This window comes from Azolla caroliniana, unplaced genomic scaffold, assembly GCF_043228905.1.
Source record: "Azolla caroliniana isolate FFs.n. ecotype wild unplaced genomic scaffold, voAzoCaro1.0.p SCAF_14, whole genome shotgun sequence".
NCBI classification, from domain to species: domain Eukaryota; kingdom Viridiplantae; phylum Streptophyta; class Polypodiopsida; order Salviniales; family Salviniaceae; genus Azolla; species Azolla caroliniana.
Window position 1 is genome coordinate 18665224 of NW_028230449.1, and position 72089 is coordinate 18737312.

Consider the following 72089-nt stretch of genomic DNA (forward strand, 5'->3'; position numbering starts at 1 on the left):
GAGCATAACATCAAAACAAAAATGGCACTCCACATTTTTCAAACAAATACATTTCCCTTATCATCCAAACTTCTCATACCTCACCTGGATTATAGCCATAAATAATAGTCTAATCGTGAAATTGATATATATATATATATATATGGAAGGGTTTCCGTAATCTCCATCACAAATATTTAAGTTCATGTAACATTCGTCAACATTATTAAGTGTCATGAATTTCTTTTTGAAGTCGCTGCATGCAAATCATTGATCAATTTTGTCAAAAACATAACTTTACAACTGTTAAAACTAGCTTGATGGAATTTTGTTTCAGTTATAACAAACCTAGAATTTAAAACTACGTCAAGAGAATAATGTATATGTTTACTCAACCATCATACCATCTCACCAAAATGGTCCTTCCATTGCAGCATGTTGTAAACTTGTATTCAACTCTATATATGGAAAACCATAAGAGCAAACGTTTATAAAGTTGGATATTTACATATTATACAATATTTTTGCTTGTGCAACTTTGTCATTGAAGTTAGTAAATTAATCCTCTCTTCATGTATGCGAGAGGTCACAACACTGTAGGAGGTGGTGGAGTCCCAGAAGGAAGGCTGCAACAATCAAATTGTTTATGAGAATTTATATATGCCAATTGGAGTTGTTTTTCAAACAAAAACATTATGCAATGCATGTAAACCCCATGACAACATGATCCAGGAACAAAAGAGATGTAACTAGCATAAATAAAGCTAAACACAACTATCATATGTATGCCAGATAACTACAGTCTAAAGTCTAAAACTGAAAAGGTGGGGGGTTTAAGGTTAATGTCTCTATATGGAGGCCAAATCATCTGTTAACATCTCTAGAAAGGCCACAGTAGACTAACCTATGAAACCTAAAACTGAAGAAAGGGGGATGCCGACATCTCTATAGATGCAAAAGTCATCCATTTCTCATTTGAAACCCTAAAATGTACCGCAACTATCTCAACCATACCCAAAAATAAAGCTCATGTACTAATAATGGAAGAGCTAGCCTGGTAAACAGTACGCCAATTTGAAATTTCTTAATTATGGTTTCTGATCCATGATGTGATCAAATGAGAGAGAGTAAAGTAGCTTTACTTCATATAACACGAAATGCTATGCAGCATTATAATTTATAAAGATGCACTAACAAAATGATAATAAATGGAAAATACGAATCATACTTGTGCTCTGCAGGATTTGGTACAGTCTCATAAATAGCATTAGTAACCACATCCCTTTTAATCTGCCAGCAGAAAACTTAATATTAGTTTTTTGCACTGTTACATAAGAAATTTAGTTCATTTAGATAATCCAATAACAGCTTTGATTTTCTTAGAGACAAATCAAAGACAGTTACAGACTACAGATAAATTAGTATTATGTACTAGGTCATCCTAGATTAATATACTAGCCAGGAATTCCTTTACCCAGTCAATGAGAATTTAACGGAAATCTTTAATGTACTACTAATCCCAGACGAATCTACTAGAAAGGATTTAACGCAGTCAATGAGAATTTAACGCAAAGATTTTAGAACGGCCAATAATTTAAGCACAAGAAAATATTTTAACAGTTTACCTTATCCATGTTTAAAATTCATCAGGCTAAAAGCTTAGGACTTTTAACTTCTAAAGCAATCCACTTCTAGAATTAATCAAGATTGGGAGCTATAGACTTAATAAGATTCACAATTCACCTGTGTAGCTTCACCTTGGAAGCCAATGAAAGATATTCTAGTAGAGTCTCCTCCAAAACTCATTGGAAAGTGTAAGGTGATATTTGACACACCTTGGAACTTGGGATACCTGTCATTTTTGCATAAGTTACTGTCGGCTATAGCTAGGTTTTGAACCACATAGTTTTAAAATAAATTGCAAAAATGCTAGAATTTTCAATCATTAAAAGACTAAAACTAACTTGACAAATAATTTTAATTGATGTAATGTTTTACCTTGTCTCATACTCGACATCTCCATTACAATTTTCAACAAGATCCCATTCCTTATTTGCAAAGACAAACCTTGAGTAATCCCAATTTCTTAGAAACAAGGAAATAAACAAAGGTTTAGCATAAAAACAGTATTACCTGGAGAGGAACCATAGCACCAACCAGAGTGAAATCAAGGTCTTCCCTATTAATATAGCTGAATAACAAAAATAACACTTTTCAGCAAAATTTACACAATCCACTAAAAAGTGGAACACTATCAGTACATTTTTTAACACAGGAAAATGACGCATTAGAGCACCAGGCCTTCCTTCACTAAAATTAACGACAAAATTTTCAACTGACCTATTTCTAGGAATAATATTTCAAACACATATTCTAAAATTTCCCTCAACCCATTACGTCATTTTTCGTATTTTTCCACTCAACTCCTAAAGAAGAAAAATCTCCCATACCCAAAACACTCATTTAAGATTTTATGGCATTGGATATATGACGTAATAGACCCAATGGCACCACAATTCATTGTACAGTGAAAAGAGAAGTTTAACTTACTATAACATCAAAACGTATAGACATGTAAATCATGAAAGACTGAAGACAATCATGTAACTTATGAAACAGTAGGTCTGAAGACGTGAGTTTATGCATAGAAACACCAAGCGAAAGTTTAAAAGGAATAGAGCTAGGAACATACGCCCTCATTTTTGATGGACTTCGACCCTCACCACCTCCAATGACCATTATGCTTTTGATTTTCACATCAGTTGTAAAGCTGCAAATTGTATGAAACACATTGTAAAAACAAAACATTGCAGAGCTGCGAGATAATACACATTCAATAAAACAACAAGGGCCAAAAACACTAAAACCCTAACTTTTCAGGATTGCCCAAAGTTTCTCAAAACCAAAACCAGGATATCCATATGTAGTACACAAACTTTGAGCTACATAGTGATAATCTCGTAGTTACCACAGAAAGTCAGGGCATTTTGATGTTTTAAGGTAAAGACAATGCAATAAATGATAAATTTCCATAGGGAAAAGGAAAAGGAAATTATCAGAAATACTGTTTAATATGAGCGTTAGCATAAATATATAATGTTTCATACGGGATATATATGAGAAGTTCTGGATCCCCTTGATTACTCTCCAAGTAGCCCTGTAAAAGGACAGCTATAATGAATCAGCCTGCATGACTAGTGCACGAAATTACATTATTTCATTCATGAAGACAATTATGGAAAAATTGGATAGTTTCATGGAGTAAACTTATGCAAAAGAATGACTATGACCATTCATCTCACATCATCCGTGTATGAACGGGAACACGTTAATGCATACTTAGAATCAATGATACCTACAATTGAATCATCCAAACGAAGATCCCAACTTCTGAGAACCTTCTTTGAGCTCCCTTCCAGAGACTCGTTCAAAGCCCAAACCTGACAAAATGTGGAAAATCTTCTAATATATCTTTACTGTACGGTTATGATAGAATCATACATAAAAATGATTTATCTTTCTTACATTGCAGGGTGAAAATGTACCGGAACATCACATCCTACTATAACTATAGTGTCGTTATGATCAATACACAGTTTAAGCATAAAAACACTAATTTTTCTTCGCTTGCAAACTGTAGTTTCACTATAACTTCATATTCCAGTATAACTATATTGTATCGATGTAATCAAGACATGGTTAAACTTAAAATTTTACAACCTTCTGGTTTTACAAACTGGTACTGCACTGTAACTATACAATATAGGTATACTATAATGTGAACCAAAAGAGAGAGATAGCAATTATAGTTATGCTAAAGGAAGACGCCACCGTGATTCTACATTTCTGCGTTCATAATGCATGGAAAGACTTCTTCCTGTATTCTACATTTCTGAGTTCACAATGAACAACGTAGTTTCACTAAAGAATCCTCTTAATTGGCCTCTTTATGGACGATAAAAATTCTGATTCTAATTAAACATGAACCGACGCAGATCTAGTAACAATTGGAAAAATGAAATAAAACTCCCTAACACATGTAAATACTCTCTCTCTATCTGCATCTGTTTCTATATTCTCTTCCATTGACTGATCATGAAAATACCTTGGAGATGTCGATTTGTTTGAAGAGCGAGCAGGACCTGGCAGAAGAAGAAGGGGAAAGAGAATGGTGATTAATAACATGCGACGAATCCATATCCTAACTAAATAATCAGAACGCAAACCCTAATTATCATCACACTTAGAAAACACATACGTTTATATACATACTTACATACATGAAGCGCCATGGATGCTTCCAAGGTTTTCTGTAGGAACATTCTAGAAGTATATGTATGTATATCGAAAAATAATAGTAAATAAAGATCATATATATACATATATATATATATATATATTCTTACGTCAGCTTTTTTCCACATCAGCGGAACGTGTTTTCCTACGTGGCAAACTAACGGTGAATTCCTGCCACGTCAGCGATTCTGCTGTCCTACGTGTCAAAAATACCCTCGCGTTTTCCACGTCAGCCATATACATATGTATCTAATGCTTGATTGGGAAACTTATCCAAAACACTATGCTCCTAATCCTCAAATACTACAAATATGGCCCCATTATGTTCCCTTTTTAGGATGCCCCAATAAAAAAGGAGGGGACGGAACAATTAACAATCAATCTTTGCTCCTTTTACCAGATTGTTAATCCTTAACCACTTTATATATATAATGGTTTTACTACATGATGATTCTCTTGACATTCTCCATGCCCATATTGTCCACCACAATCAAATAGAGAAAAAATAAGGAAAATTGCTTACAAATATGATAGCCACAGATGCAATCCTTCGCTTTGATGTGCTATATTGATGTTATTAGGAACTTAAATTAATTGCAACAAGGGTAGAGACTCGAGAGACAACATACAACAAAAATAGGGGGCAATGAGTACGTGGACATCATTTGAAGTGCATGCATGTGGCAATCAAGTCTTTACTTCATGACATTCACATTGTTGTATGGGATGACAAATCATGATCATTAATGAATTTGGTCCTTACAGTTTACATTCAATTTTATTGTGTTCCAAAGCACAAACTTTACTCGTTGAAAACATACGATGTAGTGGCGGCATACTAATACAATTGAAAATTGTTTCAGCAAATCGCCCACCTTAGAGCTCATTAATCCAATATGATCCCCTACATGCCTCGACTACCTTGTATGTTTTCAACGAGAAAAGTTTGTGCTTTGCAACACGATGAGATCGAGGATCAAGTGCAAGGATCAAATTCATCAATGATCATGATTTGTCAGCCTAAGTTTGTATAACCATACAACAAAGTGATTGCGTATGTCATCAAGTAGACACTTGTTTGTCTATAACAACTTGTATGTATGCATGCACTTCAAATGATCTCCCGATACTCATTGCCCCCTTTTTTGTTGTATGTTGTCTCTCCACCTTGTCGCAATTAATTAAAGTTCATGATAACATCAAAGTGAAGGATTGCATCAATATCTATAGACTATCATATTTGTACGCAAATTAGTTGAATTTTTCTCTATTTATCTGTGGTGACAATATGGGCACGGAGAATGTGAAGAAAACAATTATGTAGTAAAACTATTATATATCAAGTGGTTAAGGATTAACAAATTGGTAAAAGGAGCACTTATTGCAACATATTCTCCTTGTTACACGTTGTAATGGTTTCGAGACGTCTTTCATGTGTTTTATGTTGAATGTTTAGTTATGAAAAAGAAACTCCGCATGATTATCATATATTTTATGTCAAAATATTAGTTATGGTCAAGAAAATGGACATGACTATCATGTGTTTTATGTTCAAACATTAGTTACAAACAATAATAATAAATGCAATGAGGTTATTAAGAGCTTGAATCTAACATTAACCTGCAACCATCAAATGCACAAGGTTTGTATCGTTATACTTGAACCTTTAACATTATTAACATGACATTCCTATTATATATTACACTTGTATACTAAGATTTATACGAACACATTGTATACAAAATTGTCCCAAAGAAAGCACATTGTATGCAATTGCACATTGTATACAAAATTTTGTCCCAAAGAAAGCACATTGTATGCAATTGTCTTCGTATAGATAGTGTGATATTTTCATAGATTTACTATAAATAGGATTCAAAAGTGGCAATCTATTCTTATTGGTCAAAGATTAATGAAGATCTAGAAATATTCCAATATTTCAAGAACTAAAATCCAACTGACAGATTAATGAAGATTTCACAAATATTCAAGTATTTGAAGAACTAACATCTCAAAAAACAACACATTGCATGGTAACACGTTACACTACGACGGTTCACATGGAGGAGAGTTAGAGATCACTACGTTTGCATACATCATTGAAACTCTTGATATTTAAATCATAAACGAGGGTGTCATGGTAAAGCGCAACAGTCACATTGTCATTATTAAATTGTGACTTTATTAATGTTGCGTACATGATCTAAACTCTTCATAAAAGATTAGTCTTCAACTATATACAATAGTTTTCTTTACAAACATTGATTAATTCATCATCCGCCACACAAAGTTTGTTGAAAACAAACACGAGTGTATTGGAATGTCAACAATTTCTCATTACTTTTTATTTTATGCACTCTTGATATAGAAAGTATTGCTTTACAATATGAGAATCGAGATTGACAATTTGACACATGTATTACCATTTCTTATTTGAAATATATAACTCTCACGTAAACCAATGGGGATGGGGATGTTATTTCATCGAACCCGTATCAACATGACAAACTCACCCCTTTAATATAAACTAAAATATGAACATCATTAACTAATGGGAAGCACCCCCTTAAAGAAAAATGTGAACATCATTCAAATGTAGCTCAAATGTGAACATCATTAACTAATGGGAAGCACCCTTTTAAAAAAACATGTGATCATCATTCAAATATAACTACTTTCTTTATTCATCGAGCTAACTCAAATGTGAACATCATTCAAATATAACTATTTTCTTTATTCATCGAGATAGCTCTCAAACCAATGGGGGATGCTCCAAGGGAACAAATGTGGAGACGCGATCCCTCTTAGTAATGATTATGATAACCCTATAAATCTCTAGCTAGACTTCAAATAGGTGGATAGTAGAAAAAACATTAAAGCAATGAAAATATATACGTATGTATAGCAATATATAGAGAGAGAGATGTGGGATTGATTAATGTAGCAAGCAAAAAGCAAGGAATGTGGATGAAAGGAAAGAGATGAGAGGGATGAAAGGATGAAAATCATGAAGATGCGCTCCTCCTGATTGATCATTGCCGGAGATTGGGTTTGGGTTTGGGGATGGGGATGGTGCTTGGGCCATGATACCATTAATGTTCACCACCACCATCATCATGGACATCATGATCACCACCATGAGAAATTTTGCGCTTGAGGCATTGATTGATCCCATGAGAAAAGCCATAGCTATGTCTTACAGTTGGCCAACTATCGTGAGACAAGGCTCCAAACCAACACACAATGAGTTAGGGTATGATGGTGGTGGGTGAAGATTTAAGAAAAAAGAGGAGTGTGTGAATAGGAGCAGAAGAAGAAGAAGGTTATGTTAGAATGAGAGATTCATTTGTGTGTTTGCTTTAAGTAGGGATCATGGAAAGAAAGGGTCTAGAGAGAGAGAGCGTGTGGATTAGCGCGTGGTTGTGATCTTTTGCTCTCTCTTTCTAGAACGAGACTTTAGTCTTTGACCCCTCTCCCAACGCCATGTTTCTTTTCTTATTGACACTTTCTCTTATTTCTAAGAGAGAAAACCATACCCTCTCTTTTTTATCTCATGAAGGACAAATAACATTAAGATATTTTTCGCTTGCCGTCTATGTGTGACGTGACCATACTATTTTAGAGGGTAATATTCCGTACACTTTGAGTTTTGGTTCTTTCTTTCCCCTCTTCCTTTCCTTTCCTTCTTCAACACTTGGATTAGGACTCCTCGAGTGGATTTGGATGAATGGCATGTATCGTTCACCTTTAAGTGACGAGGTAATATTCATGTTGGTGTACTATGAGTATGAGTATGATTCGATCATCGGTTGCGAGGTGGATATGTCATATTAATATGGAAGCTTGTGAGTGGGAGGGGGTGTTTGTTGCATTGGTTAACTACATTTCTAGATCCCAACACACTTCAAAGGCACGGTTTTGTACCCAACTATCTAGAAAGTGAAGTGGCAAGACTAAAAAACGAACAAGTAGACCTATAAGTTAAGTTATGCACCTAGCAACCAAGAAGCTTATTGAAAGGGATTTATATTCGTGCATTGCTTTGTCTTATTTTGCTCAATGTGAAAGTAATGCCAACAACTAGACATTTGATCATGCTCATTGTTAAAACCTAAACCTTAGGCACTATGTATCAATATTCACATGATCGATTTAAAAACATTGTTCTTATTGAATTGACATTAGCGCCCTATAAATGTGAAAACCATCAACCTTGCCAAACAAATCGTTCGCGTTTGGTAGAGTGAGTTTTGAAACATTATGTGTTGTTCTAGTAAGTTGGATAGAGTTTCCCACTTAACGATGTTAACCATGGGTCCACATTAAGCACCCACCCATTGCAAACATTAGGTTCCCACTCGACATTGTAGTGAGCTTGTTGTTATTTATGAATGACCTCGTAGTTTATTGATTTTGATGCAATGAAGACTTCACCACATAAATTTTGAACTATCATTGATTGCAAAAGCTGCTGTTAACATCAAATTTGCTAGTCTCTTTTGAATAAATGTGTTGCACATCGTATTCTTAGTAGTCTTTTGAATAATGTTAATGTCCTTTACATATTAATCAAGAGTTCATATCTATATATATTTTCTCTGACTTATCATGCACGCAGTAGTTTTCCTCGCACTAGTATGTATGGCAATAACTCAAAGATTGAAGGAGCAAGACATGTCGTTTCATCAAAGATGAACAACACAATGAAAGGACTACAATGTAGCAAAAACAAGGCATTAAATGGCAAAGCATGCATAACGCTTTCAAGTTTGATATGTTTGGCTTAGTGAAATCAATATTGAGAGATTTAAACATGATAGTGTTTTGGTAAATCCTTGTTTTGCAAACTCAGTTGTTGCATCGAGTCTTTAATGATGTTAGGATATTTCTAAAAACTCTTCATAAAAGTTTATCCTAAGGTTATACATGATAGTCGTGGTTGTTCAGATTATATGACTTTACAGTGTTAGAGTCAAGATTAACACATTATTCGTCACAATACATAGAATAAAAAAATTTGCGATACCCCTTTCAAAAGGAATGCAAGATTATGCAACAATATTTCTCTACTTTTTGTTTGGTATTATGGACATCATTCAAAAAACATTGGTTTACATACAAGATTAGTTCATTCTCCTAGATAACAACAAAATGACCACCTGAAAGGCATTCTACTTTTATTTTGTAATCCATATAGTATATACTAAAAAGTCACAAGCGAGGTTAACATACACTTTCCATTCTTCAAATACATTAGAGAGTGGAGAAAATAGGTGATAAAGTATTCCTATATGAGAAGTTTGAGGATGAGGTATGGATTGAAACAATTAGGATTGAGTTATGGACTAAAAGCTGGCTAGAGTGAAGGGGTTTCTAGTAAAATAATGTGTTGGGAAAAACCCTAAAATAATATTGCGTGTTTCTTTTTCCCCCCCAATGCCCATAATTTTTTGTTATTTCCACAAATTGTCATTGGTCAATACATTGATAAAGCATTTAGTTGGTAAAATAAAAGAAACTCAACCAATCCCATATTTCTCTAAGCATACAAACACCTAGAATACATATGCGAAGCATTTAAAAAGTTTTATACCTTCTTTTCCAAAAAAGAATATACTCCATTAGTTAAACAGTCATTTTGTACACAACTTTAGTCCCGTTATCGAGTAGTCATTGCCTAAATTATCCTATCATTCTCAACTACTATATACCCTATGTAGGTTGTATAAAAGCTCGCCACCAGACATTTACATACATATGGGTGACATCACTTATTTATCTTACACTTTCGCATATGTCTCTAGCCAAACTTTCCATACACATCACTAGCATTCCATAGCCCACATGTGTGTTCTTTATGTATCTCATCTCATTCACGCCCCTCTTTCAACTAATGGGGGGGGAGGAGGGGGAACAACATCTGCATACTACGTAATGCCTTCGTATATCCATTCCATTTTTTGCAGCCATCGGTGTAGTACGTCAACGTTTTTTGAAATTCAGCCTCATTAGTTCTAAAGCATCATCTATTCCATCAATCCGCTCATATTGTGCCCTCCATGTAGTTATTAGTGTGTGCCATATTAGCTTAATAGATTCAGTTGGAGGTCGTTTGTTTGCTAAAAATATCCTAATACATCTTATCGTCCATATGCACCATATGATAATGGGTGCAAGCAACATCCATAGATCTCCAATTTTCTACTTCTAAATGTGGATTCCCTTTTATCAATGATCAGTCGAATAGTTCCATTGTCCCTGTTGTACATTGCTTTGCATGTGCTATCATATTTCTCCACATCATCATCAAGATAGTTCCAGCAAGCATGTCCCCATTTGAGGGTAAACGAGCTAGAGGCATGGCATAGCAATTGTAATGCCCTTCCCTAGATAGTTGCTGCCTCACGACATTCCCATAGACAATGGGAAATGCTTTCTAGTTGTCCACATGCACTTCATCTAGGGTCTACATTGGGGTCTTTACCCCACGTCCCTACCAACAAGGCTCTATGCGCAATAAGCCATAATCACATCATTATCTTGCGGACACCACTATCATGCCATATCATTTTCCAGAATTGATCTAATCTCCTTTCACTAATGCCCTCATGTATCAAATATTTAGGTGCTTGCAATATCTTCGTGTTCTTGCTTGAGAATAATTTGCCTGTTGATTTCCGTATTGTATCTAAAAAATGGAACCAACTTGGCACCCTCAGTTCGTCCTTGAGTTCTCTCAAAATACATTGTTGGGTCCCATGATAGCTGATCTGAATGCCCTTCTATCTGGCAACACACTGTCGTCGATATGATCTCCCTGGGCTTGGGGTCAATCATCATATCCTTTCCATTTTTTCCAATCAACCTAATTGTCCTTTTAGTTTGATAAGCTAGTTGCTCACATATTGCCATTCCCTGCTCTATTTTGTAGTAGCATGCCTCATTAGATCCCGTTGTCATTCCCTTGATTACAATTAGATAATTTCCAGCATCAATAAGTCCTGTCCATTCAGTTTCAGAGGTAATTATATCTTTATCTTCCAAGGTTTGCATGTTGCATGGAATGACATCTGTAATTCTCTTGAGCATGCTTTTACTCTTGCTTATCCTCCATATTATAGCCTTTTGAGTGTCCACATCATTAGACATAAATATCTTCCAATCCACTACTGCATTCCATTGGGAATTGATTAAATTGGCCCATTTGAAACCTGCTTTTTGTCCTATCATCAACCCATCCAAATCTCTGATTAGTGGGTTCCACACAATTGGCATGTACATGCGGGCATATGCATCATTTTTCCACCTACAAGTGATTCCCTTTCTCATTCCCTGCCACACCTTCATAATTCCAGCATCACATATACTTTGCATACATCCCTAGTATTTGGGTCGCATTTTTGGCACAAAACCCCCAAAAGGGTTGCTTGACCAGCTTCCACCTTGTCTCGACAATCACATCTTCCATATGCATCTCCAAAGAATTTTCCAAGGTGCCTCAAGTGGTTACAAACTCTTGACCACCAACTTGTCTAACAAGGCCTTAGTTTGCACCACTGGATTTATCAGTCCCACCCCGCCTTCGCTTTTTTCTTTTATAAGTGTGGTTTTGTGTGGACCATGCAACCTTTTTGCATGAGCATGTTTTTCCTCGGTGCCTTTAAAAACCTTTTTATTAATTTCATCGACTTGGGCGCGATTATCCAACATGCAATAGTACGCCATATAGTGGTCATTAGAACTTGATTTGCAATCACAATCTTGCATGCAAAGGATAGTTTTATTGCATTCCACCATATTAGCTTCGCATTTCTTTTGTCCACGAGCAAATTGTAGTGTTCTGATCGATCAATGTCCATACTGATTTTGAAACCCAAGTATCTAGTAGTTTCTCCTCTCCTAAACCATCTGAAATTGGGGTCCGGAGCCCAATTTAACATGTCATGCTTATTACTAATCCAAATGCCCACTAATTTATTCCAATTTATTTTAGCACTCGAGCCCATCCAAAACTCATCAATTTCACTTTGTTGTTTGTCCAAGTTGTTTGCTAATTAACATAAGTCGTTGTATAATCAACATATTCCGTATCAATTAGCATTCCTATATCATCGGGCAGGGGAAGACCTTGTATTTGCCAAGATCTATCAACATTTTGTTAATGCAAATCTTTTGTTGCAACAATGAATAGGTATGATGTCGCGGAAAACCACGGGTACGTGTGGAAACGGGGCAGGACCACCAGGGTCTTAGACCAATGAGCCAGTGAGAAAGAGAGTTTGTCTGAATCCTTTCCAGGCAACTACACCGGATGGTTTTCGAACGCGTTCTCGATCCGGATCGATCCTCGGATTCCGGATGGCGAGCGCATGGGCTTGAGGACGTAAACTATTCTGGAACATTTGTCGAATGACAACGATGAGCTCATGGGCTCACTCACTCGGATACGCAAACTCAATGGGAGAAAGCCAGAGACAAGAACACAAGAAAACGCAAACACAAGGAGAAACTCAATGAACTAATGATTAACAAAGAAACAAGAAAGATTACAACCGGACGTGGCCGGCAAAAGAGCTTCGACCTTGCTACACATACACACACACACACTCACTCACACAGAGAAACTAGTGAGCCTTCGATCGGGAGCACACAAGCTGCCAACGCGAAACGGAGGCCTTGCTGCACGATGACAGGAAACCAGAAAACAGAGAATGGAAGGAAGCTTACAGAGCTCGATACAACAACACCTCGATCTCCAAAATCGTGGATCCCTCTTCCGTCTTTTCTCCCTCCTTTGATAGCTCAAGAAGGGAGAGACCATTACATCAGGCTATTAAGACAACCGCTTTCAATCCCTAATTTTCTCCTCGATTTTCTCACATCATATCTCTCATTCCTCTATAAAGGCTAGTTCGTGTGCATCCGTGCACACCCGTGTTCACGCACATCTCGACCCCTTTTCTCTTAGTAACCGGAATCCCTCTCAACAACGGGGCCAATGGGCATCCTTGGTGTACCGATCGTTACGTCTTAAAGCTCTTCTCCATGCTTCCCGCCATCAAAACCTGTCTAGATGCATCTCTATAAAAGCAAGTCGTTCCAAGGATCCATTGTTGCTCGAAGCCTAGGGCCTCCATCACTACTTCTAGGAATTCCCATGAGATCTTGTCATATTCTTTTTCGAAGTTGAGTAGCATTGCTGCTAGGTCCACTTCTTGCTCCTCCGCCCATGCTGAATATTCCCAAAAAGTAACTATCACCAATGCTCCGGTTTTCCATGAAGCCAGTTTGCAGTGTATGTATAATGTCCCCTAGTATCGTTTTCAATCAACTACTTACAACTTAAGCCATTATCTTATAAGCATTGGCGAGAATCGTCAATGGTCACAAATTATCAAGTATCGTTAGATCTTTTCCATCCTTAGTTATTAAATAAATCTTTCTCCCCCATCTTTTTTTCTAATTTTAGTTGCTTTCTTCCGAAAGAAGCATGACATTCCTCAATTTTCCCACCAACCTATGAGCAGGATCAAGGTACCTCCATTTGACATTATACCATATTCTTCTTATATCATCAATCCATTTATGGTCCATAACCAATTACTTGCTCACCTTCACATTATGTGGCATGCATCAATTGTTTTCTTGTATGTGGAACAAAACTTGTGCATGGTATGAGCACATTGTTCTAAGACAAATAATGCATTTGCCTTTCCTATCGATGAGTTGAGGGTCCAAATACCATTTGTCTAGCCTGGACATCGTCCTCCCATACACGCTTCCTCCTACTCTAGAGTATAGACAAGATTTTTCTTTTTGCATCTAAAAGTTAGGGGCATTCCAACATTCTATCACATTATATGCGAAACAAAACTTATCCCATGCACTAGTGTCATTTGCATTTCCTCTTATATCTTATTGTTGCTCCACCATATTAAAATATCTCCCATGATCCACAACCCTGCATCTAGTTTCTTATCCACTAGTTGCAACCAAAATTCTTTTCTTTCGACAACTGAATTTGGGGCATATATGTTTAGTATGCCCAAATTCCCACATATGTGCTTTATCCTTATATAGACAACACAACCCTCCATTAAACTCCCCTTTCTTGTGCATGGTACATTAAACTTAGCTTTAATTGTTATAAGCATAGAACGTAATAAACGTGTTCATACAAGCATTCAAATGTTTGGCTATAATATATAATGACATATTTTGATTCAATCTCTATAGTTCACACTCATTTTTTTGTAAAGTTCTAAAGTGAGGAGGATAGAGATGTCTTGATTCTTAAGAAGCATCCCAGAGGTATGCATGTTATACAATGCAAATATTGCAACCATACTTATGTTGGTGGTTCACAATCGATTAGAGTCCACTTATTGGCATTGAGAGTGAATCAATATATAATATAGACCATAGTCAATCCAATCCAACTTCCAAATGATTTACCATACACGTTTGATTGAATCATTCTCGAATGCGAATGCAAGTATATTACATATGGTTCATTCTATGGAACTTATAAGTACTCCCCTATGAATATGTCTATCCCCTGTAGCTGCAAACCATGTATTGGTCCAACTCCCAGGGCAAATATTTCCAATTTTGTCGATCTTATTCCCATATAGATGGTGCTTCTGCACCATGATAACATCAAGCACCATTGCCTCAGTGCAGCGTTGAATTTCAACAACCAATACATTCTTCTTCATCTGGAATTGGGTGCCACCAATTCCTTATATATTCCATGTTAGTAAGCTAATATTCATTTCAACATATAGCATGCATCTTTTGTGGCCCACCCAATGCATTTATAGCTTCCACTAGGTTAGCTATGATCCTATATTGGAGATTTTCCTCTTCCAACTATGTCAACATTTCAGGGTGGTATACCATAAACTTCGTGATCATTCTAGGAAGCTTCCTAAATTTCACATTTATGTAGCATATGCCTTCCTCATTTGCCTTGCCCGAACTCCATATCATGACATCTTTCCATTGTCTTTTCATTTTCACATCTATTGCGGTACCATGTAATGAATCTACATGACCACCCATTTGTTGTTCTAGTCATCCCAGTGCTTCTTCTCTACTGCGGGGTTCCTTATTTCCAACAACCAGAATATAGGACAGTCCAATGATTTGGCCTTCGTCATCACAATTACCATAGATATTGACTCTACACATGCCATCCTTCCTCATCTCAATTCCACACATTTCCTTGAACCACTTTTTGCCGGTCAATTTCAATTTGATCTGTTGGATAGTATTTGATAGGGGGGTCGCTTTGTATTGAAGATTCCATTTCACTCTAGGCCATTTACGCATACCTTTATTTTTCTCCATCCCATTATCCTCCTCTTTTTTAGCACGCATGTGCCTTTTGATTTTTCCTATCCCCTTAATATGTTGGGTTTTCACTAGTGACTTAGCTTGCTCTTTCAAGGGGCTTAGGACCTTTCCTATACTTATTTCTCCTACCTCATCCATACTTTCATAATGCATCTAGTTAGTATCATCCATTAACAAACCATCTTCCTGTTGCAATTTCTATGTATCATTAATAGCTTTCACATAGTTGCCCTCCAAATTAGCCTTCATTCTTGCTTCCCTTTCATTAATTGTGTTTTCATTGTCCTCCAAGGTTAAGAGTTCATATTTGTTGCTAAGTGGAAACCATTATTTTTTTGTTTTCCTTTATTGTTGTTATATTTCCGTCCATCTTCATTCATAAGCATTGCATAGTTTATTCTTAGATTGTTTTGTTGCATCAAACTTGTTGTGCTTTTCCATCCTTGCTTCCCGTTTCTACGATGCATGTTCTCCTTACCTCTAGGGAATCTCAAACCATATGCCCCATCTGTCTACATACAAAACATTGCCCTGGGAGTTCGACATATTCCACTGTTTGTACATGGTCGGGCATTTGTTTCCTGCTAAGCAACATCGATTGCAGTAGGGCCTTTACGTTAGAGATAATTAATTTGATCCTCGGTGTTTCACTTATTCTCTCTACTAATGTTTTTTCCAAGCATTTCTCTCCCATACTTTTGCCAATGGCCGGGAGAAAGGACTTCCCATTGCTTAGGTAAACCAGGGAAAAAGGTCATTATCACTACTAGATTGCCTATACAAGCATCTGCTTTACATATGTCGAAGTTTGCACCGTATTTGAATACATAGGCTCTTGCGTTGTGCCATGTTAGCGGGTTGCTCTCGATAATTTTGCGTAAATTCATTTCAAGCATCACCATGACATGGTAAACCCCCCTTCCCATAAATGTGATGTCCTTCATTCTGCCAGGGTCTTCTTGTAGGCAACTCTACAACCAGTCACACACACAACGCTCTATTAGGTTGACTGCCCACCACTTTCAACACAAAGGATTCATGTTTGAGTCGTATTATTTCACTCTCCATGATGCATTCTTCTTCCCGGGAGAGAATAAAGGCTCCCATAGCTTGTATTGAGCTACCACTCCGACTGTCCATCCCATCTATCCCTTGTTATGAATCATCATCATAACAACTACAACTACGTTCATGACATACTTGCATCCCCTTAAAATACATGGAATTTTTGTAATGGTAGTTGTAAAATGTAGACTCCATGTTAAATTCTTTTAGAGTATTCAAATACCTAATCTAAACATAAAATGCACATTTTTTAACAACTATGGAACTTACATGCATATTTTAATAAAATAAGGAACTATAAATAGAAAAGGTTGAGAAAATGTTTCTTCAGGCCATGAAACCCTAACGTGGGCAAACTTACATATGTATGATGGTTTTTCATGTTACGATGGTTGTTTTTTGTTTTTTCAAGGGCGACCTGGGTAATGATAAATAACGGGGCACATTATGGGTTGGCATAATGAGGAAATAGAAAAACTCAACCAACCTTGCATTTATGATAAGAAACCTCACATGCTTATGAAATGTAAACGGTAGGAATCAACAATGGTTTAGTTCGGGCTTAACTAGTTTAGCATTGTCCAAGCCAATTTGGATTAAGCCTTACCTGATTTAGAAGATTTTAAAACCTAATTGAACCAATCCCTAAATTGGTTTTGGGGGGCACGGTTCCCCAAGGTAATACGTATTTTTGTAAATGACTTAATCGGTTTGAGCCGGTTAAGTAGGGCTCAAGTTGAACCAAATTGAGCTCAAACCGGTTCCGAAAACTCAAGCCTAAATCAAGCTGAAATAAGCCGTCCAAACAATTGTTAAACGGCTTGGTTGAGGCTTGAGCCGAACAGTTGCAAAATCCTAGTACCAAACGGTCAGCTGGCTATTATTATCATCACAAACGTAGAGATTAAAAATCTGAATGAATTCTTCTTAGGTTACACAAGTTGTGTGTCTTAGTGTGTGCAGGGGGTCATTTTTATAAATAAAAGGAAATTTGACGGGGGGGTATTTTGAGAAATAAATGAAACTACGCAGGCGTATTTTTCTTTTCTGTGGAAATAAAAAGAAAAAGCGACAGAGCGCCTTCTTCTTATACACCCTCCCCTCAACGTTCTTTCCTCAGAGTTTGTAACTTTTAGGGTTCCCCAGAGAATTAGGGTTTCCGGACAGAGACAGTGTTGACGCGCAGAAACAGAAGCAACAATGTCGCGTGTGTATGTTGGCAGCATGGATCCTCGCACTACAGAGAGAGATCTTGAAGACGAGTTTCGTGTCTTTGGCATTTTGCGCAGGTGCCCACCCCTTCTCGTTGGTTTTATTCTGTTTAATAGTTTATTCTTTATTTTATTCTATTTCCTTCGCAATATGTCTGGGTAACCAAACGAAGGTAGACGCGCGTGATCCAGTTGCTATATTTTTGAGAGCTAGATATCTGTTTTTTCATTTAAAAATGTCTCTTCTACGTAAAAATATCGAGTCATGCAAAAATGGGAATTTGATACAGTCAAATTCTGTTAGTTTTTTTGCTCTTTCTTTTTATAGCATGTTTAATCACGAATTACAAAAGAAAATTTTGCTTAAGGAGCTATAATTTAATCTAGACATCTTCATCTCATCATGTTAATTTTCATCTTGGTTATTATCAAATATTGAAGTATATATGCATATAGTATTTGGCAAGGTTTTATATTTTCTAACATATAATTGATGGTCTATTTCTATGACACCATGGGTTGCTAAGAAGCAGCTTTTCTGTTATAGAATGGGTTCTTAAGCAAGTCTTCTCGGTTTTGGGATGTATAAGCTGAACTCTGTTTTATTCTTCACTAACTGAAATGCGTTAGCAGTTGGTAGCTTTGCCTAAATTTTGATTGATTCTATCTATCAATTCATAAGATTTTTAATTGTTACTGGTCCATTCTTCATATTGGACATTATGACCTGAAGTATTGTTTCAGAATGGAAGCAAGTCTATTTGTAGCAGGTTTTTCCATTCTGAATCCTGCATCCATTCCCTCCTATATTTTTTATTGATGTATGCTAGCAAAAGATAAAAGGAAACTATCAAGAGGAAAAACAGAAACTGTGTAATTTTGAGTTTTCCTAGTCTTACAAGACCGAAAAGAAAAGAAGAATGTTAGTATGATGAGTGTCACTGCAATTCGGTGCTTTGGTGAATGTAATGCACTCTCATTTAAGGCTGAAACAGAAACCTCAAATTGGAAAATATCAAGCAAGAGAAAACGTTGAAAACTTGTTTGTGGGCAAATTTTTGAACATTTTGAAGATGAGAGCTCATTTTTTTGTTATTTACAGTGTGTGGGTTGCTCGGAAACCCCCTGGGTATGCATTTGTGGAATTTGATGACAAAAGAGATGCAGTTGACGCAATCAAAGCATTAGATGGTATACATTATCCTCTTATTTGAATATATTGCTTCTGCTATAGAAAACGATGCCAGGAAGCATTAGGTTTCCATAAACTCTTAATAAAACATGGAAATGTGCTGTCATTTAATATTGAAAATAGTAGTTCCTGGTTTTGAACATGAAAATGTGCCGTCAATTAATATTGAAAATAGTAAGCTATTGGTTTTGAACATGAAAAATGCGCTGTCAGTTAATATTGAAAATAGTAAGCTACTGGTTTTGGCAATTGTAACCTATATCGCAGAAATCGAATGGAATAGGAAATGTTCAAATTTCAAATCCAAAAGTGTGAGTTTAAAATTGATAAAACTAAATGTGTGTGGTGCATTAACATAGAATCTTCTCCACATGGGGCCTTGGCATATGGGGCGTGATTTAATTATGCTGTAGAAAGTAGACTGTAATCTATTGATTTGACTTTTGTATTGAGTAGCAATGCATCCTTTTGTATTCTCAATATTCTTTAGTTATAGAATATGGTGTCTGAATACTTTTTGATAGTTTTTCTAGTTATGCCATCATATCATATATGTATGTAGATTCTAGTTGCGTCAAAGAATAGTTCATTGTCGCTAAATGTTTTCATACCACATTTTCTCATAAGTTTTACATGTGACATGCAATTGATTTGTCAATGATAAAAATGTCAGTACATTCAAATAATCGCATATAAAATTAATAAATCAGTTTACTGGTAAAAAAGGGTTTTAGATGTACTGATATTGTATCTGTATCTACTCTGTAATAACCATCATCTAAACATTCCAGGGAAAAATGGATGGCGTGTGGAAATGTCACGTGCTATTGGTGGTCGTGGCAGGAGTGGTGAAGAAAAGAAGTGCTATGAGTGTAATGAACCTGGACATTTTGCCCGGGAATGTCGTTCTAGGCCATCTGGACATGGTTCTGGAAGGCGTGTTCGAAGTCGCAGTCGTAGCCCCCGATACCGTCATAGCCCTGGTTATCGACGTAGGTAAGTTAATGGTCATCACAAAATGGGTTGTTCTGGTTTCACGGGGCTTGTTATTCCACTATATATATCTGGGCTGGTTATGTGATTTCTACATTGTTTGGGAAGTAATTCCTTCTACATTGAAGGATATGTGAATGGAGTGCATGTTTTATAGAATTTGTTTATTTATTTTAAAAACATTTATAAAACCAGGACAATTTTCTCTCTGATCTTGATTTATAATGATTTCAGTCCTGATTCTTTCTCTTCCAATCTCTATCAATTCAGCACTGTGGATATTGTCTTTCTAATTATTGATTAATACGGAATCTGATCACGTTTATGACCTTTATGTAAAACAAAATCTCATTCTAATAATTGATTCCTGTAGAAGCTTATCTCCACGACCTCCTTGCAGTTTGACTCCTCCACGAAGACCTTCACGAAACCGTAGCCGTTCTTCATCCCCCAAACGTGCACGTGGAGCATCATCACATACATTAAATGGGTATTCAATATATTTTTTTGTTGGAGGTTGTTGGACTATATGAACTGAATGTATAACTGAGATTATGTCGATTTTCATAATAATTTGTTATTAATGCTCAATCTTACCACAGATAGTCACACTAATAATTGTTTTATAATTGTAGGAGCTTATCTCCCCGGCGATCCCGCAATTTGACTCCTCCACGAAGGTCTGCACGCAACCGTAGCCGATCACCATCTCCCAAACGTGAACGTGGAGTACCAGCTCATACCTCAAATGGGTATGCAATATAATGCTTGTCTTTCGTAGAAAATTGTCGGACCATATCAACCAAATATATGATTGAGATTATCTGAATTCATCATAATTATTTATTATTGCTAGATCTTACCACCTTGATGATATGCAGATTGTTATCAAAATATTTTGTTTATTGTTGTAGAAGCTTATCACCTCGACGACCCCGCAATTCGACTTCTCCACGAAGGTCTTCATGGAACCGTAGCCGCACGTCATCTCCCAAACGTGAAAGGGGGGCATCACCACACACATTAAATGGGTATGCAATACTCTATGTGGTTTTGGAGGAGGTTGTCAGAAAATATCAACCTAATGTATTGTGCAAAATATCATCGTAATTATTGGTTAATGACGAACCTTATCATGTTGACAGTATGCAGATTGTAATCCTAATAACTATTTTATTATTGTAGAAGCTTATCACCTCGACGACCTCGCAATTTGACTCCTACACGAAGGCCTTCACGGAATCGTAGCCGCTCGTCATCTCCCAAACGTGAACGTGGAGGATCACCACACACATTAAATGGGTCTGTAATATATTTATTATATGTTTTGTAGGCAGTTGTCAGACTGTATTAGCTGAATATATAATCTGATATCATGAAAATTATCTTCCCACCAACTCATTATTTTATTGCTGTAGAACCTTATCACCTTGTCGACCCCACAATTTGTCTCCTCGGAAGGCAAGGAACCGTAGCTCCTCCCTATCACCCAAACGTGAACATGAAGTGTCACATGGGTATGCTATTAAATATATGTATATCAACATTCTTTTATTAACAGTTTCAAGCAACTGATATCCAGAAACATGGCAGAGCTCCAAAATACGAGAAAAAGAGACCACAGAGCCGTAGCTGCTCACGATCTCCTAAACATGAAGCATCACCGCATACAAATGGGTATATGCAACATAATAAGTATGTCAACATTTGTTTAATAAAGGTTTGAAGTACCTGACATCTAAAAAAATGGCAGAGATACAAAATATGAGAGACAGAGGCCAAAGAGCCAGAGCAGCTCGCCATCTCCTAAGCTTGAACATGAAGTATCACCCCATACATTATATGGGTATGAAATGTATTAATTATAATGAAATATATTAATTATATAAACGTTCTTTTGAAGTATTGAAGTAACTGATATCCATAAATGTGGCAGATCTTCAAAATACGAGAGGCCACGGAGCCATAGCCCCTCGCCATCTCTGAAACATGAACGTGAAGCATCACCACATACATTAGATGGGTATGCAACATAATATCTCTATAAAAGAACACTGAAGATTTCAAGTAACTGATATCTAGGAATATGGTAGGCCTTCAAAATGCGAGAGACAGAGCCCAAGACGCAGCAGAAGTCACAGTAATGATGCAGCTTGAATTCGTTTCATTCATAAATATGGTACGCATGTCTTGGTTCTGATATGAGTACTGTGGATGTTGGGGAAATGAAGATGTTCTCTAGTATCATGCAGAATCATACGCCACTGATGATAATGTTTGAATGGATTTCTATCATATGCGTCCCACAAGTTTAGTCTCTTGGATAAGGATGTGGAAGAACTACTCAACACATAAAGCTAGCTCCTGAGTTATAGGTTTGTTAACAATTCTCGAGATTTTCTGGATGTGCTTGTCGAGTACTACTAATTGCTTTCTTTTGTTTTATTACTTGGATGGAGCAGTAACTGTGTTTAACATTATGTATCATAAAGTGGAGTTTTGATCGTGAGTAATGCAGTATAATTGAATTGCTACTTAGTCTACTTTTCATAATTTGCAATAGGGTAATTTCCTAATTACTCTCTTCTTCATGATTTTGGCATTGTATCAGTGGGGTGCTTCCCATGAGATTTATGCTTCAAAAGGTCATGTATTATGTATTGAAATTAGCACTTACGAGTCAACGCATCTTGTCAGGGCAATTTGTAAATTGGATGAAGGGGGGGATCATAAGATAATGTAGAATGAACTACCAAGGGTCAGCAAAATTCTGAAGACTCTTTGAATTGGGGTTACTATTAATCATACTGATGCTTTCATGATCCTGGAGATTTGACGTGCATGCTAAAAGAGCACAAGCCTAACAATGCGATGGAACAACAGATCTTGTGTTGAATAAATGTGTTTGGTAAGAGATGGCAGTAAAATTAGAAAGTGGTTGAGTCTAATCATGTGTATAAATGAAGTTGTTGGTAACCCTTTTTTGTACTTCAATGACAACGATATTTTAAGATGGTTTATGTTCAACTGACTAATTAACAATACCATTGATGACTTACAAGCATGGTAGATATTGTGCTGCATGTAAAGCTGTCTATATCATAGAGATACAACTTTATGGCATGGAGATGTGCTGTGTTTATGTTTATGACATGGAGATCTTGCATAGAAGTGTTTTATGAAGATTGCAATGAGAATGATGATATGCTAGCTTTGAAATGGTGGCAGTGTAAATATACGATGATGTGTCTGTTTACTATGAATAAAAAATAGACCTTAACTGAGTAATTGATTATTTTCTTTACTTCTCCACAATACCCCTACTGGCTAGTGTTTTGACCTGGGGCATTTTAATGAAATGCTGAAAAGTAAGGAATTCAAGAAAATTTGAGGTGGTTACCTTAATATCATCGAAGGAGAAATAATTTGATGGCAATTTTTTTAATGATGTCATGGTTGAGCATTGGGATTAGATGATGAGATGTTATATATCTGCTTGACAGTGCATTTGCTTGCATCCACTTTAATATAGAGCTTGATGTCCATTAGTAGAAGAATTTCTTGTAATATGCATAAGAGTGCAAACACTTGATGTCCTTTTGCTACTAATCTTCCCAAATCTGTTTGAAAATGTTAAACTTTAGATACAAATACAATTTATACATTCAAAGCTGGTTGTGATTTCAAGGTAAATTTGAACTATTTGTACAAATAACACTGTTGGCAATATATTCATAACAAAAGGTATGACAACTATTGCTCCTTGCATCTGGTGTCTTTTTGTCTTAAATTTTCTTTCTTTATTCTGCCCATAAAATTTAATAATGGGAAGTTTGTGATACTATGGGAAATGATATTTTGCATGTGCATATGTGGGTGTATGCCATTTGTAAAATCCTTTCTCTTTGTGAATTAGTGAATGAACAAGACGCAACTTTTTCATGATTCCATGTATATTCAATTAATTATTTTTTTTCCAAAAAACATGTATATTCAAACTGCTTCTCCATGTTTTACTATTCTAGAAATAAAAGCTCTTGGATCCTCATCAAAACTAAAGTTCATAAAATTAGATGGACGTATTAAATTTTTTTATCCTAGCATATCACTGTTTAACGATTTCTAATTTTGAAACGAAGATAGAAATATAACGATATGAGCATGTAATTGATTCCTTAGGTTTTTCAAAACCATGAAACCAAAAATTTGTTGTAGCCCTAAGAAGTTGTGAGGGACTTGTAACATAGTTTTCATCCAGCGGTCGAGAAATTTGTTACATTAGGATTTTGGTATTCCTCGATAATCTTTTTTATCATTTGTCGTTTGATTTTAGTAAAACTTTGAACCTTTGAAACTAAAACTAATGAAATATGAATACATATAAGTTCTTAACAGTGGGTTTATTGAAAACATATTTCACTACCATAGGCAACCACGTGTCTAGAGTTCAAATAAGATGTTCCTTGTTTTGGCAACATGAACATGAACTTCCCTCAACATAAGAGGTCCGACTTCAAACAGTTTAAATGAGTCACATGGCCTTCACATTGTTGCCAAACCTATGCCTTTTTTCCATCATCGTTCCAAAACCTACACGTTGCCAAGTTAAAAAAGCAATTGGGCCTCATCATCATGTCTAGGTTGTCCAGTGGGTATCCTAATCAAAAGGCATATTAGCCCTAGGGCAATAAGATGGGACGAGGTTTGCCATTAGCCATGCAATCATCACACCATTTACAATATCCCACACTATACTACTCTCTAATTCTCAAGACGTTTTGATACAAACAATTTCAACAACTCGCTTACCAAAAAGAGTTATTTATGGAATTTTCGTTGTTGATCGGACCATTACTCATATCAACGATTGAGTTTTTGGGATAATAACTAACCTGTCTGGCCATGCGCAATCATAAGGATATACAAAAAAAATGGAATGGATTGGAAAATGAGACAAATTTTTTTAGCAATCAATTATGTATAATGAATCTATCTGAATCAATTCATCAAGTACTACCACTACTGCTACTACTACCATACTAGTGCCACTACTACTACTACTCTACTATTACTACTACTACCGCCGCCGCCACCAATATCAATACTAGTAACTACTTCTACTACTAGCACTATTAGCGTTCTCTCTCTCTCTCTCTCTCTCTCTCTCTCTCTCTCTCTCTCTCTCTCTCTCTGTGGTAAAAGCACACAATTATATTAATTGAATGTAAAATCCACTCTACCTATCTTATGCCTATGTAGAGAGAGGGACGTCCTATAATGCCATTAAAAAAACTGAATATGCATTTGAGGAAATGACCCCCCACATGCTCTAACATCCAAAAATTCCACATGAGAATACCTTTCTGCGTCTTTATATAGGCTTTCACCCCATGTCTATTATCAAACATGAAAGCATTACGCATGTTCCAATTGTGTTGTAGACCCCAACAACGTAAAAATAGGAACAATATCTCCATCTCATAATTTGAACCATTTTGAACATATTGAGAAAAAAACCATTGTTGACATCTCAAACAACAACAGGTTTTCTTTTTTTTCTCTTCTTTTTTTTCGTAAATGTATGTTTATATTAAAAGTTAAAACAATCATGACAATACAAAAAACCTTGCTATCAAAACTACGGGTTCATCCAACAATGGTCGTCCTCCCCCTTTATTGAGTCGGTGGATAAGATCGACCTATCGTGTCCCTATAGGGATTTGTATATACTAATCTCATATGTAAAATTTTATAACTAATGGAACGAGTTTTTTTTGGGAAAAAAAAAAACTAGGGGTTCTCTCTTTCTCAGTTCTCTACTAATGTAAGTTTGCTTGGCGAATCAATAGAAATGATCCAACCTCAACCTCGTTTGGTTGCTCCAATCATACGCTGCCACCTGTCGCAACCCTCCCCCATTGTCGGAAAATACCTTCTTCCACCTCAGGAAATGAACTGCTTTCTCTTTTTCCCGCTTCGCCAACGTCTCGGAACAAGAGAGAGAGAGAGAGAGAGAGAGAGAGAGAGAGAGAGAGAGAGAGAGAGAGAGAGAGAGAGAAAGAAAGAAAGAAAGATATATTAACGTCTTCTAAGGCCAAAATTGGCCCATGAGACAAATAGTTTACAACAAAAATGGGATATTTACCCATTCATCGAAGTAAAAATAAAAATAAGATGAAAAATAGAGTTTAAGCTAAATAGTTCTAAAAAATAACAAACATGTTTTATATAGAAACATGTTCTACTACAATGAAAATGGTGTTATACAATTGTTATTTTCATTTCCATCCAAGTCTCTCGAAGAGAGAGAACACGTAATGGCAACGAAGGTCGCCGGCCCTTCTTCTTCTTCGCTCAGATTTGGCCATGGCCGCCCTCAGATTCTTCTTCTGCAGCATTTTGTGACACCATTCCTTCACCATCTCCACCTCCGATCTTCCTCTACTACCTCTTCTTCTTCGGTAGCTGTACACTGGCTCGCCATCTCCACAGGTACCATGAACAATTGCTCCGATCCTCTCTTTTCATCCATTTCATTTGATACCAGGCATCGGAGGCTCTCGCTATCTCTCATTTCTCGCCATATGTATTATTCATAAACAATGGCCAGGTTAACTCTGAATCATTTGCTTTTGCGTTTCCTTGCAGACATCTTAAGTCGTCTCCATGATGATCTTCTGCTTTCCTACTCAGGAGCTCCTGAATATGAACAAACTGAAGAAATGAGAATGGCAGAGCAGCTTCTCCAAGCGGTGAAATAAATGCTTATATACCGCCTTCCATTGAGTTTTAATTTTGATTGTGAATTGTCACTGTTATTTTGATGTCATCATTTCTTCCTTCCTTTGCAATGGTAAATATCTTATTATTCTGTCCTGCTATCTTGTAGTCTCTCACTAATTATTTCTCTTCGTTGTCATCATCAATTATCAAATGATGCATTCCCTTCTTTTGGTATGTTTACTGCCTTATGCGTTTGGCAAACAAGGTGGTGATGGTCAACAACTGTTTATATGTGATTTTAGTTCTCTCCTTTGTCATGCTATTTATTTATTCCCTCCATTGTCATCTCAATCATATCATTATTTATTCCGTCCTTCCTCATGCTAATTTCTCATTGTATATTTAGGCCCGCCTTTTACATGCTAATCATCTCATGATTTCTATCCCTTCCTTTACCATGTTAGCTCATATCGTTGTTAACTAATCTCAGTATCATTTTTATCCCTTCTTGATCATCAGCTCTACAACCATCGCTTTACTCTTTTTAAAACCGAGCCTTGTGCCTCACTATATGTGAGAATCGTGCAGAAGCTATGGGATTTTGAAGACCAAGGCTTTATTTTACGTAGGTAAATGCTTTTCAAAACCTATTAGAAATTCTGATACTAAGGATGCTTTCTAACCATAAACAAAAGACTTTACTCTCTTTTTTCTACAGTTCTCTTATCAATGATCTTGCTTTACGAGCTTTGCTTGAAACACATTGTATCAAATCCTGCCGAGGTCTCATGACCTTAGCACTCCAAAGCATGTTCATTACCTCCTCTCAGGAAAACAAAGCAATATTAGGTAAGAACAAAGTAGTGTTTGGCAAAAGCAAAGCACCTCCACCAAATTAAGAAAGCTAGATCAGGTTATAAGCCGAAGAATATTAGGCTATTATTCAAGAAAACAAACAAATATTTATTCAAGCAAAGATTGGAAAACCAGAACCTTTAGATTCTTGGCCAAATATTTCTTGAGTGGAAAAGAAGGATCTTTTGCATCCTTCAGACTTTGAATATCAAAACACTCCAAGAAAGCAATTAATTATCGGTTAAGAAAAAACTTCCTTCTGTTGTGTAGCCAAAGATTCATTCTTTTAGAATCTTGCGCATCTTTATGAAACAAAGCTTTGATGAACTTGGACAAGAAGAAGAAACTAAGCTTCCATTAAGAAGAAAACTAAATATTAGCCACATAAACCTTCCTTCTTTTTGGATTTTTCATCATCCATGATGAACATCATTTTGGTAGAAGATTTTAACAATAATTGCCTGCAGTGGATGCTGTGCTAGGTGCTGCGTGTGCTGAGAATGAATTTGTGAATTTATGGACCGTCGCCATAGTTGATGGTGTTGGAAAATCTACGTTGCGATTAAATGTGGTTGAACTAGCTCTAATCGACAAGGTTTCCTACTCGAAAATTTTCTTTCCTGAGGACAAATGATGTTTCAGAAATACTGATTCTGGGAATTTCAGTTTTTAACATTAAGCTTGTTGTTTTAAAGCCTTGTGAGGCCTTGTTGTTGTTAAAAATATTGTTGTCAAAGGTGTTGCTTTGGTTGTAAAAAATGTTCTTTTGAAATATTGAAGCTGTTCTATTTGTTCGTATTGTTATCAAAATCAGTGCAAATCAGATGATCTTATTATGAATCAGAAGACTCGGAGATTACTGCTATGCTGCATCAAATCGGCTTCATCTTGCTAGTATATTTGTCACAACATGCCGTTGACAGTGCAATTTCAAGTCTTTGTCTGGTTATTTAGTTTCCAATTGTTGTTGCTTTGACATGTGGAAGCTCTTTCAACTCTGAAAATATGAGACACGCACTCTGTGAGAGAATAAACTATGCAAGCAGTCAGATATCATTATCATATATCAGGCAAGTTCTACAGTATATCAGAATTTGAACATATATGCAAATGAAAATGCATATTGTTTGAAGATTCGTTAGTTAGTGATAGGAACTTTAGCCTTCCTTATACATATATTCTCAGTTATTTATTGAATGGTATACCAACTAGTCTGGTTAGTGTTTGTAAATACTTTCAGAGCTTTTAGTGTTTGTAATTTTTGTTTGGCCATTCTTCAGGTTCCTCCAAGATGTTTCTCAAGTGGATAATGTGGACACCATGGTCTATATAAAACACTGTAACCTCTTTGTCTGAATCATACTTTTTGTTTTTGATAAGAACCAAAAGGTGTTCATGAAAACTGTCCTTCCTGTGTGTTTTTACGAAATAGGGTTTTCCCTTGCAACCATCTACGATTAACGTGCATTCAGCGCTAATATGCAGATGCATTATGAGAATTATGTATATGCATAATAGGCATATTATATGTGTAACTCTATAGACAGAAATACACATATGATACTATATACATGTATGTTGATGAATTGATTGATATATAAATATATATTTATCAATGGATGTGTGGATGAATATGTTACGCTGTATCTGCATTTACCTATATTAAAAGATCAAAATTTGAACCTCCTGAAACTTATAGGGTTTGAGAATCCTAGAAATGTGAATTTGAAATTTGTAGAAGAAAATATCAAAAAGACATTTTGTTCATATTCAAGAAACGTCAGCAAATGTTTGGTCAAAGTACAACCGTTGTAGCCACAGCATGTTTTAGTCCATTTTGGAAATTAGGTAAATTTGTAATTCTACATATAATGCTTTTTAGATGAACCGTTGTTTACATTTATAAAATTACGTGGAGACACCAGAATCTTTGCTAGTTTTTTTTCAGATTTGTCTCTTTTAGTAAAAACAAATTGTAATCCTTCAAATAATGCATTTCAAAAGAAGTGTTGTTTACAGTTATAAAGCTCCTCGGGGAGAGGAAATCCTTTGATGTAGCTGTCCAAACTGCAATTTATAATGCCATCGATCAGTTAAAGCAGAGAAGTGCCGTAAATGTATACAAGGTAGGGATGGGTTATATAACATTATATACTTCAGTTTACCATGTATGTCTAATCAATTTCTTCCCATGCATAGGAGCCCTACCTTGAGATTTTTTCTAAGAAGTGGATTATCTGAGGATTCCCATGGAATGGAAAGTGTAATTATATATAACCTAAATAGAGGTATTCTTTGAAACCGTCTTTCAGAAACATGGGACACCATTATATGATATCATGTGAATGATAACAGCGACAACCAAATTGAATTCTTTGTCTGGACAAGTAAAACTTCTTAAAGCTTCAATGTATATAAGGTCTCGGAAAAAACAGTAAAAAATGGAATATAATTAGTCATGTAGTATCTTAGATATGCTAACATGAAAAGTCCAATCCAAAATTACTTCTATGGATCTTGCCTCTAATGACTGATCTTACATATGTTCTAATGCTGACCTGAATAAAACTACTTAGATGTTCAAATACTGCAATACACATATGAGTCTTAAACTTTTTCTGTTACAGCAAAGCTGTACCTGTGAGTGATAGACCCAGATGTCGAAGTAACAGAAATTGATTTGATACATCTTAGCTCAACTATGATCAATAAACTTCTTTTGTTGACAGATTTATTTATTTGCCTTCTGATGTGTAGGTTGAAATGGACATGATTCTAAAGGATGGGTTGCTATGGCAAAGCACACAATGATGTTAGACAAGGGCCGCCATTGCAAAAACCTAACTGAGTTATTCTATATATAGTAGACATTGTCGGAAATCTAACTGTAGAGTGGTGGTGTGTGCCTATATATTAACAAAACATTCCTCGTCTAACCAGCTCTACTGGCAACGACCCACATCTTCACTGCATTAGTTTTGCATCACACATACATAATCTTAACTGAAACTTCTTGGAATAGCAAAATTACTTTTCTACTTCTTTTATATGGTGCAACGTTGAGAGAGCGTCAATATGTGAAGATCTTATGATAGGTGCACTCGTAAACAAACCACATGCTAAGGTAACCTTTTAGATGAAGTGGGAAAGTCATCTAGGTTGTCATACTTGCTAGAACGTAGCATTTTTGCTCTAATCTTGAGGAAAACCCATGTGAGCTAGTTGTGAAACCCCTATGTGAATTTTAAGTAGAATGTTGACAAACCAACAATGGAAGACACCTTGAAGGAATGCAAGGACAATAGAAGCTACCAAGAAAGTGCTGCTTATTGATTTTAAATGTAGGATTAGATTTGAAAAGAACTAAAGTGGAGAAGAGTTGCTTTATTAAGAGAAAAATTCATGTGCATGTCAAGTGTATATGGCTAAATATTTGAAATTGGGCTCAAAATATGTAGGGGCGCACGTTTTCCATGAAAATCCACAAGAATCTAAGAGATAGAAGATCAGCTTGAAGAAACCAAACACCAAATGTTTACGCTTTTCTCCCACCCAATATTTGTGACACACTGTTTAGTGATTGATTGAGGTATAACAAAGAAATTTTGAGCTAATCTTATAGCATGGACATTAGACAACCATACATGTGTACAAGGGCTTAATGATCCAAGCAATCCCCCATGTGTAACGTCGATGAATAAAGCCATGGCACAAACGGAATGAATTTTCATTGCCTCGTATTTGTGATTTTTTCTACGAATTATGTAGTGATACATTAAACAATGAATTGAAAGGATAAAAAACATGTTAATGATGGGCTTCATAAATGACACATTGGGGGGTCTCAACTTTGCATTTGAAAGCCTATTGGAGATGGATTTGGTCATTCAAGGGGCCAACTAAATTTATTCTTGTCAGATGGCTATTAGTGCATATGACCTTACCAGTTGGTCACTCATTGAATGGGAATGTAACACCCAATCTTCGACAATGTGACTTTTTCCATGAAGCGTAGGAGACTGTCCAAGCATGCCCTTTGGTCATGTTCCTTGGCTCAACAAGTATGGAATAAAGTTCTTTCATTATTTTTAACAATCAATGTCGGTTGCCTATTTTCATGGGGATCAGCAATGTGGGGAGTGTTACATTCTAGTTTGATGTTGTATGAGGCAAACAATGTTCAAGAGGCAATGATGGTACATAATAGAAGATTGATATTGGTCAACCCCTTTCAACAACCTCAAAAGCAGGTGCGATCTGTCCAGATATGGAAATGTCGATGCAATCGACGTTATGATGCAACATATCAGTGTCTCTCAGATGTCTTGTGTGAGATATGGGAGAACTTGGTGGCAGTAGTCCGCGGCCAATATGACAACATGCATGGTTCACCAAAGACTTTGAATAAGAGAAAGAAGAAGCTCCTTCACTATAGAAAAAGTTACCCCTATTTTCCGAGTCAACTCAAGGGCCTCAATGGAACTATCAACTTCCTTGGACCGTTTCTTGAATATTAGTGAAGCACGGCAAAGTGCAACAATAAATTTGTATACCTTTTACAAAGTTCTAGCTTTGTTCTTAGGAATATCATATATCATTGTACATGAAAATTGTAAGCTTTTGGGCACATAAGCTTGAGTTGTAGCATTCACATGTTTTTCTTAATACTAATGAGGAAAATCTTTGAAGAAAAAAAAAACATGTTAATGATGGATTTTTATGTGGCTATGATTAACTACATATCACATTTGAAGGGAATGATGTCTGAGATCTTATGGGAGGAAAGGCCTCAAAATAAAGGAAAGTGCACGTGCCCACCTACCATTCTAAGGCAAAATTGATGCGTATTTGGCACCATCGATATGAATGGAAGTGACACAACTATTGTGCCCATATAAAACCACAAAGAGGATCGTAACATAGAAGTGGGGAACTAGCAATAAATAGAGCAAAGAGAAGTAAATGAGCGAATGAGATTTTTGGTTTGGTGTAGATACTCCAAGAATAGTTAATATAGATAATAGAACCAAAAAAAATCTTCAAGTGCGACGTCATAATAAAAAACATTCAAATTATATAAATATTTGATTTTAAAAAAGTCACTCGTTTCATTAAAAAATAAAGAAATCTTTACTTTGTCATGGAATAAGCGCCTCCTTTCCATGAGGATACTAAGCTCTGGCATTTTGAGATTTACCGATTATCTCACAATCTCAAGTCCAATTCTAGCCTACCATAGCTCTTTCCACCTTACGAAATTCTCAAGCCTTTATGTGATTTGATTAGTTCCTTCCTGTCAACCTTGAGGCCATGAAGGAATTCAAATTGCATGAAGTCTATTCCATATTATTTGTTCTTTTGTTTGATGGATGATTGGCAGTGTATACCTTGTTACCATACGAGATGTACAAATATTTGAGTGTTATGAGTGAGGGTGAAAGATTATAGTGTTGTGTGAATGTCTAATGTATATGATTACGAGTGTGAGTATTGTGTAAGTGTGGAGATTCGAGTGTTATGAGTAAGGGTGAAAGATTATAGTGTTGTGTGAATGTCTAATGTATAGGATTACGAGTGTTAGTGTAAGTGTGAGTATATGTGTAAGTGTGGGAACATGTGCATGTGTGTGGACATATAGGAAAGGGTGTGAGTGAGTGATATGTGTGGATGGCTAAAGGGGAATGCACCCCTCTGTATCTAACCCCTCATTATACTATTGGGAAAAGTACCAGGATACCCCTGGAAGTTCGTCTATTTACCAAAATGCCCCTGGAAGTTCCAAATTTACCAAACTACCCCTATGTCCAAAAAATTACACTTTATAAAGTAATTATACACTCAAATCTATAAGCCCTATTTACCAAATATGGAAGAAATGGACCCGAACTAGCCCTATTTACCAAATATTTGAGTGTATAATTACTTTATAAAGTGTAATTTTTTAGACATAGGGGTAGTTTGGAATTTCCAAGGGCATTCTGGTAAATAGACTAACTTCCAAGGGATACAAGTGTAATTTTTTAGACATAGGGGTAGTTTGGAATTTCCAGGGGCATTCTGGTAAATAGACTAACTTCCAAGGGTATCCTAGTGTAATTTTTTAGACATAGGGGTAGTTTGGAATTTCCAGGGGCATTCTGGTAAATAGACTAACTTCCAAGGGTATCCTGGTACTTATCTCTATACTATTTAACCCCCTTATGGGGAATGAATGAAATATGAAAGATTTCTCTCTCTAATCTCACTTTCTCTCTTCCTCCCTCACATAGAATGGTTCCACCCCCCACCCCGCAACAATTAGCAACATTTGTTGCCATCAATCCCGCAATGCTTATCAAGATTCGAACCCACAACTTCTTGGTCTATGTGTTAAACCTTTAACCATTATAATAACATACATTATGTATAACTAAAATAATTATATTATTAGTTATTGCAAGATATTTAGAGTATTCTAGATCATTCTAGAATACTCTATAAGGATCTATAAATAGGTGTCTATTCATTCATCAAAACTCATTCAGTTCAACACCAGTCTTCACCTCTTAGCCTACTCTTTGTAACCCTTGTTCTCTTATAATATAAACTCCTTCTCATTTTTCTCTCTCTCTCTCTTTTAGCATGCATTATGGGATGTCAGATGTGAATGTATATGGGGCACACCGAGTTGGGAAACATGGTGTTACTCGCTCCGGAGAAAGGCCTATTGTATGCACAATGACAGATGATACAAAGCGACGGATCATACTCGAAAATAGTTGGGTATACCTCAAAGGTACACAATGCTTTGTGAGTGAAGATCATACTATCTCACAACAAAATGCTCGTCGTAAAGCATATGAAGAAAGATTGAAAAACAAGGTTAAGGATGTGCCTAAAGATGGAAATGTAGGCAAATAGGGACACGTGATCTATGAGACTAACCCACGCCTTTTACGACTATGCTTTTGGAATTGCAATGGATACCCATGGAATGCGAGATTTGGCATAGAGGAGTTCACCGATGACTCGGATATCACACTTCTTGTTGAAACATGGGAGCATGATACTCAAAGGATTCAAGGTTTAGGAAACTATAATGTACACTCTTTGATATGGAAGAAAAATCCAAGACAAAGAAGAGGACAAGGAGGGGTGGCATGTTTGATTAAGAAGGAAATAGAGAAATATGTGTCAATCATAAAAAATGATGAAAATAAATGCTACATATGGCTCAAAATAGAAACACCTAATGATTTGCCCACTTTTGTAGTTGGATGTTACATTCCTCATCAAGATTCTAACTTTTATGCTTGTTTGGATAAAGATCAACCGTTTGTCAATCTAGAAGATGATATTGCTTATTTCAAATCCAAAGGGGAAGTTATTGTCTTTGGTGACATGAATGCTCGTACAAGAAGTTTCCAACTTGATTCACAAGAATCTTTCATGCCATATATCTCAAGGATGCAAGAGGATATGCAAATGTATAACCGCTCTTCTAGCGATGAAAAAGATCCAGACCAATTTGGGAAGTTACTCCTACAAATGTGCAATAGTACCGGATTGCTTATTGCAAATGGTATTTCCTTATGGCCCAACACTAATGGTTTTACATGTAGAAAACACAACGGAAATAGTGTGATTGACTATGTGCTACTTTTCGAAGGTATTTTGGATCATATACATAAATTCTCACTTGGTGAATGGACACCGGAATCCGATCATAGGCCTTTATGTATTGATCTCAAATGTATGCATAGGTTTGGTTGTGAGAAGGCTATTGAAGATAATAAACAACCGCACTTGAGCATGAACCTTAAGCGAGCACCCATGTATTCCAAGATGGTTGAGGATATGTTACAAATGACAAAGATACAACATGGTCCCACACTGGAATGCAAATGGGAAGCTTTCAAGAAAGTCATTCTCTCATGTACAAACAAATGTTTTTCGACCAACCGCACATCTTGGAAGTGCACCAAGAAACTTAGGAAAAAATGGTTTGATAAAGAATGTCGTGAAGCTCGAAAGTGCCTTATGGTTTTGGATGTAGTTAAGGATAAAGAGAATTATCAAAAGCATTTGCATGAGTATAAAAGGCTTATTCAAAGAAAGAGAAGAATATGGGAAGTTACTCAACAATTTATCCAAACGCAAGAGAAAGCACATGCATGTGCTAAATTTTGGGGAAATCTAAAGGGAAAACGTGTTGAGAGTTATGGTGACTTAACTCTTCACGACTTGTCTATGCATTGTAAGAATTTATATGAGTTATCTCTTGCCGGAAAGATGATGTGTTATGGTTCTCTTTCACATATGCCTCCCTTCTTTACAATTGAAGATATATGCATAGGACTTAAGAAATTGGCCTCTCGAAAGGCAAGCGATCTTCAATGTATAAAGGCTGAAATGCTCAAATGGACGGGAAAGGAAGCACATATATGGATAAGTGATATGTTTAATGATGCATTGCAACATGGTATGCCGTACGATTGGACTACAAATTGGATCAAACCTTTACATAAAGGTGGAGATATAAATAATGTAAACAACTATTGAACCATCATGGTTGGCTCATTAATGGCAAAACTATTTGGATGTATAATGGAATCAAAGATAAGTGTATGGGCTGAAAAAAGTGGTAAGAGAGCTTATGGACAACCTGGCTTTCGGAAACACCATAGCACCATTGATCACCTTATCACCCTTCGAGTATTAATGGAGGAAAGTCGCCTTAGAGGTAAAGGTTTATATTGTTGCTTTGTAGACTTCAAGAAAGCTTTTGATATGGTACCTCGTGAGCATCTTTGGAGGCGAATGGAAGAACTTGAGGTGCCAAGTGAATATATGCTTGCAATTTCCCGAATTTATGAGAAGGTTATATGTTGTGTGCGCATGAGAGATAAACTTTCAGATTTTTTCAAAAGCACTATTGGTGTTAAGCAAGGATGCCCACTCTCACCAACACTATTTGGTCTATGCATTGATGAATTGGAAGAAATGGTTACCAAGTTTGCAAAGGAAGAATGTGTTGAAGAAGTTGCCATTGGGAATGTTGTAATTATGCTTTTGTTATATGCAGATGATGTAGTGCTTTTTGCAAATACTTTAGGAGATGCACAAAAGTTTATGAAGGCATTGGAAAAAATTTGCATGCATACTAAATTAAGTGTCAATAGCTCTAAAACAAAGATTATGCTTGTGAAGAGCCAAAAAAGAGATAAACCATGCATTATGTACAACAATGAGCCACTTGAATGTGTGGAAAGCTTCAAATATCTTGGCCTTGAAGTTCCTTCAAATCATAGATGGAATGAATGTGTTACACGCCGCTTAGAGGCGGGCAAGCGAGCATAATATGCATTTGAGAACACATGCAATCTTGGAGATATTAAGTGTTGGGTCCTCAAGAAATATCTTTTTGACACTTTGGTGACACCGGTTCTTCTCTGTGGGGTGGAAGTATGGGGCGGTAGTATCCCTAAATCTATGTGGAAAGAGTTTGAAAATGTCCAAAAGCATTTTCTTACCAAGTTTCTACAAGTTAAGAAACACACGCCCTACACCCTCCTCCTCCTTGAGACGGGATCGCTTCCCATTGAGATCATGGCCATAGAAAGGGTTGTTGAATACATACTTAAGGTTCAAAAAAGCCCCTCACATCGACTTCCTAGAATTGCGTGGGAAGTAAGCAAAAAGATCCAAAAGATGCATAAAAGCAAAATTTGTGTTCCGGTTGGATGCAAGATATAGAAAAATGGTTTGGTAGATGGGATGCGAGACACTTGCTTCATGATGCATCATTAGATTCCTCTGTAAATGAGGCATTTTTGTAATGCCAATGTATCATGACATGGGACAAATGTGGAGGCTCACGCTTCACACATTATACTACACATGTTGCACCTAACTACAAAACCATATTCTTTGCGGAACGGGGAAATCGTATACATCCATACATGTTAGAGCCCATACCGTTATCTGCCATTCGAACCATTGCTTCCATGTGACTTAGCTCACATGCATTGCGATGTGAAATAGGGTGTTGGGGTACAAGTGATAAGAGTGGTCGGCTATGCACACTTTGCCCTAAACAAGTTCGCGAGTCTAAGTATCACACTTTGATACAATGCTCTGCCTTTGATCATATTCGACCATGCTTTCCACATCTCTTCGATCGAGCCCAATCTTTGCATGAATTCCTCTCACAACCACAATGTGCACTCTCGATTGCAACATTCATTGGTAAAGTTCTTGAACATCGAGAGTCGCTACTCACTTTCACACGTATCACGTGAAATGTAATATTTTTGGTCTCATAGGTCATATTTGACCTCCGAAGACAATAATATAATCTCTCTCTCTCTCTCTCTCTCTCTCTCTCTCTCTCTCTCTCTCTCTCTCTTGTAAATCAATGTTTGTTATTAAAACAAGATGATAATACAACCCTTGTTATCTTCACTACTTCATAAATAGTGATAGTGCAAGGGAAACCCTCTCAAGTGTTGTAGAACTAGATGACATAAGTCTATCTCCTCTTGGGACAACGTCCCAATACAACATAGTTGTGGAAATTGCCAAATCAATTTCCCTTTCATCCTACGGAGTTGTTGCGTTACCCCATGAAGTCCATCAAACAAGAACCCATTTCTCATGGTCCAATTAAACCACATCCCCCAATATCTAAGGTAATAAAAAACAACCTTATACGATGGTGTGGGAATAACTTTATCCTTATCCATAAAAACCCATTTGTAAGGTGACGAAATATTTCCTGTTATCGACGCCCAAATTTGTGACATAATCACCCAAATGGCTTTAGCAACCGAACATCTAATGAACCTATGTCTGGCATATTCTTCAACCACCATACAGAAAAAACATGTCCCATTTGAAATATGTCTTCGTTTTAAGGTCATCGCCAAAGGCAACCCACCAACTATGGCACGCCAAAGAAACACCTTTGCATGAAATGGAAGATGAGACTACCACCCTACAACAAAAACTCTACACCACCACTGTACATTTCGAGTAATGTGCCATGTATCCAAAACCTTATTTGTTAACCAAGCTCTATCTTCAACCAACTTATGGTACACATCATTAGTTTGCACCACATGAATTGATTTCCCATTACCAAATGACCAATCTTTCCATGGTTCCTCGACCACCAACTCTAGAATTGGGAAAACTAATCTAGGCAATGCCAATATTGATTGTCGTATGCATATCTACGTGGTATATGAAACTTATTTATGATTGTCCGAAATGCCATCGTTTTCCCACGTGACTCTAAAGTACCATCTTCCATAGTTACCAAGCCTAGCCTTGCCATTCGATTGAACTATGAATTTAGACTTTCTTTTCCATCCCAGTGTAATATCCTTGAAGTTGCCAACACCTCTGTTGCCAATGAATATATATCTTTTCTGCACTCAAGAGGCCTCCAATTAAACAAATTCAAACACCGCAGCCAAGAAAGTGCCAATTGTTGAACCATAATAGATTCTGAACACTTAAATTGCCGGGTACTATTAACCACATACCACCAAGAAGATGTAATTCTCATTTTCCCAAAGTAAATACCAACCTTTTCCACAAAATAAGTAATTATTTCTACCCAAGGTTGGGTACCTATGCACATACCTTTCAAAAGATTAAATCTTCGAGCCACCATATGATCTTCTAAATTTAGTAAAGCAACACCCCCTAACCGTTTTGGGGTACAAATATTGTTCCATGATACCCAACTCATACCAAGGTTTCTCTCTCTCTCTCTCTCTCTCTCTCTCTCTTTGGTAAAAACAAACAAATATATTAAATGTGTGTGAAAAACACTACTTACAATACGTGTGACAATGGAGTATGGTCACACACTAACCACAATACACTACATGGGTAGTGGAACATGTTGAATTGCCAATAGACAAGACTCTCTCCCTCTCTCTCTCTCTCTCTCTCTCTCTCCTGCTCTCAAGTCACGACAGTTTGAACCAAATCTTCTTTCTTCTTCTTATATTTCTTATTCAAGAAATCTGGTGAATTTCTCTCATAACTATGGAGACCATTAGCAAGCAAGAATATATGCGCGTATTGTCTGAGCTCGACATGCTAACAACTAAGTTCGTGGCATTGGAGAAAGAAAATCAATGACTACTTGGGGACCTACAACTAGTAAGGGTTGAGATAGTACGACAATATGAAGAGTTATCTCAACGGGTGCATTAATTGGAGACTACTCTACTGCAATCACAAGGGCAAAAGTTCAAACCCCATTGAGAGAACCAAAGATTAGTCTTCCAGCCAAGTTTGATGGTACAAACTCTCAGTTTCGTGGATTTTTAAATCATGTATGACTTGTGATTAAATTACATCCTAGTCGTTACCCAACTAATATTGCTCGTGTGAGACTGGTTGGTACCTTGTTAACCAGTATCGCATTAGCATGGTTCGCACCACTCTTGGAGAAGCACTAACTACTTTTAGAAGACTTTAACGGATTTATAAAGGAATTCGAAGCTAGCTTTGGAGACATTGATAGTATGAGGACAACAATAAACAAAATTCGAAGATTATAACAAGGAGATCGTCATGCTTTCACTTACATTGCAGATTTTCGCCTATTGGCATGTGATATTCCATGGGATGAGGCGGCACTAATGGACCAATTTCGTCAAGGTCTGCGCAACGACGTGAAGGATTTACTTCTTACCTTCCCTGATGATCAGAAATCTCTTACTGAAGCAATAAGTCGGGATGTGCACTGTGACAATCGCTTATTTGAGTGATGTTCTGAACTCCAACAAATGTTACGCTTCATATAAGAAAAAACATATGCTTCAGTGGTCGCAACTCCATCACAAGTGTCAAAGCTTAGTTTGATGGAGGCCCCACGCCTATGGAAATCGAGACAACAGGATGTCGACGACCATTATCAGATGTTGAAAAGCAACGACGTCGAGCGAATTGTCTATGCCTATATTGTGGTGGTCCAAGACATATAACTATGAATTGTCCACATAAACCAAGACGACAAGTTAACCAAGTGCTTGTGACAACCCCATTTCAATTTTTGCCTCACCTTCTCGTAACCTAAGTAGGCCTAGTAGCCCTTATCATACACATACATTTCATGTCTTGAGCCAATTCGACGATGGGTTAAACAAGTAAGCTCGCCAAAATAGGAGCCATTTGGTTGGATAGTCCTAGGCATATAATGTCCATCCCTAGTAGTGGTTCCATTGCATCAATTCAAGTTAGTCAAGTTTTCTTCACACAAGTTGAGCTTATCACATCTAGGTGCAATCGAGTCTCAACTTTTGCCCTCTTAGATTATGAAGCCAACTCTTGTTTCATGGATCATGACTTCGCTATAATGCATAGTATCAAGTTGCATAAGCTCCCAAATTCATTGTCTGTTGGAGTCATTGATGGACACCCCATACCATTAGGTGATATAGTTGAAGAGTCTAAACCAATTTGTGTCGTCCTAGGTAATTTGGTCAGTGTCATCTCATTCAACATCATTAGCAATTCAGAACAACCCCCTACTTCTTGGTCTTCCATGGTTGGAGCTACATAACCCAACTTATTGATTGGAGAAAAAAAACTATTGAAAAGGTCATGGTACAGTCCGAGCCTCTTAAAAATCCAACACGGGATCTAGGATTCCACAAGATTTCAACAAATGAATCTCTATACATCAATTACGTGAGGAATGAAGCAAGGAAGACATGTTTGTGTTCACGGTTTTAGCAACTCCCTCATCTAGCTCATAAGAATTGGGGATCCAAGTACCAAAGAAGTATACAAAATTCTCGGATGTGTTCGATAAGGTGAAGGCCAATAGATTACCAGAGCATCGACCATATGATTGCCTGATTGATTTGCAACCAAGAAAAGAGCCTCCATGGGGGCCAATTTATAACCTTTCCCACAGAGTTAGAGGTTCTTCGAGAATATATCGATGAGAACCTAGCAAATGGTTTTCTCCAACATTCAAGATCTCCTGCTAGTGCACACATCTTTTTCGTTAAGAAGAACGCTTCATATGGTCGTGGATTATCGGGGATTGAATAAAGTGACTATTTGAAACCGATATGCTCTACCATTGGTCTCAAGCCTTTTGGAATGCCTCAGCAGAGCAAAACATTTCACGAAGTTAGATATTCAAGGTGCTTATTACCTTGTTTGAATTCGTCCTAGGGATGAATAGCAAAATGCTTTCTGCACTCGCTATGGCCATTTTGAGTATACAATGATGCCATTTGGTCTCACGAATGCACCAACACTTTTTCAACATATGGCGAATGACATTTTTCGAGACTTCCTCGATATCTTCATCAGAATTTACCTAGATGATATCTTGATCTACTCAAAAACTCAAGAGGAGCATGATATACACGTTCACCAAGCTTTGCCGCAGTTGTGAGAATATGGTCTCTATGCAAATTTGGAGAAGTGTAGTTTGAACAAGTGTCAAGTGGAATTTTTGGGTTACATAGTCTCTTCAAATGGCATCTCTATGGATCCATCAAAGGTTCAAACAATTTTGGATTAGCAAATACCACAATCTATGCAATATGTATAATGTTTTTTGGGGTTCACAAACTTTTATTGCAAGCTCATCAAAGTTTATTCAAAGATCGTATTGCCCCTCGCTCAATTGACACAAAAGAATCGACCATTTGCATGGAGTACAAATGCAAACTCTGCATTTGATGGTTTAAAGCAAACATTTACATCTGCGCCAATTTTGATGCATATTGATCCAATAAAGCGCTTTATACTCGAAGTTGATGCATCCAACTTCACACTAGGAAGCGTACTATCCTAGGTTGGCAATGATGGCCAACTGCACCTTTTGGGTTTTCACTCACGAAAATTTGAAGTTCCAGAAATCAATTATGAGATTCACGACAAAGAGCTTCTTGCCATTGTGGATTCTTTTCAACAATGGCATCATTTTTTGGAGGGTTCTACTTAGCTTATTATTGTCTACAATGATCACAAAAAATGTAACATACTTCCAAAGTGCTCGAGTCTTGAGTCATCGACAAGCTTGTCGGGCGCAATTCTTAACTCGTTTTGATTTCGTAATTTTATTATCGCCCTAGGATGCAACAAGGAAAAGCATATGCTTTATCTAGACGTTCATATATCGAACTTCAACCATGAGAGACCACATTTGAAAGTCAGAAGCAAATCCTCTTAGGTCCTGACCATCTACAACTAATGGCAATTCATATTATAAACACACCTAGAGATTCAAGTCTTATTTATTCCATTTAGGAGCATATTGAGATTGATGAATTTGTCCAAGAGATTTTGAACCATATTATCCTAGATCGTGCTTCCTGCTCACAATCTCAAAATCCTCATCAAGACTACACCTAGTTTAGTTGGCATGATGGTTTACTTTTTCGACAAAATCTCTTGTATGTGCCCGACGGTCCTTCTTGACTCCAAGTCTTGCAACAATGTCATGACACACTAATGGTTGGACATTCCGACATCCACAAGACTTTCGAGTTAATTTTTCGACAATATTGGTGGCCACGACTTCACCAATTTTTTACGGATTATGTTTGTAGTTGTGATACATGTTGCTGATAAAAAAAACCTCGATGTCATCCATATGGCTTATTACAACCAATGCCTATTCCTGAGAGTCTATGGAAATCTATTTCATTGGACTTCATTACGGATCTACCACCTTCCGAGGGTTTTAATTCTATTCTCACGGTAGTAGATCATTTTACGAAGATGGCACATTTTCTTCCATGCACGAAGGCCATTACTAGCCAAGGGACAACCGATTTACTCACGCGGGAGGTGTTTCGGCATCATGGTCTTCCAGATGATATTATCAGTGATCGTGGTCCCAATTCATCTCAAAATTTTGGCGACACATGTTTCAAATTCTTACATACTTCTTGCAAATTCTAAACATTGGGTACCATCCTTGTTGGATGATGCTTGACCATCCCGAACTCCCGACAAACCCGACTGTTGAAGATCGACTCACTTGACTCTAAGAAATTCAAGATATCCTTTCGCACCATTTATGTGATGCTCAAAACACTCAAAAGAAGGTTGTTGACAGTCACCGACTATGTTTCAAGTGGGAGATCAAGTATGGCTCTTACAAGGTAGCATTACAACTATCAAACCTTGTTGCAAACTAGATTATCAACGTTTTGGCCCATATGTGATCTTTGGTAAGATCAATGATGTGGCATTTCACCTTGATCTTCCTCCTCATAAGCACTTTCACCCGGTCTTCCATGTTTCATTTTGGGAGCCCTACACAAACAAGCTCTATTCCGGCTCATCTTACATCTCCCCCACCTCCAGTCGAAGTTTCCGATGGTAGGCTCCAAGATCGTCCGCAACAAACTATATTATTTGGTTGACTGGTTAGGTTATACAACTACCGATCGAACATGGGAGCCCGTCGAGAATCTTGCTAATGCCTTCGACAAAAACCTATAACATACCTCACAAAAATGTAAAAAACCATTTTAACAATTAAGCATTTGAATACAATTCCCTATACATTTTTCTACTAACCAAATACGATTATAATCGAGGGGGATTGAGGTGTTTTATTTTCAATGAGTCATTTTTTAAAGCTAATGCTTATTGTTTCACATTAAAAGCATCTTAATAAGATTGGAGCAATATGGATAGTATAGGTTCTCTATGTTAATATCTCCTTATGTATTTGATTTTCTCGAGGAACACGATTCCATTCTTATGAAATTGGAAATTTGTTTTGGATACTATTTTATGACCTATGTCTACGACATATACATATGTGCATAACAATTGTAAAGAATGGACATCAAACTCACTTCCAACCATAAAGCCAATATGGGCTTACCCCTACCCTATGAGTTACAAGTAGTTGGATGACCTTTGTCTTGAGATATTCAGTCTCATAAAGAACCTCCACCACACAATTGTGTTAGGTAATATCACCTAGGGCATAATGTATTTGTGTGGTGATCACGCAAAATGCTTGTAAAATAAGCTTTAAGATCCTGATAATAGATGCTCATTGTTTACTAATGTTGGCTATGTTCATGTTGATGTGTTTAACGTAGTTGGATAACAACATAAACGGGAGGAACAAAATTCCAAAGTGGCATTCTTAAAACAAAAAAAGGCAACAAAACAAAAAATTCAACTAGTCAAAAAATATTGTAGTCCAATTTATTTATTACAGATCTTTTATGTATATAAGTTTCATGAAATTTAGTTTATCCGTCGAAAAACATATAAACTTTCACCAACTAGCAAAATAGATATCCTTGTTAGCCATGATCCATGAGTGCATGGCAACAAGACAATAACAATAAGGATTAAGGATTGGGTCGAGGAATTTGACATAAACGTAACTAACAAATAAATGTTGATTGATATATTGGCTCTTTGTATACTGAGCTTTCGATACACCATAGCATTTGGCAACGTCATGTTATTGTGTGATGATTAGTTGTGTGATACAAGTTTCACTTGTCAAAATTGTCTCATAAACACTATTCTTTCTTTTTTGCCAAATATGCGTGTGATTATGAATGGAGAAATGATATTTCAAAGCAAGTTTCACCATCGTGACATAAACCAAAAATGAATTAAGCATTCTCACGTGAAGGAGAAACCCCAACATGGAACATATGAACACATACATATTCACATCAAAAGAATGTACAACATCACAAAAGGTTTTTGAATAGGTCTATCCAAAAAATAGAGTGACTTGAATGTGAAAATTTAAGTTTGAAGGGGAATTGTGTTAACACAACAACAATAATAAATGAGGTTATAAAAAGAAAATGAATAATGTTAACATGTTCATCATCTCAATCCTCTTCATGACAAGCCTCCTCTTCACAATAACCATTTACAGATAGCATTATGTGTTGAGAGCCACATTGGTATTTACATGTACATATAATCTTTGATGTTTGCATGACATGACACCATATTAGCAAATTACTCCTCCTTGGGTATGATCATATGTGGTGCACTTGATTACTTTCTAGTCCACACATGTACATGCCTTTTGTCAAACTCCGATGTTTCAAACAAGAAGATGCTTGATGTTTTAATGCCATATCATCATGGAGTGGACATTCCATCATAATGCAATGAGGATTAACAGAGATGACATTGACAAGAAGTCACCAATTGGTCTTTTCTTACAAACAATGATTTCAGGGCACATCATGTACTTATGTTTCAATGTCCTGTTTGAACAATTTTAACTTAGGAACACAATCACAAATTAAGTTTTTCTAAGCAATATATAAAGCAATCACCTAACAAAACAAATAATGATTGTGAAAGGGATTGTTGGCAAACAGATATACAAGTCACTTTTATTGTATCAATGATTTTGTGTTAGGCAAACACAAAGATTTCTCTAAGTGCATATTGAGAATCACACTTCAAACAGAGGAAACAATATCACAACAAGACTTTCAAAAGCAATGTATGCCATAGCTTGTAAAGAAGATAATGAGCATTGAGTAACCCACTTTTCATATGGCTAGTGTTGTAGGAGACACAAGTTTTCATTTGGGTGTTTGATATGAAGGACACCTAAATTCAATGAACAATACACAATTAGTCTCCTATGGAAAACAATGAGATTAAGAGAGGGTTTGTCGAGAAGAGGTATTATGGCATCCACCTTGTTGTTTTTTGTGGCCACATCAACATGGTTTTATTCGTGGGAGCATGGTTGTAAGCCACATCAACACGATATCTCTTTCTAGGCATGGTATTGTGCCGCATGAACACGAATGTCTTATGTTAGGCATGGATGCATGCCACATGGAGAAGGAAAAGGGGGGGGGGGGGGGGGGGGGATCCTCCATCCGGGTATGGTTTTATGCCACCATGTACGTTAACATGGATTTTGGGCAAGATGAATCTATGCCACATCGACAAGGGCGTTTGTCACAGTCAGGGGCGAGGGGTCAAAAATGCCACATCGACATGGATTCTGGTGTTTAGACACGCACAATCGAAAGAATGGGTTGTCGGGATGGGATGATCAATGGACATGAGCTCGGTCTATGGGGGGGGGGATACACATGGATCGATGACGACAGGGTGTGCTTTGCTGCTGGGCATGGGCTTGCAGATATGTGGCAACAGAACATGAGAGTGCGGGGTTTGTCGTGGGCTGGGCCCAACTGGCGTGGTGGGCAGGGTCCGGCCGGACAAAGCAAAGGGCGCGTACGGGGCGGACAAGTAGACACACAGAGTTGAGTTTATCTCGGAATCACGATGACTAGCAGAGGAAGGAGAGAGAGAGAGAGAGAGAGAGAGAGAGAGAGAGAGAGAGAGAGAGTTGGTAAGGTTGCCCAATGGAGACCAAGTGGTCATGGGTTCAACCCCTACATTCCACAGTAGCATCTAGTGAATTAAGAGATATATATGACGTATATAATAGAGAGAAGTGAGAAAATTAGGTTTCGAACCCAAGACACAATGCTTGTAGAGTTTTAACAGCTTACCACTAAGGTAAGCTAATTATTAGTGGTAAGCTAATTACGATAAAAAAAAACGAGAGAGAGAGAGACACACACACACACACGCACACACATACACATACACACAGACAGACAGAATTTGAAAGATGTTTTGGAAACCTCTCTCTCTCTCTCTCTCACACACACACACACACACACACACACACACACACAGACACGTTCGAAACGAAAGAGAAAAAATTTGCTGCTGTTTTTTTTTTTTCTTCTCATCATCATCATCATCATCTTCATCTGCTTCTTCTTCTTCTTCTTCTTCTTCTCCATACCCCGTCCTCGCCATAGCCAACCACGAACCTGCAAATCCCATGGCCAATTCCTTCCCTCTCTAGTCCTTCACGCTTTTTCCCAGACTGTCCTTCGTCTCTGCTTCTTCTTCGCAGACAGAAAGGGAGGGTGTTAGAGAGAGAGACAGAAAGAGAGCAGCTTCATCTATTCCCTTGTCTTCTAAATCTGCTTCTGGATCTTTTTTCTTCTTCTCTCTGCAGATAGGTTCCTCCGTCTCTCCTTTTTCTTCTTCGCAGAGGAGGGAGGGAGAGAGGATCTTCACCTTCGTTCGTCTTCCTTCCCTAAATCGTTCTCGTTTTTGCTGGTTCTGGCTCCTCTCTCCCTCTTTACTCGACAGATTTCTTGCGACATCAAAGCACAGCCTTCACCGTTTCGAGATCAACACAGAATTAGTGGTAAAGTTTGATGCTATGCCTATGCACTGAGTTTAGATTCTATTTCTCCGTCTTTGATTTGACAGATTTCTCGCTGACATACAGGCTTCAGATCGAACGACACAGTGTGAAGGTGCGATGTGATGCTCAACCTGTGAGTTTACAGCTTCTGTCCTTTCTCTCTCTTTACCTTGACAGTTTACTTGCTTCATCGAATCACAGTCTTCATCTTGTCGAAATTATTACGTGGATTCAAGATTTGATGCGATGCTCAGACTCTGAGAAGACGTCTGAAACAGGTATTTTTCTACAGTTCCTCATTTTTTCACTCGTTTCAAAGCTATATATATAAATATCTATGACAACTACATATATATTTCATAGACCGGGGTTCTGTTGTTCCAGCATCTCAATTTCAATTCTGGACCCGTTTGATTCATGGAAACAAGGGTCTTCTCTGGCAACGATCGAATGGATGCGAAGTTTATAGTGTCCAGTGAAAGAAAAGGCCATAAGAGGAAACTGGCGGACACAAATCTTGCGACTGAGCCTTTTGCAGAAGGCTCTAACTCTTGTTCTCTTTCAGCTGATGTCAAAGCTCAGGTTGAAATCCTAAAGGCTTCTGTTTCAGCTTCAGAATCGGATCGTCTTGCTGCTAGGAAAGCTGCACATGCCTTAGCTGATTTTGCTAAACAAGGTGTGATCTTTTGAAGCTTTGCGAAGGTTTATTTATTTGAGTATTAGAAGTGATGCAAATATATGGTTCTTTATTGCTTCAAATCTATGCATGGTATGCTTGTTAGAAGCTATGGGAAGGTATATGATTCTTTGAGCCAGTATGATCTTTTGAAGATATGCCTTTTATGATTCTTTGAAGCAATGGAAGGAAAGCTTGTTTAAATTTATGCAAGGCATTTTCTTGAACCTATGCTATCCATGATTGTTTGAGCCTATACGAGGTATGGTTGCTCGAGCCTATGCAAGGTGTGATTGTTTGAATGTATGCAAAGGTGTGCTTTTTTGAAGTTCAGCTGCAAATGATCTTTGATTTAATCCCCACACGTTAGAGGATAGAAACCAAAATACTAATCAAACATAGTGAACATGAATTGAGATGCTAAACGTATTTGTATTGCAATAGATGCCAAGTCACAGCTATATTATATCTTACACTCACTTATATTTAAAACTACTCTGTTCAAAGGCATTTCTGCACGAATTGTTAGTCACCCTACTGAAAATAGTCAATTAAAACTGGAATCAGACATCTATAAATGAACTGTAATCTTATAATGCACATTACAGCAGGTTTGCGTATGCCTGAAGTCAATCCAGTATGATTCTACAGTTTTAATCTCTGGAAGTAGCAATCATCAATCTTGGTATTGTAGATGCAGCCAAAAGTTTTTTTGGTGTTCTAAAAAGTCTGGCCAACCTGTTAATCTTATTGCATGTGAACTATGCAATATGTTATTATAATGGTTAGCTATACAATATAATTACATATTGAGTATGAGATTTTGAAGGCCATGCAATACAAGTACAAACTGATTATGAGGGCTATCCAAGCCAATTTTGAATGAGATTTATAGTAAAGGCCTTCAAAAGTTTTCCAAGGAAAACCAAAATTTATCCATGTAAGAGCCAATGTCTTTGTGGAGACTTTCAAATGAAACCTAACATTTTCAATGTTTAAAACAATATGAAGACATTGTCAGCTTAACAATGTGAATTTCAAGGTGTCTACTGAACAAGGAATCCAATTATGCTTCCAGACAAGACTCTATAATCTAGCTTGGCTCATGGAGGATTCTAGAAGAATAATGATAATGACAAGTTTTAGGCACCATTGATTTTCTAGAAGAATTTAGCCTCTTTATCTTTGATGTTTTCACTCCTTAATCTTACCAACAGAAGTTGTGAGGCATAGGCAACCATTGTCCTTTCAAGTATGTATTCTTGTCTTCAATCCTGCCATGAAATCTTCAAGTGATGGTCATGTTTCGAGTAACATTGTGAATCGCATTACCTTGCTTAAACATCATAATAAATGATTCCATTATATATTCAAGTCATTCTTGTACATTAAGCCCCCCTATACTCATGGAGAAAACAGACACTGAATAGAAGTTTGAGTACACAATCACCTCAACAACAAGAGGCATCACGTGTTATAAATTTTACCAACTAATTGCATCTAGCCAAACGGTCTTAACAACACTAAGGAAATGTGACTTGCGATATGATTACAGAAACACAACACTAAGTTATTATTATACCTCGAGTGTAACAAGTTTATTGAAAATTGAAATATGTTTTCAATCTATATATTTTAGCTTTTTACCATTTTTAGTAGTTTTCCTACAGTAATATTATTCTGCATTTTGTGTTATTGTACCATTTTTTTCCCAAGTAACTGTTCTGGCTTTACTGTTTTCGTTTATGCCAATGTCATGTGGCATCTGAAATAAAATGTCCTATGCATGGTCTGTCTAGTGTGAGTGCATGCTGATCAGTTCTTGAATTCTAGACTGGTGCCTTTTTCACACAAATTGTAACATGAGTAACCCGTGGGAAATTATATGATGTTGGAAAATGACCTACCGAAGAAGTGAGGCATTCATATATTTCTAAATGAAGAATACATCTCAGACACTTCCAAAATTTATTAAGATTTGTTTCTCATGAATTCCACATCCATAGTCTTATAAGGAATTTGTGCATAAAATGGCATATTGATATGTTCATTAATGTTAAAATATGTGGTGTGCTTTACTGAATATTTGCACTTGTGAACAAGTAAATTATTATTACTCCTCTTATTGATCTCTTCCATTCTCCTGGATTAGAAAGAACAGAATAAAGTGACAATTTTTTATTCTCTCTACTCATGGGTGCTTTCAGTCTAATATAAACCTGTTTCAGAACTGTAATACCGTGATTTTATATTAGGAAGCTTGTTTTTGAGCTTAGTATCTATTATTGAAGGAGACTGCTCTTATTATGTGTAATGCGTGCATTCATTTTAAAATGACTTCATTATTGGTTGGCAGAGGAAAATGTTGAAGTAATTGTTGAGGAAGGTGCAGTTGATGCCTTGGTGCAACACTTACGTGCACCAATCAGCGAAGAAGAAGATGGATCTATTGCCTATGAACATGAAGTAGAGAAAGACGCTGCTTTTGCATTAGGATTACTTGCTGTAAAGGTACACACAGTTCCTTTCAATGATCAGGATTTGACTTTAGGATTTGACAGTTAATGCTATGTGCGAAATCATATCCTATGCTCCCGTTAGCTTTTCTATGGTGCAAATCATGGCAACCACTCTGCTTGTTCACTATTTTCTTAGCATCCAATATTTTAAAAATTCCTTAGCTTCAAATGCACAAGTCCATACTGATTACATCTTCCATTGCAGCCTGAACATCAAAGGCATATTGCAGATGCTGGGGCTTTATCATGTCTTGTGGTTTTGCTACAGAGGAAAGCTAGTACATCAAATGCACGTATTGTTAATGGTGTGATCCGAAGAGCTGCTGATGCTATTACAAGTCTTGCTCATGAAAACAGCAGTATCAAAACTCGTGTAAGGTAGTACCTTTCCTGAAGCTTACCTTCAAAAATCCCCTCTCTATCAATGGGTTTAATGTATGTTTAATGAATTTTATTTAGCGTTTTATGGGTACTAGTCAATATAAATCATGTTGGAACGTAGTTGGCCTCTTTAATAAATCCTTATAGTACTTAAAATCTTGTTTCTGTAATGCTACTTCCTCCAATATGTGAATCTCACTGTTTTCCTTCGACAGAACTGAGGGAGGCATTCCACCCCTCGTTGAGCTTTTGGAATCTACTGATGGCAAGGTACAACGAGCTGCCGCTGGTGCACTACGAACTCTAGCGTTTAAGAATGAAGAAAACAAAAATCAGGTAATCTTTCCAACTCAATTCATTGGTAGCGTTTATGTTTTATATCTCTGTTGAATTGGCAATTCCATATGGAATACAGGCAGTGCTTTTCATTAAAGCTATAGACAATGTATTATATGAGTTTCTTGTTCACTTAACACTGCGTTTCCTTGAGACTTGCCTGAGATCCCTCTGGCTATCACAGGGGTTATCCATTCTTGTCTCTGTCCTGTCTGATCTCTTGTGACATTTAAGTCATAGATTTGAAAATGCTCTTGGCATTATACAATAAAATCTCATCCTTCTATCCTCTTTTCTGTCAAATATGTTCCACCTTAAAATAATAATGGCCTTCTACAGATTGTGGAGCACAATGCTTTACCCACTCTCATATTCATGCTGCGATCAGAGGATATCGGTATTCATTATGAAGCGGTATGTTTTTAAATGGGTTTACTGTTTGTATTACTACAAATCTAGTATTAAATAGCTATTGTAGCTTCAGTTAGATTAGTCCTGACTGTGGATGCATGATTGCTAGAATATGTATTTATTAATTTGTACTAGCATTTTAGTGGGCATTTTTCAATATGAAATAAGAAGACATTTCAATTTGTACGAATATGCATTTAACAATTGAGAGCTATGGCTGGAAGAACAAGAGTCATATACCTTTGATTTTATAAAGTTTATTGCAACTTTTAAGCATGTATAGCTTGTTTAATAAGTTATTGTCATAAAGCAGCAGGGAACTTCGAACAAACAGAAAAGGATCCAGACCTTGAAATTCACCATGTACTAACTAGACATGCATTTTTTCTTATATATAATATCAATGTGATGGAATCAGATATTAGATTCTTGAAAAACAGTCAGATTGGCCAATAGGGGCCAAATTATAACCTTGGTAATACTTAGAGTCTAGGTGTTGCAATCATGCATTCTTCCATTAACATATGAAAGTCTGTAATCATTGATATTCTATCATGTAGTGCCCAATAAAAAGATACACCAAAACACTCTCTGCACTGATATCTTAATATGGAAATAGACTGGGGTTTAAGTTGAACTTAAGCTGTAAACTTTCTATTCAGGCATTGCTAACTACAACAGGCATCACTAGCATTCAAAATTTTAAAAAGATTTGAATCAGTTTGAATGAAAACTAACCAAATGTCTTTCACAACTATAGAATGCATGTGAGAGCGGTCTTAAATATTTCCTAGGCGCAATAAAAGCTGAAAGCTTGATATTTTTCAAATGACTATCTGTAGGCCTGATCTGATTTGCATTGATTAAGGGGCAAACATTTAGTTGGTTTCACTCTTATCAACAGTTCCTTGCCTTTAAATATTTGAAAAATATTTCCTCTGGAATGTGAACAAATTTGAGATGAAACTGCTTCAGTATATATATATATTCCTTGCTTTTGTTGTGATAAGTCTCATATGAAACTCAGTTCTGTACAAAGATGCAAAGGCAAGTTTACTTTTCTTATGCAGGTAGGGGTCATAGGAAACCTCGTACATTCCTCTGTGAACATAAAAAAGGAAGTGCTGCAAGCTGGTGCCCTACAACCTGTAATTGGCTTACTAAGGTTGGTACTAAGATGAATTACTAGTTCAATATTCTAACAAAAGGAAGTCCAACTATTTAATAGAAGTTATCTCATGCCAGCTCGAGGTGCCGAGAGAGCCAGCGAGAGGCAGCACTACTTCTCGGGCAGTTTGCAACAACAGATCCTGAATGCAAGGTGGTTAAGGTGTCTATTCATTGTCTCTTTTAAGTCTTTAGAAGTGGTTAATTAACATGCTTTGGATATGCTGTATTTTGGATTGCAGGTTCACATAGTCCAGAGAGGTGCTGTCAGACCTCTGATTCAGATGCTTGAAGCCACAGATCCTCAGTTAAGAGAGATGGCTGCATTTGCACTTGGACGTCTGGCACAGGTAGTTGAGTACAAGGACATTCGTTTTCATATCATTGCTCAAAAATTTACCACAACATGATTCCTTGCTATAGCAGAACAAGCATAACCAAGCTGGAATTGTGCATGATGGAGGACTGAAACCATTATTAGAGCTTTTGGATTCCAAAAATGGATCATTGCAGCATAATGCCGCTTTTGCATTATATGGGTTGGCTGAAAATGGGGTAACTATTTGTTTCAGTGTTGTTACATATATGTTGGAAGACACATAAATGTGCATATCCTCTAATATCAGGTTCTATTGAGGAATAAAGTCATAGTATATTTTTTGTGTCCCAGGATAACGTTTCTGATATTGTAAAGGAAGGGGGTGTGCAAAGGCTCCAAGATGGGGATCTTATTGTTCAGGTGAAGACTTGCTGGATGACCATTATATGTTGCGTATATTCTTCCTTGTTTTGTCTTGTCATCATGTTGAAAAAAGTGCTCCTGGCCCAGAGTGTGCTTCATATACAAAAAAATGACTGTTCCGAAGTGTCAGCATTTCTCTTAAGCTTGTAAATTTACTCTATTGTGAAGTAACGGGGCGAGCTTTTATATTACTTTTTGTGGGCCTGCTATTGTTAACAAGTTCTGATATCCTGTTTGGGAAATGTTAGCACAAGTTTTGGAATCTCATATTAGTTGTAGTCATGAGGTATTTGATCTTTTCAGGCATCAAAAGATTGTGTAGCGAAGACACTCAAGAGGCTTGAAGAAAATATTAATGGTCCGGTATGGTCTCAACATTTTGCTTGCAGCTTATTGTTTCCAAGTAAAAATTAGGCATATTTGCGCTAGCTCAAATCCGTGTTTTTAAGAATGTGTTTCATTGCCAGACAAACATAATAATGTATTTGGTGTCTTCAGGTCCTTAAGCATCTTTTGTACTTGATGCGTCTCCCTGATAAAAGTGTGCAGAGGAGGGTTGCATTAACTCTATCTCATTTGTGTCTTCCTGATGATCAACGCACAATCTTTATAGAGAATAATGGTAGTACTTCACTTTTTTTTACTGGTTGTTATTTGATAAGATGTTTGAGGCTAATTAAGGCTCTATGGTTAAAGACCTTTATTTGTGCATTTGACTTTAGGGATGGAGATATTATTAGGCCTTTTGAGTAGCTTTTCAAACCCAAAGCAGCAGCGAGATGGAGCATTGGCACTTTACACATTAGTGAAGAGGGCTACAGCTTTGTCCCCTATTGATGCTGCTCCACCACCACCTCCGCCACAGGTCTCTTGAATTATATCTTTGTTTTCTCTATGGATTCTGAATGTGCTTTTATGTTAGACGTTTCTGTTTTGTCTATGTTTCCCAAATCTCATCATGTATATATGGCACACCAGTACCATATCATGATTGTGTTCTAAATCATAAATTTGTGTTTGGCAATTTATTCTTTTGGAGTATCAAAGTCACCCAAACTTGCACTGGGGGCATTTGAGCCTTTTAAATGCCTCGGTAAAGTACATACTCTATGGTCATTTAGCATCTAGGTAACAATTCAGTATTTGAATTATTACTATATGGAACAAACTAAAAATCTATGCTACACATTTATCTTGCTATTAATTTGACTATGCTACAATGTAAACAACTTCATTACTAGATAATAGAAATATGTGGTTGCATGATCAATGCCATCTATCTGGGGCCAGTGTGCTAAAACAATGGAATGAAATTCAATATTGGTAGAAAAGTAAATCTAGAATCTAGATTGAAAATGAGAAAAAAAGAAAGAATAAAAATCTAAGGAGAGCTCAGAATGTGCCCCTTTGGTCGGGCCAAAACTATTTCAGGTAAAAGATTGGAATCACCACTAAAAACGTATTTGGTACTAAACAAATAGCATTGTAGTTATTGCTTATGTTGGAATGTAGGTCTATCTTGGAGAGAGATACGTCAACAGTAGCACCTTGTCAGATGTGACCTTTTTGGTTGAAGGTATTTCCCGAACAGCATCAACTTTTTGTTTTCAAATACATCTCCATTTTAAACTGCAGTTTTGTTGGGAACCTGGTGCACCTCAGGGAGCAGGTTCTACGCACACCGTATTGCACTCCTTGCTTCCTCTGATGCCTTTCGTGCAATGTTTGATGGAGGCTATAGGGTATGTGTTGTACTTGGTCCTACTTGAACTTGATTTTTCACAAGAGAAGGTCACTTAAGTCTTCTCAAATGTATCTCATGTTCTAGGAAAAGGAAGCTAAGGACATTGAGATACCGAACATAAGCTGGAATGTCTTTGAGTTAATGATGAGGTAAGCATACAGAAAAAGTTTGATCTGCCGTCCATATTATGTGTCTATGCTTTATAATTCTTCTATATTTGGGGTTGTCTCCAGGTTTATATACACGGGGAATGTAGAGGTTACTAGTGAATTGGCTCAAGACCTCCTAAGGGCGGCAGACCAATACTTGCTTGAGGGCTTGAAACGATTGTGCGAACATGCAATAGCACAGGTATTGCATCCACTGCCAATCATGTTGATAAAGTCTACTTTAAAAAATGTTAGCGTAACTGATTTACTATGTGTGTTTTCAGGATCTAACTGTTGAGAATGTGGCAAACGTGTATGACTTAGCGGAAGCTTATCATGCTCTGTCATTGCGCCATACATGTGTGCTATTCATTTTAGAACAACATAAACAGATGTCTTCAATGATTGGGTTATTTTCTGCTACTGACCGTGCCTTTTTTCATCTCTTTGGTTATGTCATTCCCATTGTTAACTCAATTTTTATGTCTTCACTCAGGTATCCAGCACTTATTCAAAGAATTATTCCTGAGATTCGGGACTATCTACAAAGGATCTTAAGACCCCAACCTTGTGTAAGAAATCATCCTTAGAGCTTTGATCCCACTACAATTTAGCTGGCGGACAAAACAAAAAGCAGTTCATCATAAAGGGGTCTGAAAGCAGCTCATACATAATCGTTTCTTTTGGTTAACCAAAATTTTCCATCATACATATTGTAACTCAGTCCTGTGCTTTTAGAGCAAAGCTTAGGCGGCTCCTATCTTTAAAGCATTGAGCAATTTACATGTAATGATATTTGAAAAAGTGTTTTTTTCTTTAACTAGTCAATTTTGATGTCTATATGTTGTCTTTGGGTGATTAGAGTGCAGTATATAATAAATATAAACCTCATTGTTAATTAGTAGAGTGGAATGTTGGCAGGATGAACAAAAAGGTTTTGCGGCATGCATCATAACCTCTTTGTTCATTATGCTGACTTGTTTCTTTTGTTTTTTTACTTTCACCAAGCTCGAATGCCAGAGGTTATTTTGTACATAAACAATTTAGTATATGCGAGAAGTATATTATATGCAGAATATTGTACGGAGATTCAAAGTTTCATGCAAAGCAAACATCTGCATGGAGAATGAGCATTCAATAGGTTTCTCCCTGGGCATGTCTAGGAGGTTATTTCAGTACCTGTGCTTCTACTGTACTAGCTAGGGTAGACTATTCAGTGTATCATTGGGGTGTGCACATTTATCTAGTTCAGTAGCAGCTCAACATAGTAGTTACCATGGTTATTATATTGTGGTTCCAATTTCTACACCCCTGTTGCTCCTGCATGTATGTAGTGATGTGTTGTCTTGAATGTTTTTTGATCCCCTTTCTGGTTACTGAGTTGAATGTATTTTGGTAGAGAAATACTGAATTACAAATTGGAGGCTTTCTTTATCATTCTCTTTCTATGTTGTGAAGAGTATAGATTACGACAGTCATTTTATCATAGTACATTCCACCTATGCTTCTGTCGACCATGTTACCATCCAAATTGAGTGCAGCTTCTCTTTTTTGTAAATAATGGCTTTCAATACGAAAGAGAAAACATGACCATGACTATTAACTTACAACGAAGTATAGAACCCTTCTTGGGATCTAAATACTTACTATGGCTACAAACTCAATTCCACACTACAGTTCTAGGAATATGTTGATATGTGACCTTATAGAGCTCAATGAAGGCATGCCACATGTTCCTATTGAACCATAACCCCCAATATCTCAATTGAATCTCTCTCTCTCTCTCTCTCTCTTTCACACACAAAATATTGGCCAACCGGTATTAGAAGACACCTATTTCAAACAAACATCTTAGCTTATTGAGTATAAATTTCATCAATGTTCACTTATGCTCTCTCTCTCTCTCTCTCTTTCACACACACACAAAATATTGGCCAACTGGTATTAGAAGACACCTATTTCAAACAAACATCTTAGCTTATTGAGTATAAATTTCATCAATTTTCACTTATGCTTGACACAGTTCCATTCAGAATTTGCATTAGAGTTTCAAGATGAGTTATATATACTTTTGAATTGTGATGAATTTCATGATTTGTTTTTTTTGGGAATCCTCAGCTTTTCATCAATGTCCATAAACGATCTCAATAAAGAACTAATAGAAAACAAAGTTTGAAACTCATTTAGTTTTCATAAATGTGAACGTGCTCTCATTCAAGACTAAGTCAGAGACATTAATATATTTGAAGCCTTCAGATCTTCATTGATTATTCCAGAACCAGTCTATTAGTTAAATGGTGTTCCATATTTTTAGCAGCAATGGGTCCCTGTTTACCTGTTTGACGATCAGATTGAATGCAGGCTATGATATTCACGAGTGGGAGCTCTTCAACATTCAGTTTGCTTGGAACGAGATCAGAAAGACACATCATTAAATTCAAACAAACTTCTTAAATCTTACTCGATGTAAGAATCTACCCTTTCCATAAATTTACATCTCTCATAAATTTATTACGAACCAAAGACCTCAGATTGATTGCATTTTGTAAATGCTCGGAAATAGAAATAGAATAGTTAGAACCATATATCATCATACTTTATTTTATTGGGAAAAATGTTCTACACAGCAAGAATCATAGTGGCCATTCCACTGCTTAGAAGATGATGGCACACTACTTATTGAAGCCTTCAACAAAGTTAAGCAAAATTTTCTTATATATATTTATAGCAAAACAATACTGAATTAAAATCGCCATGGCTATCCTGATGTCCTTTTTGTGTCTTTGTTTTTCATTTCCTCGACATAGCTCAACGTTGAGTAACCGAAGAATATATAACTTATGATCACTGATATTTATGTCGCAAAAAACTCAACTCTATACACTGGTCTTACAAGCAAGAACAATGCCAGGAAGCCGACATTGATATATATATAACACATATATATAGGTTGGTGTATAAACATATAACTTGAACTTAATAAAATCATGACCTGAACCTATTCTCTCTGCCTTGCAGGAAAATAACTTCTTAACCTTTGATCTGAACCTTTGATTGGATGAAAACTTCATACTTACCTTTCCTAAGCTTTTTCTCTGCTTCAGCCACACTATTATTCGGGGTTTTTCTGATGCGAGATATTATAAAATTGCTTATGATAAATACTTAGATCCTCTATTCGATCTCCATGCCTTTGGAAAATAGACAACTCGATTATTACTATCTAAAGAATTGGCCTTTCCAACAACATGGTTCTTCTCACTCTCTGTTGCAATACATTGCTTCAAATGTCTTAATTGCTGTAGGCATTGCTTTGCTCTCACTTGGTCCCTCCATGGTGTTGTAGTTTTACCTTGAATGTATAGATCGTTCGCACTCCTCTCATAAGGAGACATCCACTTTGCAGTCATATACTCAAGCGTTCTCCAAGGAGGAAGGGGCATTAAATTCTGCTTCAACGATAATTTTGCAGCTTCAGCCATAACTTGCAAGGTTTGTTTCAGCTTTTCTGCTGATCCAACAAAAATAACTGGTAAAAGCTTTAATGCTGCTGCGTAAGAATGTGTGGGTCGAGCTATCTCAAATTGGCTTAAAAAATCCACATCCACAATCAATCGATCTTGATCGATACTCAATGTATTCTTTTCACTGTCCAAGCAAACATCAATATACTCATACTCACCTGAGTGATTCAACATCAGAAAGAGGTTAATTCTTTGTTTAATCTCCATATCAATCTCAAAGACACTCAAGAAAAGAACTAGCAATGGACACTGTAATATCCAGCAACAAAGAACTAGCAAAGTTTAGAGACTATGAAAATAGAATAAAAAAGAAAGCATGATCTATAACAATCAACACAACTGGTAAAAACTAAGAGTTTTTGAAAATATAATAGCGATGGAAACTGTGCTTAGGCACTTACCCCGTGGTAATTTTCCTGAGTTAGACCACTTTGAACTGCAAATGGCAGCATCACATCCTGAAAGTCTGAGGTGTTTTACAAATAAGCGACGTATACATCCTCCATTGCATTCTGTGCCTTTCTTGTTACATATCAAATCAATCTCTTTTATGGAGAGGGAAAGCATCGTAAGAGTACTTAGAAGCTCTCTTTCTGCAGGAGTAGAATTAGATTTCAGTGCCTGAAGCATAGAAGAATCACAATCAGTGCCTGAAGCAAGAAACAAAAAAGTGAAAGGAAAACTATGTTCTACATGAATAATAGCACCTAGTTTAAGGTTCCTGACTCTACAAACAAGTCCTTTTTGATGAAAACTAAATTCCCTATTCTATACAAAGAATACAAACAAGTCTTTTTTAATGAAAACGAAATTCCCTATTCTATGTAGCATTCCAGAAGATACAGAACATTTCTTTTTTCTCTTTTCTGCATGAAGAAACAAAATAAGTACCTGAAGAGTCTCAAAAAGCTTTGGTCCATTAGTGATGCCATTCTCACCATCACTACTCTCTGGAAAATCTGATCCATAACTTCCATTCTCCATGAAATCATGTACCATGGCTGCCAAGTCATGTTCGCTTTCAGCACTTCCATGAAGGTCGGATGGGAATTCTAAAGCAAAATGGCAATTATCCTTGTTGTGAACCTGGTCATTGTGATTTATTAACAAGTGGTTATTGTGTTGATTAATTCTTGGTTCTTCTGGCAAATCCAAGGTTGTCTCATTCACATCGTATCTAACAGTAGTTAGGTGATTCAGTGGCATACGCCTGAAGTCTGTAGATCTGGTGGAAGGAATCCGAGAGGGAAGAGGAAATTGTATAGGACAAAAATGAAGCGCATCAGCATCCCTCAGATGATGCGAGAGGAGGCCGGGCATGCCTTTGTCCAGTGACAAGAATGATAATTATTAGATGGACCAATCCAACCTCTACTCTTAGATTTTTGCCAATCAGAGAAACTACGATCAAAAGAGTTAGGCAATGCTTAATTTTTCTGCGATGTTGATAATGCTCAGAATGGCTGTGACATCAACAATGCTTGATATGCCTGTGATATCAAACAATGCTAGTTATGCAGATGAAGTGTATTGATCCCGTGTTAAAATACGTTACTAGATGCTGCCTTCTGTGTGTATGTGTGCGGATGATATTTACACAGAAATCAAATCACATGGTTTATAAAACGTCCCTTTATGGTAAGAGATCAGCAGACCATATAGTTCTTAGCAATTTTGTAATTAAAGCAAAAGGCAGAAGAGAATAATAAAACAGGTTTGCTGAAAGAGAGAAGAGTAAATACAAATTGAAGAAAACCGAAAAAAGACAGAGATGTATTTATGTAGATCGGAGAGCAATCAAATCAAAATCATATAGGTTTGGCTATTAACCAGCCAAAGCAATGAAGGCTCAAATAAAATAGTTTGAGAAACCTGCAAAGATCACAGAACCAAACAAATGGAAAAAGGAATCCAAATTAGTTTCCATACATTACTCGCAAAAGCAAATTACAGAAGAAGAAATCAAAACATATAGGTGTGGTCATTACTCTGCAAACGCAATTAAGACTAATATCAAATAGTTTTGACAAATCTGCATAACATACCGAACCAGATAAAATGGAAAAAAGAATACAAATAAGTTTCAATAAATTACTTGCAAAAGCAAATTAGGCAGACAAAAAAAGAAACTAATTTGTCTTGAAAGAGAGGAGAGGATTTCAACGAAAACGAAATACAGGAAAGAGATGAGGTGTATTCTGATGATCAGAGATCAACCATATCGAAAGAGGTAACCCGATGTATTGTAATGATAAAATGAAATGGAATCGAAAACAGAGAGGTGAGGTGTAGTGTAATGATCAGAGAACAATCAATATGAAATAGAATTTTGGTGAGCCGTATGTTGATCAGAGATCAACAAAAAAACAAAATATTCGCTTTGGTACAACCGCAAAGGACATGAAAGCGGAGAAAGGTAACAAGCCTGATCCTTCAAAAGTGACCCGACGGGAAAGGACAAAAGTTTACAAAAAATAGTAGAAAATAAGAGATCTGATCAGATGTTATAACGTTAAGAAAGGAAGAGGTCAGATCAGACTTGAATTAGGAAACGAATAAAGAGATCAGACTTGTAGCGATGGTGGAAGAAGGTTCAAGAAATGAGAAGGAGGAGAAGAAGAAGACGATATAATAATGCGTGAATATTTGACTCTGAGAAAAGCAATTTTACCACGCGGCACAAACATATAGATTTATATAATATACACGCGCGTATACACGCGCGCGGTCGTTCACAGAAACACATATATGTATATTACGCATACGAGTTAACGTCCTCCCGAAGCCAAGCCATATCCTATTCTCTCCCACCATACCTCCGTCTATCACACACAATTACAAATGATTGATATACATACATGTGAGGACTCAAGAGTTTACCCCTATTTCACTGCACACATTCAGGAATAATATAATCCTTTTCATGTTGCTTTTCTCTGATCTCTTATCTTTTTTCAATGCCTTCAAATCTTTCTTCACCTTTTTTCCTCTTAAGTACTCTTTTTGATCCTTTCCTATTCCTTCATCTAATTTCTCTACCTTTTTCCTCATTCCTTTTAATCCGTTCTATCTCCAATCTAATTTCTTCATCTTTCTCTCGCATTTCTTTTACACTCTTTTAAATAGCTGCTTCTATTCCGAGGATTTCTCCCCTATCTCTTCCTTTTCTTAATCCTTTCTAACTTTATTCCCTGCAGAAAATATCCTATCCTAAAATTCTATGATCCTTTTTCTCTAGTATGCAGACAGATGAAGTGGCTATGTTCCCTCTCATTCTTAATACTCTCTAATTCCTTAATGTGTACATAGGACGAGATTGAAACAAACTTATTCTTAATCTAATATATCCTTTCAACTGCAGATGCGTGAAATGTCTTTTTCTTTCTCTCTCACATCCTCAGACCTATAGACAGAAAGAGACAACTTTCCATTCTATGTTTTGGTGAACATCATTGTTCTACTGATTGTACTATTTAATTTAATTTTTCATCAAAGACAACGCAATGATAACAGAATTCGAATTTACTGAATTCCCATTCCTAAACACCCTCACCATTTTTCGTTCAGCTACTTCAATTCTAACAAATTAGTCAAGTAATTTCCCGTTACCATTATGAAGATGTTGAATTGCACTTGCCACTAACCACAATGACTTCTGAGAGATTATATCTTCATTAATAAAACCAATTCCAGTTCAAGAATCATTTAGGTTTTTACATTAAAAATGGCAGGACGCATATATTATATAAATAGTCATCAATATCAATCGAAACAATACATTTAGACTTCCAAACTGCTGCAAAACGAAAGGAATTAAGCCTGACGGGAATTGCTTTCATTAGGGAATAGAAATCACAAATAACGAGACAATTATGCGGCAGATCAAAGGACCAGAAAAAATGAATAAAAAAAGCATTGTGGAGAATTAAAACTAGCAGAGAACAATATTGTTTCATAAGAAATCTTACTATTTTGTTAAAGAATAAGACGATAATGAGTCGAAAGAGCAGATACCGATATGAATTAACAATAAAATTATAGATAGTGCAAAGTCATTCAATCTTTGGACAAGATTGATGTACAGAACTAATATTAAGAATAAAAAGATATCATTACAATGGGACGATGGATAAAAAGTGTACCGTTCAATGTGACGAATCCAAGAATCAGGAAATCCATCAAAGTGAATGTTATCATACAGGAAAGACCATAAGAGAAACAAGATAAAGTGCAGGTTGTATCAAAAGACCCGAGTGAGCATATTATATATCAATATAGGACGAATGCTTATGTAAATCAACAAATCGGAATGAATAACGCAACCACCGGTACAAATAGATCCAGTCTCAGAGAAATTAACAAATCATTCGAAGTCATGAATAGAAAGGAGAGAGATCGGCCATGGAGAAAGAGGAACTTACTCACTTTGCCAGGCGTGATGATGAATGCTACTTTGTTGGAAGCCTAATTGATGCACCTGCTGAGGATATTGTGTTTTCTCAGGGGGGGGGGGAGAGAGAGAGAGAGAGAGAGAGATAATGATGACGATGACGTCTTCAGAACATACAGAGCGATTGAATGAAATAAATAGAGGTGTTTCCTCAGAGAGATTAGGGAGAGAGAAAGAAGGAAGTAGAGATGATTTGTCGGCGAGAGAGAGAGAGTGAGAGGGAGGGAGACGATGTGTGAGAAGCAGGAGAAGAAGAAGATGATGTTTCTCTGAGACAGACAAAGAGAGATGATGATAATGATAGCGATGGTGTTTCTCTGAGAGACAGAGAGAGACGATGGTGTTCCTCTGAGAGAGAGAAAGAGAGAGAAGATAGTGTTTCTCTGAGAGAGAGAGAGAGAGAGAGAGAGAGAGAGAGAGAGAGAGAGAGATAATGATGACGACGATATTTCTCAGTCAGAGAGAGAGAGAGAGAAGTGTGTGTATTATGTCGTAGATCAAAAAAGAGAGGGAGGGGTTCGTATAAAACAGGAGACGAAGAAGAAGAAGAAGAAATCGCGCCGCTGTATTTAGCGGGACCTGCCGCTACATTTAGCGGCGAGGTTAGCGGCGTCCCTAAGACAGAAACCTCTAACTGCTTCTCCTCTCTCTCTTCCGTCAGCATGACGACGCATATCCAAATTTAAACCATTTCTAAAAGACTCACTCGCGCACACACACACACACGGAGATCCGAGATTAAAATAAGTAAATAGAATAAAATGAAATGAAATAAAATAAAATCAAAGCCCATTTTGTTTGTTTTTGTTTTCCTCTCTCTCCAGATAAAAAAAAAGGCTTTTGTGCTTTTCCTCTCTCTAATAATATATTTAAAGCAAATAAAATAAACCCAAGAAGAAGTAAAAAAGGAAAAAACAAAAAACAAATGAAATTTAAAGAAAAAAAGAAAAAAAGAGAAAACAGGAGAGACAGTAAAAAGTTGCCCATAAATTATTATTTGTTTTGTTAGTTTTTAAAAAAATGCAAGAAACTTTTAAAAGGTGCAAAAGAAGAAAAAAAAGGAAGAGCTTCGAATTAATTGTTTATTTGCACCGAATTCAATTTAAAGGATAATAAGGCCAAGAAGCTTGTTTTTGTTCTGGGGGGTTTTCGGCACTAAAAAACAAATAACAGAGCAAGTAAGGAAGAAGAAAAGAAGAAAAAGGGGAAAAGAAGAAAAAAGAGAAGGCTTTTTCGCGTCATATTTTGAGATTGGAGGCTTCTTTTTGTTTCTATTATACTTATGAAGTTAGTTGGAAAGCATGTGTTGAATTAAGATATGAGGTGCCTCCAATTTCCTTTTTGTGTGTGTGTGAGTGTCTCTTCTCTCTCCTTAGAGATCTACAAAGCCCCACCAACCAAAGCTCATGTTCTTGCTTGATGCCCTTCACATGAGTCACACACACACATACAAACATCCCTCGCTCTCTCTCATATCTATCTATCTATATATATGTAGTATAATGCTCCCATGCATGCATTGTCGTTCTTCACATGAAACTTGCACCATAGCTTCGGTTCTGTTTCTCTCTGATCAGATGTCAAGCGCTTGCATTCACACACCAACACACACACACACACACACACACACACACACACACACTTGTCTCCCTTTCGATCCGTATACCCTCTTGGCACATGAGAGTTGCCTTGTTGCCACCCCACCTTCAGATTGCAGTCGAAAGCTCGACGGTGACATACACCCCTTTGACCATAGCTCAGAAAAACATGAGATATGTAAACCATGTGTCCTTAACAATGTATGCCTAGAAAATAGAGTTGTTTGCTAGGGTTATGGCTATGGTTCAAGCTTCACAAATACATGCAAGTCGCCAAATGCATTATCATACTTAGTTTGATATGATAAGTTATCGCCCGACTCGTTATAGATTATGTTTTTGTTTTATCTTCTTAGCTATGAAATTGATAAGGTTCGATATCAAACTTATGTTGTTCACAAAAATACGAAACTTTCTATCCTCTCGTACCCCAATATCCAAACAAAGAAGGGTACTCCAAAGAATGCAATGCTTACCCATTCACCAACGGCTCAAAATCGACCTATATTTGCTATTTGCATCGTGACATGGGAAATGTAGGTTGACCAATTATTACGTTATAGGAGGTGAAAAACATCCCTCATACTAGGCTTGATGATTGACTTCACAACATAAAAAATCATAAAGCTATCAGGGGACAAGTTCAATCCTCACCACAGGCTTGCCCCGTTTGGTAGACCGTATTCCCTTTCACATGGAATGATATACCCCCCCCCCCTCCCCCCTCTCCCCATTGAGGTTTGGTTTGTTACACATATTCATCCACGAAAAGGTTATCATCACAATGGCAACGTTCCACATACAATGGAGTTCAAGTCTCCATCATGCTTGTCTCTTTTCTAACACTTTATGATGTTGATAATCTCTCTCTCTCTCTCTCACACTCACTCAACGCACTAGCACATGTTGCCATCGCTTCTATTTTCGTCCACGATATGCAAACCTTGTCCCATTGACGCCTTTTTCTCAACCTTGATATTTTTGCACATTCATCAAGACATCATCCACTTTCCCATTTGGCTTAGTTCCTTTCTTTGTACACCCAACCCAACACCTCTCCCACTTGCCACATTCATTTTTCAATATGGTTATAAGGCATTGATGACATTCCATCCCTAATACAACCTCCCTTTCTTTTCAAGCCTTGCACATCCTATGAGATATTGTTTACCAAATAATCTCAAGAAACCTTTGTTCACCTAACTTGAGATGAGACAATATGAGGGTAATATATTCATAATTATCAAGAATGACATAAATATGGGTTTGCTGTCACACATCTTAAAAGGGGAAACTAATATGGAACAAGGAACAATCCAAACACTTGTTTGTTCACTATCTTAAATATCGATATGAACTATATGTGTGTATCCTATATATGTATGTAAATGTATTAATGTCATTCATCAACTATTCAAAAGAGTTGCACACAAGTATCATAATTTGTCAATGAGCTCATGGAACTTTTTGAAATATAAAATTTGAGAACCCCTCCTCATAGGTGTGGATCACTCATGCAAAAAGAGGATAGTAAATGAGGTTGGCTTCATTGCTATTTTCGCTTAGAAAGCAACCTAGATTGATGCTTGGTTTTGGTTTCGTGCCTAAATTCAGAAGGGAGGTGCTCCCCTTTCAAACATTTGGAGATATGGGGCTTTCTTGGGATAGAAAACCAATAATGTGAAGGCCTAACTATTGCTAAACATGAAATTTTTTTTGCAATTGAGACAAAGTTCTTTTGTAATATTGATGTGTTTGTATTATTAAATGTCATTGTTAATTGAGGGCAACAATTATTGGGGCAAAATAAGACTTGAGGAGGAGACAATATTAGAATATTTGGTTCAATATAATGTAACGTCTAATGTGTAAGTATTAGACTAAGATTGTAACAAAACCAACTTGGGGAGCATGAGAGTTCTAAAATACGTTGACGAAAATGAACCGAAGTTATGGCATTACACATGGTTCTCAAATATAAGTGTATACGATAAAAAGATGTTGAAGGTTCATTGGTAAAAGAGTACACGCATGAAGTCCACCTATTTTAAATGATTAAATTTTGGTCCACCTTCCCTCTAATAGCTTTAAAAATGGAAATTGCACTCCCTTCTTGCATCCCAAATGGGCTTTGTCCCCTCCTACGATTAGCATTAGACATCACACATAGCCATGTATCTAACATGGACAATGTTTTTCCACTCCACACCTTTATAAGAAATGAAAGGCATATTATATATTCTTTGTCTCCTTAGATGAGGTCCCCACAATTGTTCTCTAATTGATTGAAGCCTAAATAGATATTGTCAAGGGCTATGTCGATTTCAAGTACACATGGTCCTATTCTTGCTCCATAGTCCATGGGTATTGGCAAAACTAGTGATCATTGCTAGGGCCATGCGTTTAGGTAGATACCTTTACTGGTCTACTCTCAAGCTTGAGGATTTGAACTTTGCGTTCAAGACATTTGTCCCACTTGACATATTCATCCCTTGATTGCAAACTTAAAACCAATGAGCAAAGCTTGTGGAAGTACACAATACTGTTGTTGAAGTTTTGAAAAGTGACTACTTACATTGTTCTAAAGATTTTATTTCCACAAATGTTTTTAAAATGAATGCTTTGATGAAACGTAGGAATCAAGATAAGGTTTTAGATAGAAAACCAACAAAGAGCATGAGCCAAATTCACGATGAAAGGAAAGGAAAGTGAAATTAGATGTGAGTGATAACTAGTGAAAGCAGAAATATTGTAAAGTAAAGTTTGTTGTACCATATATACTTGTTGGTTGCAGATATATGCATTGGTCCCGCTCATTCTTTGCTTATATGCACTGTTCATGTGATTGTATTGTCCTTCAACTGACAAAATAAATAGCTTCTTGTGTTCAACAAGACACATAAACCAATACATTTGTTTCATATTCAAGGAGAGATTTGATTTTTTTCTTAAAGATCACATATTCATTCTCACCTACATTCTTTCAAATGATTTTATACCATCCTACCATGCATCATTTGAAACTATGTTGTATTGGAAGGTTCGAAAGCATGTTCAGGCTATGGGTCCTGGGACATACAAATTGCAGAACCAAATTTATGAGTTTATATTAGATATGTGGTTTTCATGGTGTAACTATGGTACCATTGGCTAATAATGGTTTGTGATATGCACAATGTTTTTGCCTTTGGTTAGTATATGATAGGATGTCATGATAATGCTTATGGTAAGCACAATGTTTCTGTCTTTGGCTCTTATATTTATGCATGGATTTCATGATAACATTTCTCTATTGATGCTACTATTATAACATGCATGGATTTCCATGGGTAAATTATAATTTTGCATTTTAGTTTGTGAAATTAATTATTGAATGAGCTCATTAAAAATCATTGACAATGGAACGATGTGGTTTTAACTATACACCTAGAACATATTCTCACTATATGGTCTCGAAACTATGCCACTTGTTATAAAGTATATCTACACTTGTAACGAGAAATTTGTTCTCCCGCTCAGGCCCATACAATTCTTGTGTATACTTTATACAATAGAACTCCTTTACAAAGTGTCCTTCCTAATTCTATGTTGTTCTCCATATCCATACGATTATCTCGTAGTTAACAAAAAATGAACTTCCACAAATAAGCAATGATATTGTTCTCCATGTCCATTCTTGTAGTTCATAGAAGAAAATGATGGGAAATAAATAATAATTGACAATACACGAGTCAAAAAGCTTTCTAAAATTTTATTCTTATTGATCATCAATTGATATATTTTATGTTGCATTTGCCCTACTAAAAAGTGTTATGTGTACACCATTTATATGTTTGGGAGTACTTTGATCCTATAAAACTACTTGACTTTGTTCTACAAATAAATACTTGCTTTAATAAGTGTCTACACAAACCAATGTGAATAAGATGAGCCTACAAAAGAAAGCATATTATTTCTTGCAAAAAGTGAAAATTGTATGCATTAAAGAGGATTTGTTAATCGAGAATCTTGATAAGCTTCTTTATGTAGTTAGGTAAGGGTTTGTGATGTGGCAGCACAATATAATGCACACTTTTTGTTTTTTAACAAATGTGGTTAATTTAGCGTATATGTCACAATATTTTGTTTTGAAACATAGATTATTTATGAATTAATTTGTGTTTAGTTCACAAAACAAGATATGCATGACACCACACACTCTCTGTTATGTTAGTGGGCAATGTCTCATTTATCTACATAATCCATGTGCATTCGTGATTCAATAGACCTTTAACTCATATCCTCATCCTACTTATATAGAATATTACAAGATATGTCGTGATTATATACAATGTGTCGCATCCATCCACCTCGTCGCTTGGATTTGTATAACTACACTCTCATTGTAGGGATTATTCAATCTCTTATGTAATTATAAATACTAAACATTGTATTCATATACCAATTTTGGTACTCATAAGATGAATGGGCCAAAAACAATATCTCGTTTAATAAAAGTGCACTTTCAAATGTGCCAAATTGAATCCATGGACATGAGTTTCTACATTAGAATTTATGTAATATATATATATATATATGTATGTATATGTATGTATGTATATATATAATTGTTAAGATTCTAATCATTCACATGGAGCACCTAAAGCAATATATGTTTCTTTTTAAATTGTACATATAGAGACGTGAGCATGGATGTCATCGATAAATAATTCCACTTCAAGCTACCGTAAACCCTCAAAACTAGCATTACCAATTGTACTAGAGAAATTTCATGAATAGAATTCAATGTGTTTCTTATCATGTCAACATTTTTACATGGTTGTTTTTGTCTTCCACCAAAAGGATACACGATTCTGGTGTTTTATGTTTGTTGATGATGTCACACAATACAATTGAAAACAATTTCATGAGCTTCCATACCACACTATTGACAATTGTTTTGAAGCCACATTCTAGATTGTTGGTATTTTATTCCACATACTTAATGTTTTCCTCATAAGGAGTTGCATGCATAGTCTAATATTGTGTTTGTTTTTGGAAGGGGGGCGGGTACCCATCAAGCAACAAAGAAAGAGGTTGGTAACTTCTTTGCCAGAACCTTGTCAAACTCAAAGTTGAGGTCTTAAATTGGGACAAGTGTTTATAACAAAACTAGGAGAAGCTTATTTCTCATGCCATGCAAGACACATGAATGTACAATATTTGCTATTTAACTTGGCCCTCAACTACTCAAGAAACCATATATACCTTAGCAAGGTCAATAGTACAATTGATTGGATTGAAAGTGTGACTCTCAACCATCATATTCATATCAACCAACCCCTGCCTCTTTAATTTATTTCCAATTCACTTCCCACTATTGGTTTTGCGGATGTCCTCGATAACGAGTTTTTTTTTTCTTTGTTTCGATTCAGCACAAGACCATGGAGTTACTTCATTATATATGATTCTTATACATGTCCTTTGATGTTTTGCGCCAACTTCTAAGAAATGGTTTGAAAGTAATACCCTTTACATCATTCATAGATGCTAGTGTAGTCTTGTTGCAAAGGTGATGCAACGTCATGGTCCTAAGGTGGATAAAAAAGTGATAGCAACATTGTGATTCTAACCTTCTTGATTTCTCTACTAAAGGTGCCCATGATAATTTCACATTTATGTAATTATACACCCTTAAGTGCCCATTATTACCATATTCCATGTATTTTGTCATTCACAATGTATGTGTCTGTCCATTGAAGATATGCTCATTCAAGGCTACCTCCATCAAGAGATAATATGTGATTTCCATATTAGTCTAGTTCCACATTTATGTTGAGAATGGCCATGCAAATAGGTTCTCATACTAGGTGATGCAATAATGTTGTTCTTCTCAATCATATATTTTCCAATGAATGCAAACTACTCTTCACTGATGAACTAGATAGTTTTTGAATGCTAAACAACAATAACAACAACAATAATCATCTATATCAAATTAAACATACTATAATATCATTTTTTACGTGATATTCATGATTGATAATTTTTTGATCGAATAATATAAAAGAGGAAGGGCTTACTTGGGCATCCCAGAGTTTTTGTCGAAAGTTGGAGAGCATCATACACAAACTTTTCCCCTCATTCCCTCCCTCTCTCTTAGCATTCTTGTAATTTGGTATCCTAGTATTGGACTTGATGAAAGATACAATCGTAATTTTGGTGATTTATTTTGTATTTTGTTTTCATTCTATCTATATGCTAATGTAGTATGCAACATTTGATATCGGTCCACTTGTTTCTTCTTCTTGCTCTTATAACTTGTCTTTTGCTTTGTCTCTACTTCGATTGCCTACCTCAAAGTTCGAGTCGCCTCATAAAGCTTTGTCCATTTCTGATTGTCGTTTTTTCCTAGACAACAACTTAGCATACCCTTTGCTAGGGTTTGGCACCCTTGAATAAATGTATCTCGTGCCTCCAAGCAATAACTTAGTTGTGTCCCCATGGTATT

At 36.6% G+C, this 72089-nt stretch overlaps 5 protein-coding genes and 1 long non-coding RNA gene across 13 annotated transcripts; 4 read left to right on the plus strand and 2 right to left on the minus strand.

The window, feature by feature from the left end:
- Positions 1-387: 387 nt before the first annotated feature.
- LOC147855723 (uncharacterized) lies at positions 388-4303 on the minus strand. The gene is made up of 10 exons (XM_087330389.1): positions 4260-4303; positions 4085-4121; positions 3339-3419; positions 3087-3136; positions 2672-2749; positions 2113-2170; positions 1978-2027; positions 1723-1831; positions 1208-1269; positions 388-605 (listed from the first exon to the last, which is right to left on the minus strand). Coding segments are annotated over exons 1-10 (567 nt in total). The 5' UTR covers positions 4262-4303; the 3' UTR covers positions 388-565.
- A 13496-nt stretch (positions 4304-17799) lies between these two features.
- Positions 17800-22632, plus strand: LOC147855724 (uncharacterized). 5 transcript variants are annotated; one of them, XM_087330615.1, is made up of 12 exons: positions 17800-17987; positions 19012-19100; positions 19893-20097; positions 20468-20584; positions 20730-20846; positions 21009-21125; positions 21280-21396; positions 21513-21611; positions 21688-21771; positions 21848-21949; positions 22031-22117; positions 22188-22632. In XM_087330615.1, exons 1-12 carry the CDS (start codon positions 17899-17901, stop codon positions 22249-22251), a joined length of 1287 nt encoding a protein of 428 aa, XP_087186741.1. In that variant the 5' UTR covers positions 17800-17898; the 3' UTR covers positions 22252-22632. The 5 variants fall into 5 exon arrangements, with proteins under 5 accessions (XP_087186741.1, XP_087186744.1, XP_087186742.1 ...); XM_087330618.1 differs by having other exon boundaries at positions 21848-21940; XM_087330616.1 differs by having other exon boundaries at positions 21283-21396.
- A 3779-nt stretch (positions 22633-26411) lies between these two features.
- On the plus strand, positions 26412-30713 carry LOC147855725 (uncharacterized). The gene is made up of 10 exons (XM_087330103.1): positions 26412-26586; positions 26743-26846; positions 27337-27446; positions 27536-27666; positions 28140-28267; positions 28487-28566; positions 28659-28742; positions 28953-29011; positions 29680-29798; positions 30430-30713. The coding sequence occupies exons 1-10, from the start codon at positions 26412-26414 to the stop codon at positions 30481-30483; spliced, it is 1044 nt and encodes a 347-aa protein (XP_087186229.1). The 3' UTR covers positions 30484-30713.
- A 16851-nt stretch (positions 30714-47564) lies between these two features.
- On the plus strand, positions 47565-56850 carry ARIA (ARM repeat protein interacting with ABF2). Of its 3 annotated transcripts, XM_087330146.1 has the most exons (22): positions 47565-47902; positions 47987-48035; positions 48139-48180; positions 48287-48578; positions 50935-51089; positions 51303-51475; positions 51694-51814; positions 52154-52228; positions 53296-53390; positions 53471-53546; positions 53635-53742; positions 53816-53947; positions 54063-54131; positions 54438-54497; positions 54633-54756; positions 54857-54999; positions 55647-55710; positions 55797-55876; positions 55963-56027; positions 56112-56229; positions 56312-56436; positions 56524-56850. In XM_087330146.1, the coding sequence occupies exons 4-22, from the start codon at positions 48320-48322 to the stop codon at positions 56615-56617; spliced, it is 2136 nt and encodes a 711-aa protein (XP_087186272.1). In that variant the 5' UTR covers positions 47565-47902; positions 47987-48035; positions 48139-48180; positions 48287-48319; the 3' UTR covers positions 56618-56850. The 3 variants fall into 3 exon arrangements, with proteins under 3 accessions (XP_087186272.1, XP_087186271.1, XP_087186273.1); XM_087330145.1 differs by having other exon boundaries at positions 47566-47902; positions 47987-48180; XM_087330147.1 differs by having other exon boundaries at positions 47566-47902; positions 47987-48180; positions 53819-53947.
- On the plus strand, positions 55004-55330 carry LOC147855727 (uncharacterized). The gene is made up of 2 exons (XR_015530795.1): positions 55004-55129; positions 55174-55330. It is a non-coding gene; the product is annotated as an uncharacterized LOC147855727 (long non-coding RNA).
- A 1874-nt stretch (positions 56851-58724) lies between the features above and the next one.
- LOC147855728 (cruciferin (DUF506)) lies at positions 58725-64062 on the minus strand. Of its 2 annotated transcripts, none has more exons than XM_087330192.1 (4): positions 63977-64062; positions 60443-61423; positions 59953-60172; positions 58725-59709 (listed from the first exon to the last, which is right to left on the minus strand). In XM_087330192.1, the coding sequence occupies exons 2-4, from the start codon at positions 60869-60871 to the stop codon at positions 59180-59182; spliced, it is 1179 nt and encodes a 392-aa protein (XP_087186318.1). In that variant the 5' UTR covers positions 60872-61423; positions 63977-64062; the 3' UTR covers positions 58725-59179. The 2 variants fall into 2 exon arrangements, with proteins under 2 accessions (XP_087186318.1, XP_087186319.1); XM_087330193.1 differs by having other exon boundaries at positions 60443-61041; positions 63973-64051.
- Positions 64063-72089: the final 8027 nt, after the last annotated feature.

Excerpts from the sequence above, each read along its gene's own strand:
- LOC147855723 (XM_087330389.1), bottom strand. Across the intron at positions 2,171-2,671 it reads AGTCCATCAAAAATGAGGGC|CTATATTAATAGGGAAGACC; the intron begins GTATGTTCCTAG and ends TTTGTTATTCAG. Across the intron at positions 2,028-2,112 it reads GTGCTATGGTTCCTCTCCAG|GAATGGGATCTTGTTGAAAA; the intron begins GTAATACTGTTT and ends TTTGCAAATAAG.
- LOC147855724 (XM_087330615.1), top strand. The coding sequence starts at position 17,899 with ATGTCGCGTGTGTATGTTGGCAGCATGGATCCTCGCACTACAGAGAGA. Across the intron at positions 17,988-19,011 it reads GTCTTTGGCATTTTGCGCAG|TGTGTGGGTTGCTCGGAAAC; the intron begins GTGCCCACCCCT and ends TGTTATTTACAG. Across the intron at positions 20,098-20,467 it reads AGCCCTGGTTATCGACGTAG|AAGCTTATCTCCACGACCTC; the intron begins GTAAGTTAATGG and ends TGATTCCTGTAG.
- LOC147855725 (XM_087330103.1), top strand. The coding sequence starts at position 26,412 with ATGGCAACGAAGGTCGCCGGCCCTTCTTCTTCTTCGCTCAGATTTGGC. Across the intron at positions 26,587-26,742 it reads CTGGCTCGCCATCTCCACAG|ACATCTTAAGTCGTCTCCAT; the intron begins GTACCATGAACA and ends GTTTCCTTGCAG. Across the intron at positions 27,667-28,139 it reads GGAAAACAAAGCAATATTAG|TGGATGCTGTGCTAGGTGCT; the intron begins GTAAGAACAAAG and ends AATTGCCTGCAG.
- ARIA (XM_087330146.1), top strand. The coding sequence starts at position 48,320 with ATGGAAACAAGGGTCTTCTCTGGCAACGATCGAATGGATGCGAAGTTT. Across the intron at positions 51,815-52,153 it reads ATGAAGAAAACAAAAATCAG|ATTGTGGAGCACAATGCTTT; the intron begins GTAATCTTTCCA and ends GGCCTTCTACAG. Across the intron at positions 55,877-55,962 it reads TGTTTGATGGAGGCTATAGG|GAAAAGGAAGCTAAGGACAT; the intron begins GTATGTGTTGTA and ends CTCATGTTCTAG.
- LOC147855728 (XM_087330192.1), bottom strand. The coding sequence starts at position 60,871 with ATGCCCGGCCTCCTCTCGCATCATCTGAGGGATGCTGATGCGCTTCAT. Across the intron at positions 60,173-60,442 it reads AGCTTTTTGAGACTCTTCAG|GCACTGAAATCTAATTCTAC; the intron begins GTACTTATTTTG and ends TCTATGCTTCAG. Across the intron at positions 59,710-59,952 it reads CTCAGGAAAATTACCACGGG|GTGAGTATGAGTATATTGAT; the intron begins GTAAGTGCCTAA and ends TGAATCACTCAG.